General features: G+C 45.5%; 1 protein-coding gene across 1 annotated transcript; it reads left to right on the forward strand.

The window, feature by feature from the left end:
• The first annotated feature begins 23,735 nt into the window (after positions 1–23,735).
• Positions 23,736–39,495, forward strand: LOC138561431 (rho-associated protein kinase 1-like). Its single transcript, XM_069642763.1, has 4 exons — positions 23,736–24,149; positions 25,676–25,683; positions 25,965–25,972; positions 38,672–39,495. The coding sequence occupies exons 1-4, from the start codon at positions 23,736–23,738 to the stop codon at positions 39,493–39,495; spliced, it is 1,254 nt and encodes a 417-aa protein (XP_069498864.1).
• Positions 39,496–72,089: the final 32,594 nt, after the last annotated feature.

A 72,089-nucleotide genomic window follows, 5' to 3' on the forward strand; every position in this document is an offset into this window, starting at 1 on the left:
CACACCCAAAGCACCTGCAAAAAGGGTAGAGGTGGCATCCGCTCAATGAAACAGCCCCCACAATGCCTCTAACCACTTTACTCTTGTGTTTTCTCTTGGGCTTTATGACAGTGGGGCTCAGGACAATGTGCTACTCTTCAAGGTCAGTATGCAGTGGACAGTAAAAGGAAATTCCAAACAAAATAGAATACAGTTAAAAATAAGGAGTATAAAATGCAGAAAAAAATATTATAACAATGGCCTGATTTTATTATTCCAGAACACATTAAAATAATACTACAGTCAACATTCATGAAAATTGCATCTGCTGAACCTCAGATTTCCAGAGTCTTTGCACCAGTGTAAGTGCAATTTTGCACAGTACTAGCAGTAGGGAAAACATTTCTCTGGGGCAAAACACATTGGGCCTGATTTGCAAAAATGTACATGATAATAGAAGCTAAAAAGAACTTCTACAATGAACAGATCACTACAGCAGCAAACTCCACCAGCAAGTTGTTTAATATCATGAAATCAGTGGAAAAGCCCAAGGCTATTCCCCCCCCCCCTTCTCACCTAGTCAAGAAGAGTGTGATGCAACCCAGATCGAATAAAATCACCAAAGCTAGGGACTTAATAGCAAACTCCCAAACTAGCAAAAAGATGACAGCAGGACTGCCGTTTGAGGCATCAGTCCAACATAAAGAAACATTCAAGTTTGCAGAAATTACCAGCACCAATATGATAAAGGTGCTTGTTTCTATGAAGCCTACCACCTGTGCAGAAAACATACATCCGCCCAAAATAATATTAGACAACTCTGACATCTTTGCCCCAATCCTGACAAAAATCATCAACACCTCGTTCAGAGACCAGATAGTACCAAAGGCCATACAAAGGGTCACACTAATGCCACTGGTAAAGAAACCCAACCTCAACCAAAGAGACCATAACAATCTTAGTCCCATTACGAACTGTAATTTCATCCTCAAGATTATGGGCAGGATAGCCACTATGCAACTTCAGGCTCACGTTCAAGCATCAAACTCCTTACGTCACCAACAATCAGGATTCCGTCCAGCCCATAGCACAGAGACGGCCATGCTGGACCTGCAAACTAAAATGCTCAGCATCATAGACAAGGGGAAGGCAGGCCTTTTTATTCTTCTTGATCTAAGTGCAGCATTTGACCTGCTGGACCACAACCTACTCAAGACAGCTCTAGAGAAAACCGCCAACTGATCAGAAGAAGCGATCAGCTGGTTAATGTCCTTTTTAAAAAATAGGATGTCTAGGTTTCACTGAGGGGATAAGTTCTCCGTGGAAAAAGAAATTCTATGTGGTTTCCCACAGGGGGCCAGTATGTCACCACTACTATTTAATGTTTATCTGAGATATCACTGCTTAGTCCTCGACCACATCAACACTTTCTTCACCAACTATGCTGATGATACTCAGCTGGTGATTGAACTGAGCGGGACTTCCAGAAAGATATCGTTCAGCTTACCATGGTCTACAACAACGTAGAACAATGGATGGACGCTAATTGGATGTGCTTTAATGGCAAAAAAACAGAGCTTATGGTATTTGGCTCCCTTTCAGCCAGAGCGAAATTACCAACAACATACAGCTCATTCTTGATAAAAGACACACAAATGCAAGTGTTAAGCAAGGTCAAGACCCTTGGAATGATGCTTGAAGCCTCCTTGGGGACCGGAGCTCAAGCTCAATACATAAAAAAAAGTGTGCATACCACCTTAGATTATTAAAAGCTATTATGCCCTACCTATCAGAGGACAACTGTGCCACCATTGCAAGGGTGCTCATTTTGTCATGCCTGGACTATGGCAATGCACTCATTCTGGGATCTAACAAACAATGCCTCCACAGCTATCAGGTTGTTCAGAACAATGCTGTAAGGATCATTAAGCGAAAAAAAACTAGATCTCAGCATATCAGTGACTCCAGAAGGGAGCTACACTGGTTGAAAATCGAAGACAGGGTCCACTTTAAGGCCTTAAAACTGGCGCACAGATGTAGCCGGTAAGATAGCTCAGCAGGTTGAGCACTCGCTGCTGAGATCTGAGCGTGATCTGCAGGTTGCAGGTTCGAATCCCAGCAAGGCCAACTCAGCCTTTCATCCTTCCGATGTCAATAAATGAGTACCAATTTTGGTTGGGTGATATTGTATGTAAATATGTGCTCTGTAAAGCGCTTTGGATTAAGGCGCTATATAAATAACACATTATCATTATCTAAAGAAATGCACCAGCGTACCTAAAGACCAAAATACAGATCCACCAACCAAGGCAAGATCATAGTGGCCGCACACAAGCTTAAATGCGGTATGGGAAGATCCTTCCCCATACTAGTCGCAGGCCTGTGGAATAAACTGCCTAACCATATACGATTGGAAGCCAACTACCGGTGATTTCGTAAATTGGTGAAAACGCACATTTTCAACTAACCCCACACTGCAATTTTCCTGTTTGAATCCATCTGCTGTCTCATGCCACCACTGTCTGTCTGAAGTGTCCCCCGTGTTCATGTCTCTGCGTCCGAGGCTTGTGAGCTACCGGCGCAATACAAATAAATAAATAAAACATTTTCAATGGGACTATCTCATGTTAAAACATGTTCATAAATCCGACCCGATTTTCTTTCAATGCATTTTTGCACAAGAGTGATGTTTGTGCAAGGGCACTGGTGCAACAGCTTATTGAAATAATACGATTTATGCTCTAGTGATTATACTGTTGAATAGTATTAGAACCAATTTTCTGTAATAGGGCCCCAGGTCATATGGTAATCCGGCCACAGGTTGATACATTTCAAGAAGAACAACATGTGTACACCATGCAACGCCAAAGCAGAAGGACAGTAGGACGTCTGTGGAAAAAAATCACCAAAGCGTTAATTGAACACAGAAAACATCCTGTGTGAGAACTTACCTGAGCTCCATAGCCGGCTCTCATGATGAATCTACTTTGAGTGTTAGAGACAATCGAACATAATACATGTTTACATGTTCCTTTGATTTGGGCTTCTCTATGGAACACATTTTACAGAACAATAAAAATCAAACCTCGGTGAGACTTTCTGAAATGTAATTTTTCCAATTGATTGGACAATTAACAATAGAACATTCATGAAAAGCCATTCCGAGTAGGGCGGTAAGGGTTAATGGTCACCGGTACCGAGACCGCTGCCGTTAAACCCTTACCGCCCTACTATGAGTTCCCTTTGCGGGTCCTTCCTTAATGCCTGCTTTTAACAGGCGTTAAGGACGGGACCCGCAAAGGGACTCTGGGGTCAATAACGGTACCGTAATTTACAGTACCGTTATTGCCGCCTTCCCCCTGATGGGAAGGGAATGGGGATTGGCCCTGATGAATGGGGAATCACCGGTCCCTCCAACCTCGAAATGGACCGGTAATTACTCCATTCACCAGGCCGGAGTTTGGACGAGTTCGGAAGCAGCCATGCCGCAAATAGCGGCGTGGTTACCTCCGAAACTCGGAATAAGGCCCCTTTGTTCAGCACCTTCAAGGAATCAGACACCCGCCTTTGACAAGCCTCGTGCCTTTTGGCTCAAATATAGGGAGGTATTACAGAATGTTTAAACTTCGCGGAAGTGCAGGTCCTCTTACCTCTTTCAGTGGCGACTAAGACTTTCCTTCTCTCTATATATTTCCCGTTCTTTCTTCTTAGCGACTTTAATCTCCACCTGCCGATAACCCATGAATCTTCTCCTTTTCTTTGACTGCTTCAATCCAATCATGTTGTTCAGTATTATTCTTTAACCCCTCTCCGCCCCCCATTGTAAATGATTTGTACCTAATCGGCTTATACGTGCGATTAGGCACCCCCTGATTTTAACATACCCTACCTCAAGAATAACGCTCCAAACTTCTGGGGAAAGGACCACGCCGTTTTTGATCTGAAAATTCTATTTGATTTAAAACAGTGAATCAAAACCGAAGGTGGGCTCCTAACAGAATGCCTCCGAAATCAGCAACGATATGTTTTACAAATAATTATAGCCTGTCTGCTATTGTCTCGATAAATGGATTTGGAATACACACAAACATCAATTCCTATCACATCAAATCTGAATTACTATTTTACACAAAAATATGCAACAAACGTTAAAATGATCAATGTCGGCTTTCGTACATTCTAGTGTTCTTATCCACAACTGACGCCCTATTTGCACTAACTCCACTGACAAAAGTTGAAACTAGAGAAAAATTATATATTATACATTTCACTTGGGCTTCTCCAATGACATCGACAAGTGGGGACATCAGAAAAAAACACCAATAGAATCATATACATTGTCTTATTCCCCAACCAATCCTACTCTGAATGTAGTGTTTGGTTGATTTATAGTTTGGGCGTGTATTTAAAATACAAAGTGAGATGTTGGTCTACTTTGTCTACAGGTTTGGTTTCCAAATACAAGCTATTTTTAGCGAGCACAAGATCTAGGTTAATTAAAAGTGTCATGGAAACATGGGAATAGAACTTCATGATAGGACATGAATCAATGCATTGTTTCTATTTGGCCTTAGACGTCGTTTTGCTGCAGAGTCCTCAACCGCACCTGAAATGCTATTTGCAAAAGTGACTTTTGACATTTAAGTTGACATAGTTTTCTTGGGAATAAAGTGTACAAAATAACCTCGCTTTTACTTCACATTAAGACTATAGCTTTATTCAGAATGGGTTTTTATGTAAACTAAGGTATGCTCAGGGTACAACATTTAATTAATCTCCTTCGAATATTTTGTACATCTTTTCACAAATGCAGACATCAACTACCCCTGTGCAAACTTGGTAATTAATTTTTTGGGCAACTGTCATGGAATATTATGTAGCCTTCTAAAATAGGAGTCTGGTACACACTCAAATTTTTGTGACAAACTATCCTTCATGAATTCTGCATAGGTCTTAAGGTGATGCTTGTTAAGTGAAATAGTGCCTCTAAATAGAGCTGGATATCTCCTTCTCCTATCGCTCTTATGAAAGTACTCAAAAGGAGTTCTAGTTTTACGATGGTGTACCATAATCTAAATTGGGTACACACATCACTTCTTTCTTTACACCAGTCTTCAAGTCACTTAACGTGACTGCAATCCTCTATGTATTAGCTGTAGTCATTGTAGGCCTGCTGCAGAAGTAAATAGAGACTACTGGCTGTGATTTGATGAGCAATACGGGTAAGTGTCACATGGGGACCTTATATAAACAAATCTGCTTTTCCAGCTATGGTAATATCAGACTGAGGAAGTGCTCCAGTCCACCCACTTTGATCCAAGAGATTTCCAAAAACCTTGAGAACTTCCATATCAATATGCAGCCCACCAAAAATGACAATGAAGTGATCTTTTCCATGAGTTGTTGGTCATTTCCACTGGATGTGCGTTGACAATGTCTAGTGTGGGTGGTGAAACGTAATGATTGGAATCTGTCCAGGATTAAGGCCGTTAACTGCTGTCCTCACAATATAAATTGAAAGGCAAATCATGGCCACTGACATAGCATGGTCTAGAAATAGATCAAGTGTTAATTCACAATCTTTTCGAATTTCTTCATGGTGACTTGCATGGTATGCTGCCCAGATGATTATTTCATCCCCTTGTAGGTTGTCAATAGCCAAAACCTGTGTTACATTTTTCGACAGATGTATTCTTTTACCATTAAAGAGGGATGGGCAAGTCGCCCCCTCGTCCTCTCAAATAAAGTACATGACTTGGAAGAAGGCCAGGAGATACTGTGATTGCCCCTACTATTTCAAACCAATTCCCAGTGCTCCAATGATTGATAAGTATGTCGAGAGGTACCCACTTAGCCAGCCATACAGACCAGGTGCACTACAAGCCTATGCCAGAGTGGACAAAGAGCCTCAAGTTGCAACTAAAGAGACCTCAATTGACAGTGTTGATTAAAGCACCAAGATGCCGAAGCCACTGACGTCGTTAGAGAAACCATGACGTAGCAGCATTAGACAGGAAGTACATGTGCCATCCGCAGATTGGGACACAAATACACACCCAAATACATGAAGAACATGAGCATACAGTTCAATAGTTAGAGGACAGATACATGTACACACTATCATTGCTTTTGTTATTTTGTCATTAGCTGAATGCAGCAAAGCGGAAACTGCAAGAAGCAAGAGATCCCGAGTACAGCTTGCAGATGCTTATATGCAATAAACCTTATGGAATTCCAGGAGCACCTATGGGGCCTGACAGAGCCAAGTGTGTCTAACATATGGAGAATGTAGAATTGCATGTACATGGAACCGCATAATGATTTAGGAAAATTACAGCAGGCCACAAGCCTCTCAGCAAGAGCTATTTATTTATTTATTTATTTATTTTAATTCTTATTACGCACCACATGCCCATGGGCCTCAGGGCGCACAAGAAACAAGGACAAGACACACAACAAAAGACCAGCAAGAAGAGAGAGAGGCTGTGGCGAGTTACTCCAGATTAAAAAGATGAGTCTTTATGGCTTGTTTAAAAAGAGAATAATTTTTAATATGTCCTATCCCAGCCGGAAGGGCGTTCCAGTGGAGGTGGTCCGGGACATCAAGAGTGGTGCCCCCAAATTTAGCTGTATTAACTCTAGGGGAATCAAGAGTAGTAGCATTGGAAGAGCGAAGATTTCTTCCATTGGTCTTGATGCTAATGCATTCAGACAGATAGGTGGGATTGCTGAAGGACAAACACTTGTGTGTTGTTGTTAGCACTTTATATGTAATGCAGTGTTTTACAGGAAGCCAGTGTAGCTTCTTTCTGAAGGTGGAGATATATGAGTGCGATGTGATTGATTAAAGATGGTGCGCACAGCGTTGTTCTAAGCCACCTGTAAGGATTGAATGTTGGCGGAAGTAGTGCCAGACAGTAGACCATTGCAATAGTCAAGTCTGGAGTTTATCAATGGCGTAGCCAGAAGTGCACAGTTTTCAGCTGTTATTAATGGGTGAATGTAACTGATTTGCTTGTTAATCACTCCACAACTAGTCCTGATATTAGAAACATGAGACTTCATAGATAGCTCCTCATCTAGAACGACTCCAAAAGTTTTTACTTTCCTTTGGACAGTGATGGTATTGTCTGCAATAAGGACATTGGCATAGTCCCAATGTAGTTTGTTAAGGGTGTTCTTGGAGGACACTATCATGAGCTCCATTTTTTTGTCGTTCAAAGCTACGGAGTTGCAGGCCACCCAGTCCTGGATGGCTTTGTAAATGCTATTAATGGTTTCAAGATCATTCTTCTATAAGCCGCTTAGTTGTATAACAACTTTAGTGTCGTCTGCGTAATTTCTATATTGAACTCCAAGCTTGCTAAGAAGATCGAGGAGGGGTCGAATGTACAAATTAAAAAGCAGTGGCGACAGACTAGAACCCTTTGGGACCCCACAAGTTTGAGAGATGGGAGTGGATTGATTACTTCCCACGCAAACCCGTACCATACGAGGGCCCAAAAAGGAGGCTCTCCATCTTGATGCTAGCATGGAGCAATTTGTGACCTCTCTGAGCCTTGTCACTAGTAAGATAGGATCAACTAGATCAAAGGCTGCAGAGAGGTCGAGTAGCATCAGCAATGCGGCTTAATTTTTGTCCGCTGTGTTCTTCGCCATGAGCCTGAAGTTGCATATATGCTAGTTTGTCCAATATCTTCAGTATGAAGGGCACATTGGTTATTGGCCTGTAGTTGTCTTTGTTAGTGGGATCTAGATTTTCTTTTTAAAGCAAGGGGGTTATCCAGGCGGATTTGAGCGCATCAGGTACCCAAGGTGTGGAAAAGGAGGTACCATTATTCAGAAAAGGAGGTACTTAAAGCAATACAGGATCTCAAGGCTACATCCTGCCCTGCAGATAACTGACTTCAAGGAATCTACAGACATATTGGTCGCATGGATCACTAAGCAACACACACTGAGTTGTGGTGCATGTTTCAGGAGGGAGATGGGGACACTGCGAGGCATCAGTAGATGCTAAGCCAACAGGAGGTGAAGGACCAAGGGATCCATCCCTCCGGTTCTCCCGCTGCCCCTCAAAGTGTAGTATCTGATCACACAGACAATGAACAGGGAATGTATCCAAGTGGGGAACTAAGGGCAGCAGAGGGGTACTCAAATCTGACATAAAAGCCACCACCATACACTAAAGAGGATAAGCAGAAAGATGCAGCACAGACAGCTAGTGATGCAGGGGCCAGCAGGAAAGCGCAGCAACGCGCGAAGGAAGAGTTCGAGGGCATAAGCACGTATACATGGATAGCAGCGCAAGTACTTTTAAAGCTTCAAGGAAAGACAAATGGGGAGGCAGAAGGAGCGACTAAGGTGATAGAAAGCCTGGAGAGAGACAGAGACATAACAGAATGGGCAGAACCAATGGAAGAGGAAGACAGAAGGGAGAAGGAAAGGGAAGTGAGGTTAGAGCGCAAGGACAGAGAAAGTAGGAGAGAGGAGAAACTGGAGGGGGAAGACAGGGAAGGGAGAAGGAAGGAAGAGAAGAAACACTTGGAAAGGGAACGGGAAGAAAGGACAGAAAGGGATCTGAAGGAAAGGAAGAAAGCAAAAAGAGAGATGAGGGAGAAAAAAGAGAGAGATCAGGAAAAGGCAGAGAGAGCTAGCAGATCAAACAAAATGCAAGTTAGCAGAGAGGGAACATAGGAAGTTGCAGTTGGACAGACTCGCAAGAGAACGACCACTCAGGGAGGTAGACGAACAGGCAATAAGGGCCGTAAGTGTCAGGGGTAAGGCTGGCCTTAGGCCAAGTACTATTGGGGCTGTGGGGCCAGGGACCATGAAGAAACCCAGATCCAGAGGGTTCCCGTACTTTAGAGGGCTGTTGTGCCCTTTCTGCAGACTAATCCAGCGTTCAGCCCGCCAGAACTACAATACCCAGCAGGCTTCGCGGGCCCGCGAGCCAATGGGAAGCCGCGCTGGGTGTGGCGCGTGACGAATGCGCATGCGCAAGCCCCAAGGCACGGGCTTGTGCTTGAGAAGCCGAGGAGTGAGGACGTGAGCCCAGCAGCTCCCCGGAATCCACACACGAGGGGCCCAGAGCCTCTGGAACAGCGATCCGGACCCTCGCAGAGAAAAGATAAGTACCGCTCAGCTCCAGCAGTTCCTGAGACCTTTAGGGGAAGCGCAGGGGGCATTTCCCGACCCCTTCAGAGCCCCTGCGCACCACGTAGAAGCTAAGTGGGCGGGTTCACGGGAGTCATATTGGCACATGAGTGAAAGTCAAGAAAGAGAGCGTTTATGATTTTATTTACATTTGTCTCACGGAGAATACGCCGGAAAGGCGCATGAGACGGAAAAGTATAACTTAAGGCACCCGGACTGAAGAAAGACCGCGTTTGGGCAACCCGCAAAACCTGGAATTAGCAAGCCACGCGCGGCAGCGCACCCATAGCAACTTGGAATTCTTGGAGCACACTACGTGCTGAATGCGTGTTGTACGAGCAAATGGGAGTGAGAGACCGACAGAGCTAAAAAGCGTACGCTAATGCTTGTCCTTTGTTTTCTTTTAGTTTGAACCTGATTTGAACCTGGACTTCAGATTGCAAGGACGTGGCACAGGACTCGACACCCTTTGCAGGACAGGACTAAAAAGACTGAAGCAAAAAAACTAAGTGTGCTAGTGCATGTGACTGTGCTCATGAAACTGCAATGGGCTCTTGCCAACAATTGTTTGATGTTAATTCTAATATGTTTAGTCTTCGTGTTCATGGGAGCACATACATGCTTGTTCTGAAGGGAAATGTGAAGGGAAACACCTTTACATGTGAAGGTGTTTAAACAGAACCTTCAGCCAGTTTGAGGAAAGTGTGCAGTCATCGTTTACCCTAAAATCCCCATGCCCATCCATAATCACTCCCTAATCCTCAATCCGGTTACCCTAAAATCCACTCATCGAGATCCTAACCCTCCTTCCCCGCTCTGGTTAAAGAGGCCTGTGTAAGCTTTGACTTGCAGGCACTGAGACCATTGAGGGGGTGGTTGGTACCACGTCGCTCCTATGCCTAGGACCTGGGCATCCTGACAGTAAGGACGCGGGCAGTGTTGGATAGGGAACAGAATAGGTGCGAGGAGGACAGACGAGCCGAGCCAGATAGCACAAATTCACGAGGCAGGAGCACGACAGAAGGGAGTGGAGCAGGCCTAGGGTCCTGGGCAGGAGGTAGCAGGTATAATTTAGTAGACATTCATCTTAGCATGAACCTGAACACATACTTCACATAGAGGAGACTATGTTTTGCCAATGATTTCTGTAGTAACATGGACACAGTATCCGACAATGATGACAAACACAGTGGCAGGGGGGGACCAGTCACAGTCAATGGGGACATAAAAGTGGGTGTCAATGGAATTTAGGACCCACAGACAAGGATAAGGAGGGGATGATTCTGAAGAACAAGCACAACGATGAACGACATGTGCACCACACACAACACATATGTTAATACACTAAGGGATCTCACAGGACATAGGAGGGGGGAGACCATGATAGCTTGTTTGAGAGGACTATTGTCTAGAGCTTATAACGATAACAGAAGAGTACCCACATTTGAACCAGCAGATATATGCACAGACATCGAGGACGAGAGAGGGCCTTGGCAAATTAGATTGTCCAGAAGGACATCGAAGGAGAGGGCGGCATATTCACAGATGCCTTTATTAGAGAGAGGAGGGGCGAGACCTCAGTATGTGCCATGGAACCACACAGATAAAAAGAATGTAAAGTGTAGGTTACCATCACAGAGCACGGGAGTGAGGAAATGGATTTATGAAATGGAGAAGATGACAGCTGGTCACAGACTAGCAGTGGGTGAAGTAAACGGATACTAGGAGACGCAGCTGATGACGTATGAAAGAGGGCAGGGTTCCCAAGGGTGACGACAAAGAGCACGATGGCACACCATTCGAAAACTGCAGGGCAAAAGTATGGCAACCATTATGAACACAATACCCAGACACGTCGGACATTGTGGCGATTAAGTCACGCCAAATGAGGGAAGATGAAGATGCTGTGCAATACATTCAGGAGATTTAAGAGCTTTGGCGCCTCAAAACTCAAGAGCCTTGGGTCAAAATAATAGCAATATTCTATCATATTTTAGTGCAGGGACTACCAAAGCCAGTACAGAAGAGTTTCAACAAATTGGTTCGAATGGAAGCGAAGGAATGGCCAGAAATACAGCTCACAATAGTGCATGATTGTAGATTGTGGCAGGAGAAGGTTAAGCAAAAGGCAGAACATAGGAAGGCAGATGAGGCCAAACTAGTGCAGTGGAAGCTATCAAAGTATGCAATGGAAAGGGTGGTTATAACCAGCCCCACCCCACAAGCGCAGCAGTAGTACCAATAACCACAACAGTTTGCACCGCCCATGGGAGAAGAGTACATGAGGTCAGGCAGCCCAAAGCAGGGATTCCGAGGAAGGGTGAGTTACAAAGGGGGCGTGACTTCGGTCCACAGATGCATCACAACTCAGGGGCATTTCCAGGAGAATTTAGGGAATATGGACAACAGATGCAGCAGAACAGAGGGGACTTTTCAGGGGGATTTCCAGGACAAGGGAAGGAGCCACCACAGTGTTGGGCTTACGGCCAACTAGGACACATTTCACAGGCATGTCATTTTAGAGAGATTCAACAGAATTGAGGAGAGCAGGGCCAGTAGCATTATTAGGGAGGACAAGAGGATTATTACGTACAGGATCAACAGCCACAAGGGCAGATGCAAGGCACATATCAGCAAATGCTACAAGCATAACTACAAGCACAACCACACCTACCAGCACATATGCAAGTACCACAAATGGCAGCACTACTACCACAGTCTTTACAAGCACCACAGATCAGGGGGAACACACAACAGCTAACACAAATACCGGACATTGACACATCAGCACATGAGGACACAGTAGCAACAATTACCCATCACACGACTGGGAGAAGTTACAATGGTGGGGAGCAACCCCTTTACAGGAAATAGGTTATCTATTACCCTCAATAGGACAGCCGACAGACAAACTTGATTTGTCCCATCCTGTCGATCACACCCAACCATGCAGAGGAACCTTGCATAAGGGCGGCGAAAAGTGACAAAACGTTCTCCTTTCTTGTTGACATTGGGGTGACTAGGTCATGTATTAGGGAAGGAACATTTAAGATGTCAGGCGATGCCATGCACACTCAAGGATTCTCTGGGGCTCGGTAAGTGGTTCCTTTTACTGATTTAATCTCACTATCATTAGGCGATCACGACTTATCATAACCTTTGCTTTACTCTTGACAGACACCTGTAAACATATTGGGAAGAGGCATCATGAGCAGACTAAACATGACCAGTTCATTCACAGACAAAGGCATAGTATGCTCAACACCAGACATACACAGTTAAAATGTAAAGTAGATTGTCCGAGCATATTGTGAGTGCACGGTACAGCGGGGGGTGCCAGTGGACCCAGAGATTTTTTTAAATATGGGTCACATATTGCCATTGCTTGGATGCCAGGCATTGCAGGGAAAGTGTGGCGAGTTCGGAATTAATATTTGGTCAGACCAGGCACACCATTAGACAAACCAGAAAGAAGGGTAGTCTCCATAGAAATAGAAGCAGTATTGGGAAGGGAGGATTGGATTTCAGTGCATACAATGGATGACACTAGGAGGGCATGGAGAACAATAATTGCAGTCCCAGAGGGTGCAGGCTGCCAACAGTGACAGATACATTATTTGGAGAAGAGAGGCAGGAATTGGAGATGGTGTTTGAAATGAGTGTAACATTTTGGTAATAGATCCTTTACAGAGATGTGCCACAGAGAATGGCAATGGCCCTGGGCACTGGAGGCATCACCCTCATTTTGTTAGGAGGACATGGACAAGGTACCGGACAGTTTGTGGACCACAGGTCCTTATGACGTGGTGTGCATAAAGAGCATAGGAGAGTTGAAGATTAAACTGAAAAGAGGAGCGATTTTGCCTAGAGTAAAACAATATCCCCTTACCAACCACACTCATTGAGAGAGGCATTCTGGTACTATCAGAATCTTCATGCAACACAGTTGTGTACCATGTGCGAATGGTCAACCGGGGGTCATGGCATTTTATTCAGGATTTCAGACCTCTTAACCACATTGAAGAAGCAGAATATCCTGTGGCAGCCAACCCAGTGAGAAATGTATGGCATTCCAGCCGAAGTCACCTGTTTAAAGAGTGCCTTATTTTCAGTGCCATTACACCTAGACTCACAAGATTTAACGAGTTTTATGTACCGAAACCAGAAGCAGAAACCTACTTGTTTACCACAAGGCTGCTGCGAGTACCATCCTTCTTTAACAGAGTGATACAGATGGATCTAAGCAACATAGGGCCTCATTACGATGTCAGCGGTAAGGGGTTAACGCCGCTGGTAAGGATGCCGGTGCCGTGAACCCCTTACCACCGCATTACGAGGTCCCTTAGCGGGTCCCACTAAGGGTGGCTGGTAAAACCAGCCACCCTTAGCGGGATCCACAAAAGGACCAGGGAGCTAACAACGGGCCCGTTATTAACGGGCCCGTTGTTAGCTCTCTCCCCATTCCCATTGAGCCCTATAGGAGCTCAAATGGGAATGGGGATGGGTAAATTGAATGAGGAATTACCGGGTCCTCCAAGGTTGGAATGGCCCGGTAATTCCTCATTCAAGGAACCTGGTCCCGAGTTTGGAGGCAGCCATGCTGCAAATTACGACATTGATACCTCCAAACTCGTAATGAGGCCCATAGAGACAGAAAGCACAGTTTTGCAGTATGTAGACGACATTTTGATTTGCAGTGAGACAGAAGACGAGTGCAGCAGGGACTCAGTGCCAATATTGGCAGTGTTAGCTGACAAAGGGTACAAGGTGGACAAGGCCAAACTACAGTACCATCAAAAGGAGGTGCTGTACATTGGACAGATGATATCAAAGGACAGCCAACACATTGCCCCAAAGAGAGCAGAGACAATACACAAGACACCCCAGCCCATGAAAGTATAGGAAATGCAGCAGTTTTTGGGGTTGTGCAATTATTGCAGATCATGAGTCTTTGACTTCAGCACATACACTAGGCCACTACTAGGCACTCTGAAAGAAGCACAAAGGGGAACAAAGACACTGGGTCTCATTATAAGTTTGCAAGTCCGGGAACTATGGTACCAGTAAGTTTGCTGGTACCGTAGTTCCCGGACCAGCAAATTACAAGTTGTGCTCGCGGGTGCCTCTCTGCCCGCCAGGTCTGATCTGGCAGGCAAAAAGGCACCCGTGAGCACAGCATGTCGGATGCACCGGCACTGTTTATGACGGTACTGGTGCATCTGACCTCCCCATTCCCATTGAGCCCTATGAGGTTCAAATGAGAATGGGGAACATTCCGTTCTGGCACCCGCAAAAGGGCAATTACCGGGTCCGGCAGGGCCGTAATGACCCGGTAATTGCCTATTCGTGGGTGCCAGAGATTTTCAGAAGTTTGGCGGCAGCCTTCCGGTTTTACCAGCAAGGCTACCACCAAACTTCTAATGAAGCCCACTGACATGGACCGCAGGCATGACTGAGGCCTTTGAGAAGCTGAAGTAAGCTATACACACTGCTCCAGTATTTGAGACCCCCGACTACAAAAAGGAGTTTTTCTTATTTTCACACACTGACGGTGTAGTGATGAAGGTGGTACTGACACAGAAGACAAGCATGGGCCATAAGCCAATTGTTTATTACAGTAGACACTTAGGCCCAGTGATGAGAGCACAGTATCCATGCAAACAATCATTGGCAGCTGCAGCCTTCGCAGTTGAAAGGTAATCAGCAGTGACCATGGGGTTCACCACCACTCCTTATGTACAGCACACCCTCTTCACGATATTGCATAAACCAAAGAACTTACTGACCACACAGAGAGCATCAGGGTATAAAGTAATACTATCGAATGTAGGACTGAAGATAGTAAGATGCAAAACTGTAAACTCAGCACTATTCTTGGCCAATGGTCTCAAGGCAGGCAACTATGCTTATGACTGCAAAAAGAACGAAGAGATGTTCAGTGAAACACACAAAGTCGAGGAAGACGCACTTGAATGGGGAGACATGCTGTGAATTGATGGTTCATTGACAATTGATAAAACTGATGGAATCAGACAGACTGGGACTGCAGTAGTAAGACTGAAGGAGGACAGGACATGTGAGGTGGTTGTGAGTACACGACTAACATCCCATTATTCGGCACAAGCAGCAGAACTAGTGGCTCTTATATTAGCTCTAGAAAACAGCTTAGAGAAGTATGTGACAATTTATTCTAAGAAAGCTTACATGACGTCAGCAGTATATTTAGGATGGCTCAGGAGGGGGTTCAGGAGAGCAGATGGGACCCCAGTACAGCATGTATTATTATTAGGCAAATTGATTGAAGTGATTGCATATCCAAAACATGGGCTACTAGTGAAGGGCCAGGCCCACACAAAAGGGGAAGACCCCATCTCAAGAGGGAACAAAGCAGCAGATTATGAGGCAAAGTGTGCAGCATATTTTGTGCAACTGTGGGAAATGGAGGAGAGACCAACAGCTTAGGGAGGAGTGAGGCAAGTGGTGATGAGGGAAGGTTAAAATGTATTACCACAGGCACAGATTATGGAACTGCAGGGAGCTGCGCCCCAGGCGAAGAGGGAGCTATGTCTAAATTGAGGATTCTCCATGTCGCCAACAGACGCCTTATGGTGGCAGAACAACACAGAGAAAGTGATCATGCCACTGGCATTGTTTAAAACAGCATTAGCACAATTGCATTCTCCATCACACACAGGGAAGGAGGTCATTGCTACACGCATTGGAGAAACATGGTTTTGCCCAAATTTGAATGAACATGTAGCTGATTCTATCAGCAATTACTTGACTTGCCAACAGTTTACAGCAGGGCATACCTTGAGAGTTGGGAGAGGAGCCATACCAAGACTGGTAGGCCCATTTTTGCATCTCCACGTGGACAACGTGGACATGGTTCAAGTTTCCCAAGGTTACCACTACATGATAGTGGTTGTTTGCCCATTCTCTAAGTGGATAGATGCTGGGACCTGTTCAAATGCTGATGCCCTTAGAGCAGCTAAGTTTCTGTCCACAGAAGTTTTTACGAGATGGGTGTGTGAGGTGCTGCAGTCTGACAATGGCCCTCACTTCGCCAATGAACCGTTTCAGCACATCACAACCTTGCTAAGCTTCAGGCACAAATTTGCCTGTGTGTACCACCCACAAGCAAATGGGATGTGTGAATGCCTGAATGGACTCCTAAAGGACTGCATAGCCAATACTCAGCAGAGCACCAAGAAAAACTGGCTCTACTGTTTACCATTGACCTTGTTTGAATTGTGCAATAAGCCAGGGTCCGACCACCATTTAACACCCCACGAGGTAGGGACAGGACAGCGCATGCGTCTTCCCCTGGCTCCTCCAACAAGGGCATTGAAAGATTGTGGGAACAGTGCTGATGTGTTAGGAGAGGAACTTTATGAATGCATCACTTCTCTGGTTTCTAGTGCTTCTTTTATCTCTCGCTAGATCCAGAGGATCCAGCGAGGGCCTGAAGACAACAAAGAGATTGACTACGATGACACAGCACAAGACAACGAACTAAAACATTTAGTGAAAGTGGGAGACATTATCCTCTAACGTAATTTTGTCAGGCGCTGGAATGTGCCTAGATTTACAGGACCTCATGTTATAGAAACAGCGGCTGACAGAGCTGTTAAATGAGTAGAGAAATCTGTTTGGAATCATCTTCAAGACGTCAACCCTACAAATCAGTGGCCTCACCTGGCAACATAGTTTCTCTGACCGACAGGGAAAACGTTCAGGACCTTGATGAACTACAAGTGCGAGTGGACCTCACTGAGTTAGGGAGACAAGGTCACCCCATGGTTTGACGAAGCCAAGCAGCAGAAGCATCAACTGAAACACTTGTACAGATTGATGAATGAGCACTGTCTTTTTATTTTTCCTTTTGTACATGCAGGTTGACATGAATGTTGTAGGGATTATATAAGTTGTTATCCTGATGTTACCTCCCATTTATTACCCCGAGAGTTTTTCTAACCAGTTTGTGTACTACATAAAGAGATCCAGACAATTCAGAGCATGATCCCCTGCAGTATACTATCTTGTTTTTGTAGAATATTTGGCCCAAACATACCCCCAGCCGGAACACAGTAAATTCCCAGTGTTGGCCACATTGAGAGACCCCTCAGTAAGGAAGGTCTGGGAGGAGGTGTTCGCCTTTGCCATCAGTGATTATTCAGTTTGCAGGGCTTGAGGGTACTGACAAATACTAACACGCTAATGCCTTTTCTTGCAATTTTCAGATGGGCAACTTTATCACCAGGCGACAAGGATCAAGCAGCGTAAGTGGGTTTGAAAGAAACAATAAAGAACATTATTATCATGTCATGCCTATAAATGGCTTAATGGGATTTGTTTTTTGGCAATTGTATGTCATTTCTAGCACTACCGCTGTACCCTGTACCAACATTTACCCAACCTAGGTAAGAGGGACGACCATGTCAGGTGGATGAGAAGACACTGTGGATAAGGTAAGGAGAAGTAAGCGCAGTGTTAACATAGACATGAAGGGAGTTGACATGTATCACATTGACACAGTAGGAGTATCTAACATGTGCTATAAACATATGACCAAAGTAGGTAAGGAAACCACCGGGAGCGATTTTATGTTTGCTCTTTAATGCCCTATGCCATGAGTGCTTCTGAAATGTTCTTAGCAACTGAAATACCCACAGCAAGAACACAATGCCTGATATATCTTGCGATGGTGCAAACGCGAAGATGATTCCAAGGGAAGACAGCAACGTTGAGATAGATGTCCAAAGGAACAATCCCATATGAAGATAATTACATAAAAACACTAGCCGTGATGAACAATTACTGGCAGCTAGATGGAGGTTTGCAGTACATAACTGACGGATTGGAGAAAGGGGAGACAAAGACTATCACACTGAAGGAATTGCCATGTCTCTGGACAAGAGTAAAAGAGATAGGAGGAAAGCCTGGATGGTGGGAAAGGCCACAGATATTGGTGAATGGACAGGTGTACAATAATGACAGATGGCAGGGAGGAGTGGCTTGGAGCAAGGCATTGACATTAGCACAGTTAGCAGTGAACAAGGTGCAGGAAGAGAATGACAAGTGCCTGAAGGTTTGGGATGAGAGTTTCTGGGTGGAGAATGAAGCTGGGCTGATGCCAATAATTCCCCTGAAGACGCCAGCCTTGTGCTATCAGAACAACAGTGATGTCGAAGTTGGCAAGAACGTAGGATGCAAGGCAATTTAGAAACTTGCAGCTATGAGAGCCGGAATGGCAGTAATGATGGATCAAAGGCGCATGAGAAACTGTCACCTGAGTGGGGAGTAGTATGCTCATTGGTACACATTAACATGCTTTCGTTGGTAGTACCTAAGAAGGATGTTAAACTCGATGACTTCCCAAAAATAAACAACAGCAGACAAAGGAAGAGATCGGTCCAGACAGCACCAACAGCTCAGGCAGAGAAGGAGAAGAAGCAGGCCGGTTTGAACAGAGTAAAAAGAGGGGGAAATTACTTCTGAGAAGTATCAGAAACGGCAATGGACGAGATCCCAGCTGAACATAGGCTGTTTAGCAGAACACAAATGTTCTTTGCATCAATAATACAAAGAATACAGATGTACGCAAATGCCAAATTGTTACAGATCATTTGCTGGGTGCTGATGGAAACAATTTACTCAACAGTGAATGGGTTCAACGCCATCAAAGAAGAACTCAGTGTAATGAGTTTGGTGGCACTCCAGAATAGGTATGTTCTGGATCTCCTCACAGCCATGGAAGGAGGAATTTGCTCAAAGATAGGGAGTTCATGTTGCACATTCATACCAGCTGACGATGAAGATAACAGAACTCTCTCAGATGAAGTTGCACAGTTGTCACAGATGAATGCAAATACAGAAACACTGAAGTAAAAGAGCTGGTTAGCGTATTATGGTCATGGATGCCACCCTGTCAGATGGATTCAAGGTGATAGCTGGAGCCCTCATGCTGGGGGGCGCAGCATAAGTATGCGGGATCAAGATATGCATGGCAAGCTGCAAGAAAACAGAAGAAAAAGCTATTGGAATTCAGATCCTAATGGATGTGAACATAGGAGAAACAAGAGATGAGATTGTTGCAGAACCAGACAAGTTGAGAGCAAAGATCGCACAGTGTGAACTATTTCCAGCAGGAACTATCAAGCTGGACAATCCGCATGATCCAAAGTTCTTTGAATGGAAGTGAGTTTGGTGCAACCCTGAACGAGTAGGCTGTTACATGCACTGGTCATTTGATGACCACACAAACTTTTATGGACACCTCAGAGGAATAACAAAGATATGGTAGCCCAGAGCAAAATGACAGTCATATGAGGATGTGGTGAACAAGTCGACCAGAGGGGGGACTGAAGAGGGATGGGTAAATACACCCACTCATCCCCCTCCTATAAGATACATAACATGGGAGAAGGCCCAGGAGATACCGTGATCACCCATACAATTTCTGACCAATTCCCAGTGCTCCAATGATCTATATGTATGTCGAGAGGTACTCACTCAGCCAGCCTTACAGGCCAGGTGCAGTACAAGCCTTACCAGATTGGGCAAAGAGCCTCAGGCTGCAACTAAAGATACCTCAATTGACATTGTTGATTAAAGAGCCAAGAAGCCAAAGCCACTGATCATTAGAGACACCATGACATAGCAGCGTTAGACAGGAAACACACATGCCATCAGCATATTGGGACACAAACACATACTCAAATAAATGAAGAACACAAGTGTACAGTTTTATAGTTAGAGGACGGATACATATACATATTGTCATTGCTTTTATTATTGTGTCATTTTTTAACGCAGCAACACAGAAACCACCAGAAGCAAGAGATCCTGAGAACAGCTTAAAGATGCTTATATGCAATTAACCTTATGGAACTGCAGGAGCGCCTATGGGACGTGACAGAGCCAAGTGTGACTAATATATGGCAAATATAGAATAGCATGGACACTGTATGAACCGCCTAATGGTTTAGAAAAATTACAGCAAGCCACAAGCCTCTCAGCAAGAGCTGAGCTCAGGTGAATTCAGGCGATACAAAAGAGCAAACGTGTGAGACAGAACCTGCTGCCAAGGCCACCAGATGTGAATGACATTCCATTCCCTGAAAGACAGTAAGACCAGCTGCAATAAATACAAATAATTCCTCATAATTGAAAGCTGCAGAAGCTTAAAATCATGGCCTCCGGAAACGTGACCTGGCCGACTCAGGCAATGAACCGAAACCAAAGGTGTGAAAGAGAGTCAATCTCATGCCTCCAGATAGGAGCTTGCAACAAAGATGTTAAAGTCTGAGACAAGTGCTGCACAAGATGAACAAGCACTCTCATAGTCTAAGGTGGTACACACAAGTAACAATGCAGACACATAGTCATTCATATTAACTTGAGAAGGTACACCAAGGGCTTAGACCCAATGCGGATCCCAGGCTTGGGGAGACACGCTCTAGCCATTCACAGTTCAGAATCCTAGGGATGGGTATCAATGGGCAAGAACCAATGGTAAGATCCTCACATTGCAACATTGTTTAGAGATAGAATTTAGGGATGGATCAGGCCAGCCACCTGACATGCGAGAGCCAGTGTAATAACTCTTATAGGGGATTATGTAGGTTATTAGGCTCCTGACGACCAATCCAGTAGTGTGATAGGTTTTCTGGAGAGGGACCCAGGTTGTGACATCATTAGGTTGCCATTTCAGGACAAAACTGTGCTGCGAGCCAGGAAACGTTGAGATGTCTGTGGATTTCTTCTATCCTTTTACTGATCCCTGTTGGTTTTGACTGTCATAAACCACAGTTTGAACTTCCTGTTTGGCTGGGTCTATGTTCCTTTAGGGGGAAGGTGTTGGGAATTATGAGAGTCCATGAACTCCTAGTAGCCTTCGAACCTACTTGGGAGTTTGTCCCCAGCACCATAGCCTGCGGCATAACTTTGTAGTCAACTATGTTCTCTTCTTCTGTTGGCAGAGGACAATCAGTTCTCGCAGGAGGAACTGGTGTAGCACTCAGGAAGATGTTTAGGAACTTTCTTGGTACAAGGATTTTTAGCCATATTCCGATCAGTCTCCATGAAATGATCATCTGGATTGTTGAAATATTGATATTCCTGTACCATGGAAAGAGTTGTGAGCTGCGGTAGAGCTTGGGTTGTGGTCTATATTGTTTACCGCCCTAGTTGTGAAGAGTCCTGCTTTCAATTCAAGAGAAATGACAGCATTCCCTGTGTGATAGTGATGACATACTTCAATTATTTTGTATTGCATTTTATTTATATAGCGCACCATGCCTTGAGGCATCTGGGTGCATTTCTTACAGTTACATATAATAGGGAATTTACAAATACATAGGGAGCATATATACAAATGACATAGTATGAGTTGTTACATGGTAAAGGTAGATACTTCATTTCCAAGTTCTGATGAGATGTCTAGCACACTGTCATATGGCATGCTGAACCTGAGCTTCTGCAGGGTTTCAACAAGTTCACGCTTGTCAGTATTTTTATGTATTAAAATACCTAAGTAGGGATTCCAAAATGGTGGCCGGCAGAGGAGGATGTATGTAGGTGTCTCTCCCGGCTGGGCCACTCAATTAAGCCATACAATAAAGCTTTTCCAGGCAACAAACCCACCCCGAAGCAGTCCGCAATGGCGATAAGGAGCAATAATGTATTGCGGGGAAAAAAAGTGAGCGCCGGGAAAGCTAGCACAGCAGAGAGGAATAGAACGTGCGCAGTCATTGGCATGACCTGTTGCCGGGGTTCGGCAGACAACAGGGGGAAGGCTGACGAAACCCGAACAGGGGCACCATAAAACCTGTAGCCCAGGAATACAGGCCGCTGCAGTGGTAGAAGACAATGGGGAGATAAAGGCAGCCAGTAACCACCCACTCATACCCTAATGTTGACTTCGGGCCCCGATTCAGCACTGGCGGATGAGTAGCTCTCAAGCTGGCATAAAGATTGTACAGGCAGCCAGAAACAATGTCCGGCATCGGGAAGCGGCCACTCACCCAGATGTAAGTGGGGCCGCAAAGGAACACGGTGAGGGCAAGATCCCCAGCGACATCTGGCAAGGTATACCAACGCAATTCTCAAGGACGGACGGAGGAACTTCCAATGATATAAAAGCATCAGGGCACACTCTGGGGTACGGTGGGGAAACAGACAGGAGAAGAGCTCAAGACTCATTCCTCCCCACATGCCCCACAACTCAAGCCCGCTACCGGGCCACAACACAACATTGGAGGGACAAAGACAATCCTGGTGGGGGAGATTCAATCAAAGTGAACAATGGAAACAAGGGCAGTGACGTGGCATGCAAGAGGTGTCCAGGAGAATACAAAGGGACAAAAGAAGCTAGTCTGGGGCTTGTGGAAGACTTGGACTTGGGACCTCATCTCGCCCAGTAGAGGATTTCTCCCCCAGGTGGAGTGGATCCGGTGGGGGGCATCACAAAGTGCTGCAAAGAAGCATTGGGCCTCTTCATTGTGATGGACACTTCAGCCAAAACAGCGCGAGCAGGCACGGAAACCCATAAGGTGAGCAGGGTATTAGTAAAACCTAGGTGGGCAGTGGATACTACCTTGGGGACAAGGTGACCGGGTCCCCAAACAACGGGATTGAACCGTGAACGAATACTAAGCACTGAATAAAGCAATAGCAAACAGCATATCAAGAAGGAAGGCAACTCCCCCAGACACACCGACGGACCCCAGAAACGGACTCCCACCCTGACGTTCACAGCACAACCACAGCACAGAGTGGGGTACACAGCCACCCAATGGAGGAAATCCGTTCAAGAACCACACACAGGTGACAATAGGAAACCCACCGCCCATCCGCGCACCCACAGATAAGAATGGAACCCCGGCACAGGCCTACTGATGCGGATCCCACCTAATTAAACAATGTTTAGCAAGAGGTGGACGGGAGGAAAACTAAGGTCCCATCAGGAACAGGACAGATAGAGCACAAAGGGTGAAGAAAACGACACAAGTTTGTTGACACTTCATGGGCACCCCCAGAAAGGGGACCCAACTGAATGGAGGTCGTACCTACCACCCTGAAAGATAATCTTCCCCCAAGAACCTCTAGCCGACGGCTGGACTGGGGCGGTCACGGAGCAGAGCTAGGACTCAAATCTATCTAGCAGTTAAAGGAGCCCCGAGCTCTTCGGCGCCACCCGGAAGGAGACCAGTGCACGACCAGTCAGGAGTCAAGAGAGGACAAGATCCCTACAAGACAGTACACAATCGGGAGTGATATTCAAAGGAGGGGTGGGCCTCCCAACAACACAGAACTGAATACAACAGTGAAGAAGGCAAGGGGAGACCCCAACAAAGGTACAACACAAACCGTACAACTCAACAACAGAAGAACAGCATAAACAGAGATATCAAATAAAGCCAGATATCACAAGTCTTAATGCCAAAGTCCAGATCTAAAAGTACGGCCCCAGCTCACTGGCCTCCCAAGGGACACAAATAAGACATCTGAAACAGCTGTGCAGTATGAAAGAAACGACAATGGTACGGTGGGGAGAGACCGTTAGAGACTCCCAACAAGAAATGGGGGAGGCCACGATGACCAAGGAAGAAATGCAAAACTGCTTTAAGGATTTCCAGGATCAATGCCTTCTCTCTTTCCAGGAACATTTCAAATCATTAAAGGAAGATAGGAAGCAATCTTTGCAGGAGGTAAAAAAAGACATTGCCAAACTGGAAGAAAGGACAGACACTTTAGAGAAAGCAGTGCAACAAATGGAGGATAAGAACAACAAATCAGAAGAGGCACTGGAGCACCTATCGCGCCTCTCCTACAATCTTGAACTCCAATGCGAGGACTTGGAAAATAGATTGAGAAGATCGAACATTAGAATTAGAAACCTACCCGAATCAATTGAGGACAAAGACCTCCCAGAGACAGTCCAACAGTTATTCACAGAGGTCCTCGAAGAGGACACAGAACCCCAAATCATGATCGACAGATTACACCGAGTGAGACCAAAAAGGCCGGTTGAACCAGGAACTCGACCAAGGAACGTGCTGGCAGCCATCGCATCATATGCACAAAAAGAACAAATCTTATAAAAAGCCAGGATAGCAGGCCCATTGAGAATAAATGGCCAAGAAATACAGCTGTACCAAGACGCTGCCAAATCCACACTCATGAAGAGGAGAAAAATGGGACCAGTAATCCAGCATTTAACAAGCAACCAAGTGCGGTATAGGTGGACGTTCCCATTTGGACTCCTCTTGACATGGGAAGGGAGACAGCATAGGATCACAATGTGCGAAGAAGGGGAAAAAATCTTGAATCTGCACCAAGACGACCGAGACGGTTAGGAAAAACCACAAAAACAAGCGCAAGCTTCCAGCAAATGGAAGGCTGGAAAACGGCCAAGAGGAAGAACCGAGGTGGAAAGAAAAGATTATACCCACACAGAACATGCCAATACACAAGTAAGAAAACTGCAATGCGGAGGGTGCCAAATCAAATTAACGGGGTGGGAACCACCTGGAATCTCACATCTAAAGGCCTGAGGGAAGGAGGGGGGCCAAATTGGAATCTCAAGTGGGGTTTAGGAACCCCCAAACAACAAACCTGAGGACCAGTGGAGGCTGGGCACGTAGGACAGGTCGTCCAAGCGTTTCTAGGTATCTAGCCCCACCCCCTCAGGGGGAAGTTGGGGTAGGGAGGGGGAAGGGGGAATGACAAGGGGGGGTGGGAAAATGGGGGACAAGAAGAGGCAGTAGGGAAGGGAATCATGTGAGCACCAAACCTAAGGCGGAATATGGATAGCAGGAACTCCAAACCCCTGATAATCCTGACACATAACGTCCGGGGGATGAACACTCCAATTAAGAGAAACAAGTTAGAACGGCAGGCCTGGAGATGGCATGCAGACATTATTATGTACCATAAAATAATGGACAAAGCTCAGATCAAAAAAGGAGGGGCATCGTGCATATACCAAGCCAACACAGTGGTAAAAACAGTGGGAGTCCTAATAGCCATACAAGATAGAGTAAACACACAGTTCCTAAACACCTTGGCAGATAATATGGAAGATACCTCTTTCTCAACATAAAAATAGAAGGCAAACAATTAACACTGGCTTCAATCTACGCACCCAATACGGGACAGGATGGATTTTTGAGGGGGACCCTGCAGACACTGGAAGGCTTTGCCTCAGGGGACATTATACTAGGAGGCGATCTCAACATCTCTTTGTGCAGAGCTCTGGGGTTGAGAGCAGCTACCCCCTCCCCTTGCAGCCTCTTCCTGGTGCCCTCCCCATCCCGCCTCCCTGCCCGCCCACACCGCCCCCCTCATTGGCTCCTTTAGGTGTCCCTTCTGGACTACCCGATGGCTTATCTCCCCGCTCGCATCTTTGTGCAGAGCTCTGGGGTTGAGAGCAGCTCGCCGGGCAGCCCAGTGCAGGAGTGACTCCCTGCCAGCCCATCCAGGGCCTCGAGTGAGTTGAAATTGTTTAAATTTGTAAATTTTTTATTTCTTCCAGCGCTCCAAGTGCGTGGTGTGTTTTCTTCCTCCCCCCTCCCCTTGCAGCCTCTTCCTGGTGCCCTCCTCATCCCGCCTCCCTGCCCGCCCACACCCCCCTTATTGGCTCCTTTAGGTGTCCCTTCTGGACTACCCTACGGCTGCTCTCCCCGCTCGCCTCTTTGTGCAGAGCTCTGGGGTTGAAAGCAGCTCCCTGGGCAGCCCAGTGCAGGAGTGACTCCCTGCCATCCCATCCAGGGCCTCGAGTGAGTTGAAATTGTTTAAATTTGTAAATTTTTTATTTCTTCCAGCGCTCCAAGTGCGTGGTGTGTTTTCTTCCTCCCCCCTCCCCTTGCAGCCTCTTCCTGGTGCCCTCCTCATCCCGCCTCCCTGCCCGCCCACACCCCCCTGATTGGCTCCTTTAGGTGTCCCTTCTGGACTACCCTACGGCTGCTCTCCCCGCTCGCCTCTTTGTGCAGAGCTCTGGGGTTGAAAGCAGCTCCCTGGACAGCCCAGTGCAGGAGTGACTCCCTGCCAGCCCATCCAGGGCCTCGAGTGAGTTGAAATTGTTTAAATTTGTAAAATGTTTCTTTCTTCCAGCGCTCCGAGCTTGTGGTGTGTTTTCCTCCTCGCCCCTCCCCTTGCAGCCTCTTCCTGGTGCCCCCCCCATCCCGCCAACCTCCCCCCATATACTGATCCTCCTGGGCAGCCCCCTGCCCGGCAGCCCCCACGGCTAAGGGCCCCTTAGGCAAGGGGTGGCTCCCTCGGCTGCGGCTCCTGTTGGTGTCTGCAGGTGTCCGCAGGGGACGCCAGGCGCCGTTCCAACGCTCCTTCTTGTCAGCTCCACCTGCTCCCAGGCCCACCCCACCCACACATGTTCACTTTCTTTTTTGGTTGGTGTCCACAATCCACTGTGTTCTGAAACTTGTGGTAAACTAGGGCTTTTTTTCCCCCTCGCAGGATTCTCAAACTTAGGTGGCCTCTCCACTGGGTACCAAATACGCATTACTGTGTTACTGTGTTCTGATATGTGGTAAACTAGGGCTTTTTTCCCCCCTCGCAGGATTCTCAAACTTAGATGGCCTCTCCACTGGGTACCAAATACGCATTACTGTGTTACTGTGTTCTGATATGTGGTAAACTAGGGCTTGCCGCTCACTCCCTTTCCGCTTGCTCTCGTCTATTCCCCCCCCTCCCTCCTATTCCATGGTGCTCTCTATCTCGCCTATCTTCTCTAACTGCTTCTCCATTGACTATCCTGCTCACCTCACTAAATCTGGCAGGAAAAAGTTTAAAAAGGACATCCTGGTCTCTAACCCAGGCCTCCCTATCGCTGACACCTACACCAGTGCCTCGTCCAAGGAAACTCTCACTGACATCCTCTTTTTTGTGCCTTCGCCTGACCTATGGACCCTTCATATGGTCTCTGCGCTCTCTCCTTTCTCCTTTTCTCCCATTAATGGTGGCACCCACTGGGATGTCCTCTTGGCCTCCTTCCACTCTTCTAAGGCCATTATTAATGTCTACGCTAATGGGACCGTCTTGGTCCAAGGCCCTCAGGCCAACCTTCACCTCTTTGATAGACGCTTCCCGCACCTCATCAACTTCCTTTCCTCTCCTGCTGTCCCCCCTCCTCTGTCATCGGCTACCTTGCCTCCACCCTCCCTCCCTGCCCCCTCTTGTGTTCCTTCTTCACCTGCGCAGGGCGTACCTCCGATCTGTACCCCTCCCCTGAAATCCTTCAAGGCTGGCAATCTTCTCCACATTGCCACTCTTAACTCTCGCTCTGCCGTCAAACATTCCTCTGACATCTGTTGCCTTCTTGAGGAACTGGATCTTGACGTCCTCGGTCTCACCGAGACATGGTTCAAAGCCAGCTCTGTCACCAGCTTTGACACACTGCTACCTGACGGCTACAAGATCCTCTCCGTGCCCAGGCCCAACCATGCTGGGGGGTGTGACCCTTATCTTCCCTGAGTGGATTCCTGCCACTGTCACTTCTACGCAGACCTACTCCTCTTTTGAATGCCTTGTGTGCCAACTCTCTCTCTCTCCTAGCCAGTCCCTTACCGTGGCTACTATCTATCGACCACCTGGTCAAATTTCCTCCTTCCTCTCTGAGTGGGCGGACCTCTCCTCCTCACTCCTGTCCTCAACCACTCAACTCCTCTTTCTTGGAGACTTCAACGTCCACCTTGATGCCTCCGGTCCCCCGTCTGTAGTCTTTCGCGACCTCTGCGACGCTCTCTCACTCTCTATTCTCCCATCTGGGCCGACTCATTCTGCAGGGCACACTCTTGATGCTCTGATCTCTTCTTACCTTCCCCTCTCTGTCCCTCTCTCCACTCCTCTCTCCTGGAGTGATCACTGTCTCCTATCCTCCCACCTCACCTTCCCTACCCCACAGGCAAAGCCACCCTCATCACTGCCACCCTCCTTCTCGGTCATCCGACCAATGAAGCGCGTGTCAGTTGAGGCTTTCGCTGCCACCTTCTCGCCCCCCCTCTTTCGGCTGACTCCCACCCTGACACAGCCCTCTCCACGCTTCACTCTGCTATATCTGATACTCTTGATATCCTTGCCCCTGTCATGAGAATCCGCCTGAAGCCCAAAGCCAAAACTCCTGGTATGACTCAGTTCTCGTCACCCTTAAATGCAAGTGCAGGGTGGCAGAGAGGAAATGGCATGCTTCATGTGCATCCTCTGACAAACTGGCCTGCCGCCTACTCCAAAGGCGATACCGGCTCTCCGTTCTCACCAAGAAGAGAGCCCTTATCCAAGCCCGCATCTCTGCGGCATCTAATAATTCGGCCGAACTCTTTAAAATCTGCAAGGAGCTGGCCAACCCTGCTGCAGTCTCTACCGCTCCTGTCCCCTCCCAGGCCCTCTGTACGGCACTGGCCTCTCACTTCATTTAAAAAACTCAGGACATCCTGTCCTCACTCCCCTCATATCACCTCCCCCTCTCTATTCCCTGCTCTTCCTCTGGCCCTTCTGCAGCCACCCCTCCACCCTCCTTCTCTGCCTTTCCCCTTTTTTCTGCTGATGAGGTTTTGAGCAAGTCTGATCTATGAAAGTCTCGTCAAAACTGGTCCACCCATGCTCCTCCAAAACCATCAAGGACCACATTGACTCCTTAGCTCCTACCCTGGCTGACTTCTGCAATCACTCCTTCGCCTCTGGAGTCTTCCCATCCCCACTCAAGCACTCCCTTGTGCACCCCCTTCTTAAGAAACCCTCCTCTGACCACTCCTGCCCGGCTAACTATCGCCCAATCTCTATCACTCCCTTCCTGGGTAAGCTCCTGGAGAAACTGGCCACCTCCCAGCTTAATCTCCATGCTGAATCTGTTGGTAGTCTTCACGACCATCAGTCTGGCTTCAGAGCTGTCAGAAGCACAGAAACTGCTCTCCTGAACATCTGTGAGGACCTGCTCTCGAACCTTGACTCAAACACTCCTTGTGTTCTCATTTTGCTTGATCTCTCCTCTGCCTTTGATACTGTCAACCATACCATCCTGCTCAACCGTCTCCATGATAACCTGGGTATCACTGGTCAGACTCTGGCGTGGCTGTCCTCTTTCCTCTCCAATCGACCCTCCCAGGTCCAACTGGGGTCCTTCCTCTCTGACATCTTTTTCTCTACCTGTGGTGTCCCCCAGGGATCTAATCTCTCTCCCTGGCTGTTCAACCAGTACTTGGCACTTCTTGCCCACTGCATCGCCGCTCTCTGCCCCAATTTTCAGTGCTATGCGGATGATACCCAGCTCATTTTCAGGCTACCCTCGGCCTCCTCTTCTCCTTCCCTCATCTCTGACTTTCTTTCTGCTATCCAGGAATGGTGTGCCACCAATGACCTCTGCCTTAATGCCAGTAAGACTGAGATTCTACCCATCGGCACACCCACTCCCTCCTTCCCTGCAGCTCTCTGGCCGGCCTCTCTTGGCCCTCTTCCTGATCCTACCTGCAAGGCTAAAAACCTTGCGGTCATCTTTGACTCCACACTCTCTTTCTCTCATCACATATCTGACATCTCTAAGAAGTCACACTACCAGCTTCACCTCCTCAGAGGTATCCTTCCTTTCCTCTTCTTCCCCCAGAAGCTCACTGTCTCTAGAGCCCTTGTTCTCTCAAAGTTGCACTACTGTAACAGCCTCTATCTGAATCTGCCTGCCTCTACTCTCTGCCCTTTGCAACTCATCCAGAACAGGACTGCAAGACTTGTCCTTGGCATCACGCCCAGGGACCGTATCTCTCCAGGACTGAAATCACTACACTGGCTCCCAGTGGCTGCGAGGATTAAGTTCAAAACCCTCTGCATTGTCCACAAGGCCTTCCGGGGCATCGGGCCAAAATACCTTCAACTCTCTCTTCCTAAATATCTTCCTTCTCGAGTTCTTCGCTCATCCACCTCCAACTCCCTCAGGGTCAGCCGCTTCTCCAAGCAACGAGTTGGGGGTAGATCTCTCTCCGCTTCAGGGGCCTCCCTCTGGAACAGCCTTCCTACCTCCCTGAAACTTGAAGATAACCATCTCCGGTTCCGGAAGCACCTCAAAACCTTCCTCTTTGCCTCTGCTTTCTCTCCCCCTCTCCCCTGTTAATATTACTGAAACTGCACTGAATCTGCAAGGGGGCCACTCACCTACCCCGGTCCGTGTCCCTGCCACTCTCCCCTGCACTGCCTACCTGGCAACCCCTGCACTGTGGGACTGTCTCTGTATCCCTACAGCCCCTCCTCCCAGCACTTGTCTGCACTTATCTTGCACTTGCCACCAGCTGGCCCTTATTATTTATCTTGTTCTACTAAACCTGTACAGCACTTCTCCTCTCCCTTTCCCCCCTTGCACTTTTCCCTTCCCCCCCACCCTGCACTTACACAATCTGAATGACACCTGGCCTAGTAGGATCGTTTGTCTGTCTCCCCTTGTTCCCCCCCTGCCTCATCGCGCCTTGAAACACTTGTGTATAGGCGCGTTATAAATGCCATATCATATCATATCATAGCATGGGACCCAAAGCAGGACAAAATACACAAATCGGGAAGAAGGTCCCTTCAAAAGCATTAAAGAGAACATTTGAAATACTGGCATTACAAGATATTTGGCGTGCCAAAAAAGGAGAAACACAGGGCTTTACCCATTTCTCACAGGTACACAGCTCCCAATCAAGGATTGACTATTTCTGGGCATCCACAGGCCTGGTAGAGAAGGTTACTAACATAGAGATAGGACCAATATCCCTCTGGGATCACACTCTGATAGTGGCATCCATTAACATCAATAGGACGAGGGGAGGGATCTGCCCGTGGGAATTCCCCACGGATTTACTACAGGATAGGGTGAGAGCAGACACAATAAGAGAAAAGATTGAACAATATTTCTCTGAAAATGACAATGGCACAACCCCAGAGAGTACAGTCTGGGATTACTCTCAGTCTGGGATTACTTTAAGGCAGTACTGTAAGGCGATCTGATAGCACTAAATGCACATAGCGACAACATATGGAAAAATTGGGAGGAAGAATTGGAAGAATTGGAAGGGAAACTGAAGGGAATACAAACTGAAATAGTGAGCAACCCCAGTAAAAAGGCCCTGAAACACATGCAAGCACAATTTAGTTTAATGCAAGACAAGAAAGCAGAGCTAGCGCTCCTAAGACTGAAGCACAACTACTACATAAGTGCCAATAAGGCAACTAAACTCCTAGCAAGGCAGCTTCGAGAAAAAAGGCGAGGATAACCATTCTGAAGCTGAAAGACAAACAGGGCCAGATAAAAACATCTAATGAAAAAATGGGGGAGATAAGTTGGAAAACCACAATGAAAAAAAAACAAAAGGTTTATCTAGAAAACCTCCCCCTTCACCACATCTCAGACACAGACAGGGCGACATTAGAAAGGTAGATACAGGTGGAAGAAGTTATTTAGGTAATAAAACAAATCCCTAGAAACAAAGCACCGGGTCCAGACTGCTACCCAGACGCCTTTACTGCAATGTCCTGGCTCCAAAATTAGCAAACCTATATAACAGCTTCCAGTCACAGAGGAACATAACAAACTCCATGAATGAGGCAAAATTGGTAATCTTTCCCAAACCAGGAAAAGACCCGACCCTTCTGGGGTCATACCGCCCAATAGCCCTAATCAATTTAGATGCTAAACTCTACACCAAATTCCTGGCAGAAAGAATTACACAGCTTCTCCCGATACTTATAGGACCAGACCAATCGGGATTCATCCCGATGTGACAAATGGCAGACAAAACCCGCAAAGTGAGCCACCTAATTGAGAAAGCTGAGCATACGAATGCCCCAGCTATCTTCGTGTCCTTAGACACAGAGAAAGCTTTCGACAGGGTTGAATGGTCACAATTATTTCAAACAATGAAAAACATGGGATTTGGACCAAATTATATGCAAATGGTCAAAGCCAATTACAACACACCCTCACTGTGAATCGCCCTGAATGATACTCTTTCAAGACCAATCCCACTAACCAGGGGCACCGAACATGGATGCTCTCTATCTCTTTAGTTATACACCATATTTCTAGAACCTCTGTTGATCCGGATTAGGTAAGCATCCCACGTGAGGGGCATAGTAATGGGGGGAGAGGAAAACAAAACCATGGCATTCACAGACAACATTCTGATAGCACTGACGGTCCCGGAACACTCTTTCCCAGCACTACTATTGGAGCTAGAACAATTCAGGGCCATCTCAGGCCTGAAAATAAATAGGCAAACATCAGAAATACTAAACCTAACTGCAAACCCAACAATGGTAGACACAATGGCACCCTCCACCCACTTAAATATCGCCCCAGAGGCCATCACGTACTTGGTGATTAAATTAACACCCACGATTAGCCGGCTTTACAACGCCAACTACTCGAATCTCCTGCAAAGCTGAAAGCAGATCTGGAGAACCCTCTAAATATCACATGGTGCGGAAGAATGGCGGTCATAAAAATGTCAATTCTGCCGAAATTACTATACTATTTCCAAACACTCCCAATAAAGATCCTGAAATCATTCTTCAAATTACTGAACAAAATGTTAACCGCCTTCATCCTTTCAGCCAGGAATGGAACAGAACACATACCTTACCTGGACACAAGCGGGATGCACCAAAACAAGAGACATGTATAAAAGCCAGGAGATTATGATCTTTCAAGAATGCCAACATTCAGTCGACAAATTCTTCATCTTATGTATTATCTCCATATTTGTATCTTCTATTTCTTTTTCTTAATAATAATAATATTAAGCTGGCCTTTTTTCACACCCTTATTTTTGAATGCTTTTTTATGAACTATTGGCGATTTTGCACACATATTTATGACATACGTTCACAGAAAATCACATGTAATATGAAAGTAACAGCATCAAATAGCATACGAAAGATCAGATTGACAATTTTCCGAGTTCACCATTTTGAATATCCACCATTAATGGGTATGCAGTGATAAAGGCGCAGTAAAAATGTCACATTTACAAAAAATCGTGGTAGAAATGTCACATTTACAAAAAATCAAGGCAAAAATGCTGTGGTTTGCCACGTTAAAGGTGTACCCCATTACACCATTTAAGGGGAGCGGGCGTTGCAAGGGAGTCCGCAGCTCTCCTTAAATGGTATAATGGGTCTGGGGTTGCGGGGGTGTCCCCTGCATCCTTAACATGGATTGCGGTGGCAAAACCACAGCCTTTTTGCCGAAATATTTTGTGTTCACGGCCATTTTCGCCGCGATTTTAACACATGGAACCCATTAATGTTAGTAGGAAAATCTGGGATGGCATCATGGCCAAAATAAAACCTTTATATTTTGTATACGTGCGCCAATATTCATGCTGCTATCATCAATAGCACAAATCTTCCAAATATTTCACCTATCTGCTGTACTAATAATTCTGAGAAAATGTTTACATTAAAATTGAAGATGTCTTGGATGTTTAAATAAAGTTTGTGAATTATTTATGTAGTGCATATTACAACACAGTGTGCATCATTACAAGTTTGCCGGTCTGGAAACAACAGTGCCGGTAAGCTTACTGACACCATTGTTTCTGGGCCGGTAAACTACGAGTCTGCTGGCGGGTGCCGTTTCGCCCGCCAGGTCTGACCCTGGCGGGCGGAAAGGCACCCGCCAGCAGACTTTGACGGAAGCACCAGCACTGTTGTGCACTGTGCTTCCGTCCTCCCCATTCCCATTGAGTCCTATGGGACTCAAATGGGAATGAGGAGTAACATTTGACATCGTCTTTCACTTTAGGTTCACAATGTCCCTTGTCCATGGTGTTTCGTCTCTTTATGTCATTCTCAGGTCATCATATCTTCTATATGTGAGTCAGTCCGGGTTCTTGTGACATCACCATTCGTCTTCCATTAAGACCTTTTTGGCTTCTTCAGGGACTGTACTCAGACGATCTTCATTTCTTCTCATTTGTTGATATGGTTTTCTCAATGGGTACCTTACTGTCCATGTTTTCTTTGGTGTTGGTACTGTTCTTCTGATAGGAACTGGACAGAGCCCCACTGCGTCTCTCGGCTGGTTTATTTGCTCATTATACATCACATACTTTGGCGTTAACGTTCCTGGTACTTCAAAATGGATGGTTGGAGTGCAGGCCGTACTTGGGACCTTCTCTACACCGGCACGGCTACCGCCGGGGTTGTAATGAGGCCCAGTTTCTGTTTCATTTGTATAACATGGCTGTGCAAAAGGAAAATCACTGTTTATTTCTAATATTGGCTTACAGATGTTGCTTTGGGAAAGGCACATTATAGAGGTGAACAGTAATCTTCAATAATTTTTTTTTAGCAAATGTGTTTCTTTGTATAACATATATTCTTTATTCACACTTCCCTGGTTCCTCTCTGGACCTAATATTCTCTTCTTTTCATGATGACTCTATGGTCACTATCAGCCTTTCATTTCCACAGACCATAGCCTTATTTTTTTCTCTCTTTTGGTTTCCTCTGATTCTTCCCGCTATTATTTTGCCTGAACTCGCTGTAATCCTAGATCCTTTCCGGACCGCAGCTTCATTTCTGCTGTTTATAATAAACCTTACTTCTCGTACCAAATTTGCTTTTCGTTCATCTGATTCTGTTCTGCCCTTTCCTAAAGCAGGATTCCTTTCTACTTTAGAATTTCTTTATGCTGGTCAGTCTTTCCATCCTTCCCGCAAACCTCTACTACCCTGGCTCACTTTGTGTCACCTCTCTCTTCAAACCTGCTTTTGTTGCATTTGTTGAACTTAATCTACTTTCCTCTTTACATTTTGTATTCAACCCTGTTCCATTAGGTCATAAAAACAATATTTTTCTGGTCTCATTCTGTCTCTTATTTGTTTTAACCCTGTCAAGGATGGCACTCTGTCAAGAATAGCACCCAGGTAGGTTTTGGGTGGCTGTGCTGATGGAAGGTGACAGATAAGCACACACAGCAGGAAGCTCAACAAGAAAGAAGAAGAGGTAATCGTAGCTGTGAACAAAAAAGGGGCAGGAAATACAAAGGTACAAACAAACTGGATTCCCTCTTTGGGGTGTATGCAGAAATGGAAAAGAGTGTTCCACTGACCTTCGGAAACTCCAGCCTTCTGCACAGATTGCTATTACAGGAGCCCACTCTGTATGCTCATGGCTGGGAACAACAGCTGTGGGTGTCTGTACAGAAACAGTATAACTGAAATGGAAAACCTAAGGGGAGGACAGAAGACTCAAGGAAGCGAAGGACAGGGATCAAGAACAGGGGTTGCAAACAAGGAAGAGAGCAAGGGAACAGTAACCAGGAAACAGGGGGGCTGCAAACAAGGAAGCAGGGCTGGAGTAACGGATGGCACAAGGTGCAGGCGAACTGTTGAGGACTGCAGAGGAGCAGGACAGCAAGGAGCAAGCCCAGAGGAGCAGGGCAGCGAGGCAGGGAGCCCAGAAGACCAGGGCTGCAGGCAGAGGAGTGTAGCAGGCTGCAAGGCAGGGAGCCCAGAGGAGCAGGGCAGCGAGGCAGGGAGCCCAGAGGACCAGGGCTGCAGGCAGAGGAGTGTAGCAGGCTGCAAGGCAGGGAGCCCAGAGGAACAGGGCAGCGAGGCAGGGAGCCCAGAGGACCAGGGCTGCAGGCAGAGGAGTGTAGCAGGCTGCAAGGCAGGGAGCCCAGATGAGCCGGCAAAGGGCACTGGGTCAGAAGCAGGATAATACGGCAACAGGAACAGCATACAATTCATGGCTGAAGGCTAAAAAGGTGCTGGGAGAACTCTTAATGCAAGAGACTGAGCTCCTGCAGGCAGCTGCTTAAATACAGCCCTGCCCTGTACTTAGACAAAACGAGGCTCGCTTGTAGAACTGAGACCCATGTGCCACTTTGTAAATCTGAGTGTGGCTTTGTGGTTAAGAACCCTCGGTGTGGCTCAAGCCTCAGAGCGTATGTTTTAGGTAAATATTTAGATCTCATAGCGCAACAAGTCTGCATGATGTGCCTACTTAAGGAAATGCGGCATTCTTAGTATAACATTATATAGAAAACAAAAACAATAATTCTTATTAAATCTGCGCAAACTCATTATTACTTGTTAAGTAGTGCAACCAAGGGTTAGAAGTTTATACAAAAAGAGTATACAATATTAGGTAAATATTTAGCTCAAATAGCGAAACAAGTGTGCATGGTGTGCCTTCTCAAGACAATTCGGCATGCTTGGGGGGCCAACTGAGAGCGCCAGTACTAATAGGGTGGTGTGAACTTATTTATTATGTTTGTTGTGCACTATTGGGGTCCCTGTGTAATAGGACCTTTTTTGACTGGCAGCTCCAGGCCAAAACAACCATTAAAAATCAGATTTGATTTTTTGAAACTTACATAATTGGAAAGATTGACAAATAACAGTGGGGCCCACCCCTACTCTTCATTTTGGATCTTGTCTCGACACATTTGAGGTGGAGGCATGCTATTGATAAATCACATTAGACATAAACAATGCTGAGTTTTCTATGAAAGCAAGAAGAAAATGTCATTTGCAGACAAAGAAGCATTGTTGACAAATAAAGCCGAAACATTAGGCTTTTCAACCGAAGAGGCAGACAAAATACTTGGCTTAATAAAGGATACTGGATAGTTAGGGAGAATACTCTTATAAGGCTAATTTCCCAAACCTAGTGAGTCCCCCAGCAGCTTTGCTGGATTTTTGGGGTTTGTTTTTTTCTCCTGCTAAGAGTGAGATTCTTTTCCTCCCACTCTTAGGAATGATTTGAGATATGTCTTTAGCTTTTTGTGTGCTTATGGGCTATGGGGTCTTTTACTCCATAGGGTACCATCTGTCTTTTGTGTATGTGTTACACAGCACCCTCAGTGCAGTAACAGAGGGGTGTCATAGTGACCCCCAAATATAGACTCCATACTCTGGGACTGACTACTGTCTCCCAGGGCATGTATGGTCACCATTGGCTTTACTAGTCCAAAATTGTGAACAGAACCAGTAGGAACCATCATATTGTGAAAGTACTGGAAGGGGTTAATTCGATTGCCCCTGGGTCTGTTTCCAAGGGGGCACTGTCCGGTCCCCCCTTGTGGAGTTTCTGGCTGGTGGCAGTGGTTACCACGCAAAATATTCGACCGGAATATTCTCTATGGGATTCTCCCATTGATTTTAAACGCACCACTTTTTGGTGCAATGTTAAAGATAATGCTGGGTTATTTATTTAATATTAAATCACTGGTTGGGTCTTTTCGCCAGAACTCTTTTCTAAAATGGCGTTTGTGTCTGTCTCTGTGACTCCAACCAAGGTCGGGCCCTTTGTTCCACTTTTTGGCGGGCTTCTCCACAGAACCCTTCTAACTGGTGCCACTCTGTCTGGGTTCCACAGGATGTGTGGGTGGGGGAATTGGCACCCTGGACTGCGTTGCTTTAGCAACTCAAGTCACACTCTGTTCTGATTGGCCCAGTGGTGAGCCGCCGGCTCACCACTTAGCATGTCTGAGTGACAGCTAGGCTGTTGAATGGGGGTTTTTCTGCATATAAGCAGGGCTTTTGGGACTGGAACTTCAGAAGTCACCACAGGACCTAAGAAATCCGAAGAGGGGAGAAGCTGAGCCATCTGCAATGATGACACCACAGGTGGAGCCCTGCTGCAACAACCTCACCACTTTCAAGACGACAAGAGATGATCTTCTGCTGAAAGGGTCTTCTTCCTCTGATCTGGTGGGATCAACCAGTTTGCCATTTCGCCTTCCAGGAAGTCTCTTGGTTGAATCGCCATGCCAAGCACTCCGGTGGCCGGATAGCCAAGCTTCACCAATGTGACCGCGAATACCAGGAATGGACCATTTAACCGACAAACTCTGCGGCTGGTTTCTTCCCTGGGCAGTGCAATGACTCCAAGTTTCCTCCTCGATGAGATCCTCTCTTCCCCTGGTCGAAACCACGAACTACACCCACTGCCAGGAACAACTGCCACCGCTGGAGCTTCCTCACTCTTTAAGGTACTGTGTTCTGCCTGGCCTCCCTTTATTCGGATTGCTAAAGGTGACCCTTAAATCCTTGGCTTTCCAACTGGGTTGGCCCCCAGACCTTCTAACTTTACCTTTTGAACCAACCCAACCTCTTTTGAACATTTCTACAAAGACTTGAATGCATTTCTCAACTGTGTGATCTTGGGCACATTTCACCTTACTCGATTTAAAGTGGGCCTGGCCCATGAATTTTGGCTCTACAGTAGACGCTGCCTTCACTAACTTGTTTTCGTCTCTTAAAAGTGTTGGTAACTGTTTAATTTTTACGACCTGCCTTTTTCTCTCCCTTTAACCTAATTATTGGAGTGCCATCTAAGTTACATGCTAACCTGTTTTGACAAAAAGTGGTGTTTTGACTTAGACTTGTCTAGTAATTGCTAAGGGAGGTGTGCATGCTTTTCTGATTGTGTTGGAACTTGCTTTTGATTTATAGTGCTAGTGTATTTTCTAAAGTGTGTGTTAAATAAATAATTATATACTTTTGATAACAAGCTCTGGTCGTTGTTTGCTTGCTCGCAGACAAAATACTTGGCTTAATAAAGGATACTGGATTTAGTGCAAATAGCGATAATAAACAAGCTCCAGCACGCAGAATCAAACAATTAGAATATCTGATTCGAAAAGAGATCAATCGTAAACGGCATGCAATCACACTTGGAAGGTACTCCAGGGGTCAAAGACTACCCCGAGGATTACGTATCCAACTGCGTCCTACTATATGCAAAGAAAGTAAGGAATTTGTGAAAAAATGGGAGGCGATACTCAATAAATGTTCTTTAGATTTAATCCACCTTACAATTCAAGAATTAGCTAACAACCTCAAAGACTTAGGAAATGAAATCCAAGAAATAGAGAAGCAATTAGTGACAACCTTGAACAGAGAAGAGGTAGATGCAATCTTGGAAGACATCAACAACAAATTGGCAGGATACAAGACAGAACTGGAGACAAAGAAAATCTGGAAATTCAGAAGAGATACATATGACTATTTAAAAGATGAAGTGTACAGTTGGATGGTCAATTCTTTAAGAAAAACTAAACCAAACAACACTAGTGAGACATCTAGTTCAGGCAGAGACACAGAGAGAGAAACCACAAATCAAGAAGAAGAAAACACTCCAAGTACCAGAATGAATAACAGGAACAACAGAAACACCAAACAAAGGAAGAGCTGCTTTTTTAGAAAAAAGGAAGAAGAGAACAATAAGGGGCAAGAGAAAAACAAAAGGAAAAACCAAACACAAGGTTACAGCAGAAGAAAACATAGTAATCAACTTATCAGCAAGAACCTTAACAGTAAAAGAGATACAAACATTACAAAAAGGACTTGTGCCAACATATAATAGTACTTTATTCAATACTAAGATAGAATTAAACAAACTGATACGGAAGATGAAACTTAAAGTATTTTTCAGTGAACTTGAACATGACGAAGCACAAGGTACAGACTATTTGGTCTTTAAAGAATGTAGGGGCAAGAGCACCTTCATTCTACTGATCACGATACCCTCAGTGGACATTTTCCAGAAACAAGTAACTAGAGATCTTGAAAAAATAAAATGTAAACATTCGAGTTAACGGAACATGAAACCACATGAATTACAACTGATCAAGAACCTGTATGGCGATGAATCTATTACCATAAGGTTGGCCGATAAAGGAGGGGGCCTAGTGCTTCTAAACACCACAGACTATGAACAAGAATGTGAAAGACCTCTTTGTGACACCAATACTTATGCTAGACTCAGTGAAGATCCAACAGGAGAAATTAAATTTAACCTGGAATAACTTTTAAATAAGGCAGAAGAACTTAAGTGGATCAATCATAATACAAAACAATTCTTAATCAACACACATCCCCGAATACCACACTTCTACACAATTCCGAAAGTGCATAAATATCTAGAGAAACCACCAGGAAGACCGATTGTAGCAGGAATAAACAGTATTTTCAAACCACTAGGAAAGTAGACTTTTTCTTGCAACCTTTGATCCAAAAAACCAGTATCTATATAAAAGACTTGACACACTTCCTACAATATCTCAACGAAATACCATTTCCTTCTTATAATATATGTTTCACGATAGACGTCAAAAGTCTATACACATCGATTCCTCATGATTTAGGAAGAGAAGCAGTCGAATGGATACTGTTACAAGAAGAAGAGATACCAGCACGGAAAGAATTCATCATGCCACTATTGGAATTCATAGGAAACAACTAAAATTTTCACTACAAAGACAGATACTATCTACAAGTTGCAGGCACTGCAATTGGGGCTACTATGACCCCAACCTATGCGATTGCATTCATGCATACATTTGAGACAGAACATGTACATCTTAACCATTTGTGGTGACAAGACCTCGCCATTTGGATCAGGTACATTGATGACGTTTTTGCAGTGTGGACGAACACTGAATCCAAATTACTAGAATTCTTCAATCACCTCAACAGTATAGACCCAAGAATCCAATTCACACATGAATATTCTCAAAATACCATACATTTCTTGGATGTCAAAATTAACATCACAGACAACAAATGTAAAACAACAATATTCCCCAAAAGTACAGACCGCAACAACGTACTCCAAAGACTCAGTTTCCACCAACCCAGCCTCACCAAAAATTTGCCGTACAGTCAGATGTTACAGGTGAAAAGGATAGTAAGTGACCCAATAGTTTTCCAAAATGAGGTTACTGTAATGGGCAAAAAATTCCTAGATAGGGGATATTCAAGAGAAGAAGTCGAGGCAGCAGAATCACGGGCAGCAATACAGAACAGAGAAGACCTGTTGAAGCCGAAAGTAAAGACAAATACCACACCGACACTAGTTTTTGTGTCAAAATATTCAAGACAAAGTAATCGAATAAAATCAATAATTAAGAAGAATTGGAACACAGCGACATGTGACCAAAGAGTTGAACATTTATTTAAAGAGATCCCTACCTTCTCTTACCAACAGAGTCAAAATCTCAAAGACAGACTTGTGAACACAAGACCTCCACAGAAAAAGAAAATCACTGATCGCATTGGTACATTTCCTTGCTTGAATTGCCCTAACTGTGGGTACATTATTACAGGAGAATCAGTGAATCACCCCTATACAGGGGAAAACATCAGATTAAAGAGTTTTGCAACCTGCGACACACATAGCATTATATATGCGATCAAATGCCCATGTGGCCTCTATTATGTAGGCCAATCTCAAAGGGTGGCCAAAATTAGATGGAATGAACACAGATCATGTATACGGAATAAGAATGTCAACTCAGCGGTAGCCAGGCATTGGCAAGAAAAAAAGCACAATCTGGCTCAAATTAAATTTGTAATCCTCGAGGTAGTACAAAGAAGAGATCAGCATGAGAACCTACAGAAGAGACTTGATCAACGAGAAACATTCTGGATAGACAGACTCAGCTCTTTAACACTGTATGGGTTAAATGAGGAGATCAACTACACATGCTATCTTTAACAATTGTGATATTGATATCCACTCTCACTGCACACTTTTGTCATCGAACATTGTATTGCATTGATAGTTACCTTTTAGAGGACACTAATGAACAATTAATAATGAGTTTGTTCAAATTGAATCAGAATGATTATATTTGTTTTCCATATCCTACAATTATACCAAGCGTGCTGCATTTTCTTGAGCAGGCACGTCAGGCACACTTGTTTCGCTATTTGATCTAAATATTTACCTAATATTATATACTCTTTTTGTATACACTTCTAACTCCTTGGTTGCACTACTTAACAAGTAATAATGAGTTTGCGCAGATTTAATCAGAATGATTGTGTTTATTTTCTATATCCTTTTATGCTAAGAGTACTGCATTTCCTTAAGAAGGCACATCATACACATTTGTTGCGCTATGAGATCTAAATATTTACCTAACACATACGCTCTAAGGCTTGATCCACACTGAGGGTTCTTAACCACAGAGCCGCACTCAGATTTACGAAGTGGCGCATGGGTCTCAGTTCTACAAATGAGCCTTGTTTTGGAACTTTCCGATCAGGCACAAGTAAATACAGTATTTCCTTGAATATCATCAGTTGTTATAAACAAATACTTTTGTTTGTGCAACCAATTCCACATGCCCTAGCATTACACTAAGGCTTTTGGTGTTCCCATGGGGACATCCCCGCCCCTCTGTGATCTCACGGGGGTGGGGCGCGAGGCGTACGTGCTCCGGCAACCCCGCAGGAGCACAAGGCCTCGTTCCGTCACCATGGCTATACATAAATACAAACTGAGTCGGCGCACACACGCAACTTTGCGGCTTCGCTCGGCTTCAGTTCGCATGGAATACTGATAAAAATGATAATGAAGTGATCTTTCCCATGAGTTATTGGCCATTTCCACTTGATGTGTTTTGACAATGCCTAGTGTGGCTGGTGAAACGTAATGATTGGAATCTGTCGAGGATTAAGGCCGTTAACTGCTGTCTTCACAATATGAAATGAAAGGCACATCATGGCCAGTGACATAGCATGGTCTAGAAATAGATCAAGTGTTAATTCACAATCTTTTCGAATTTCTTCATGGTGACTTGCATGGTATGCTGTCCAGATGATTATTTCATCCCCCTGTAGGTTATCACTAGCCAAAACATGTGTTACATTTTTCAGACAGATGTATTCTTTCATCATTGAAGAGGGATGGGCAAATTCGCCCCCTCACCCTCTCAAAAAAAATACATGACATGGAAGAAGGCCAGGAGATACTGTGATTGCCCATACTATTTCAAACCAATTCCCAGTGCTCCAATGATTGATAAGTATGTCGAGAGGTACCCACTCAGCCAGCCATACAGACCAGGTGCACTACAAGCCTATCCCAGAGTGGACGAAGAGCCTCAAGTTGCAACTAAAGAGACCTCAATTGACAGTGTTGATTAAAGCACCAAGATGCAGAAGCCACTGACGTGGTTAGAGAAACCATGACGTAGCAGCATTAGACAGGAAGTACATGTGCCATCCGCAGATTGGGACACAAATACACACCCAAATACATGAAGAACACAAGCGTACAATTCAATAGTTAGAGGACGGATGCATGTACATACTGGGCCTCATTACGACCCTGGCACTAAGTGGTTAACGGCGCCGTAAAAGACTGTGGTGCCGTTAACCCATTAGCACCTTACTACGAGGTCCCTTTGCGGGACCCGACCTGAACGGCTGGTCTAGACCAGCCGTTAAAGTAGGGACCCGCAAAGGGACCTTGATGCTAAGTAGGGTACCGCAATTTGTGGTACTGTACTTACCGCCTTCCCCAGTCCCATTGAGCCCTATGGGGCAAAAATGGGAACGAGGAAGGGCCAATGTTCAATGGGGAATTACCGCCCCGCCAACCTTGGAATGGGGTGGTAATTCCCCATTGAACATTGGCGGACTCGTTACAATACCGGCACCAACCATGGTGCTAATAGCGCCATGGTTTACCACCAGTATCGTAATGAGGGCCACTGTCATGGCTTTTGTTATTTTGTCATTAGCTGAATGCAGCAATGCGGAAACCACAAGAAGCAAGAGGTCCCGAGTACAGCTTGCAGATGCTTACATGCAATAAACCTTATGGAATTCCAGGAGCACCTATGGGACCTGACAGAGCCAAGTGTGACTAACATATGGAGAATATAGAATTGCATGGACATGGAACCGCATAATGATTTAGGAAAATTACAGCAGGCCACAAGCCTCTCAGCATGGGCTATTTATTTATTTTAATTCTTATTACGCGACACATGCCCATGGGCCTCAGGGCGCACAAGAAACAAGGACAAGACACTCAACAAAAGACCAGCAAGAAGAGAGATAGGCCGTGGAGAGTTATTCCAGATTAAAAAGGTGAGTCGTTATGGCTTGTTTAAAAAGAGAATCATTTTTAATATGTCGTATCCCAGCTGGAAGGGCGTTCGAGTGAAGGTGGCCCTGGACATCAAGATTGGTGCCCCCAAATTTAGCTGTCTTAAATCTAGGGGAATCAAGCATAGTAGCATTGGAAGATCGACGATTTCTTCCATTGATCTTGATGCTAATGCGTTCAGACAGATAGGTGGGATTGCTGAATGACACACACTTGTGTGTTGTCGTTAGCACTTTATGGGCCTCATTACGACCCAGGCGGTAAGTTACCGCCTGGGCCGTGACTTTACCACCATGGCGTAAACTACGTTTACGCCATGGTGGTTGGCGGACTTACCGCCCCATTCCGACCTTGGCGGGGCGGTAAGTCCCCAATCCCCATTTACCCTTCCACATTCCCATTTTTGCCCCATAGGGCATAATGGGATGGGGAAGGCGTTAATTACGCCACCGTAAATTACGGTGGCGTAATTAACTCCATGGTCCCTTAGCGCCATGGATTTTAACACCTGCTAAAAGCAGGTGTTAAATCCGCCATGGCGCTAAGGGACCTCGTACTCAGGCGGTAAGGGTCGGCGCTGTTTACGCTGCCGTAAACCCCTTACCGCCTGGGTCGTAATGAGGCCCTATGTGTTATGCAATGTTGTACAGGAACCCAGCTTCTTTCTAAAGGTGGAGATATGAGTGTGAGGTGATTGATTAAAGATGGTGCGCACAGCATTGTTCTGGGCCACCTGTAAAGATTGAATGTTGGTGGCAGTAGTGCAAGACAGTAGACTATTGCAATAGTCAAGTCTGGAGTTTATCAACGCCGTAGCCAGAAGTGCACAGTTTTCAGTTGTTATTAATGGGTGAATGTAACTGATTCGCTTGTTAATCAATCCACAGCTAGACCTGATATTAGAAACATGAGACTTCATAGATAGCTTCTCATCTAGAACGACTCCCAAAGTTTTTACTTTCTTTTGGTGAGTGATGGTATTGTCTGCAATAAGGAAATTGGCATAGTAGGAATGTAGTTTGTTAAGGGTGTTCTTGGAGGACACTATCATGAGCTCTGTTTTCTTGTTGTTCAAAGCTAGTGAGTTGCAGGCGACCCAGTCCGGGATGGCTTTGTAAATGCTATTAATGGTTTCAAGATCATTCTTGTATAAGCCGCTTTGTTGTATGACAACTTGAGTGTCGTCTGCGTAATTTGTATATTGAACTCCAAGCTTGCTAAGAAGATCGAGGAGGGGTCGAATGTACAAATTAAAAAGCAGCAGCGACAGACAAGAACCCATGGTAGAAGAGTACTTGGGGTTGGGCAGACCAGGGCAGGGATTCCAAGGAAGAGTGAGTTACAAAGGGGGTGTGGCTTTGGGCCACAGATGCATCACAACACAGGGGCGTTTCCAGGAGAATTTAGGGGATATGGACAACAGATGCAGCAGAACACAGGGGACTTTTCAGGGGGATTTCCAGGGAGGGAGCCACCACAGTGTTGGGCTTACGCCAACTAGGACACATTTAACAGGCATGTTGGTTTAGAGAGACTCAACAGAATTGAGGAGAGCAGGGCCAGTAACATTATTAGGGAGGACAAGAGGATTATTACGTACAGGATCAACAGCCACAAGGGGAGATGCAAGGCACATATCAGCAAATGCTACAAGCATAACTACAAACACAACCACATGTACCAGCACATACGCAAGTACCACAAATGTCAGCACCACTACCACAGTCTTTATAAGCACCACAGATCAGTGGGAACACACAACAGCTAATACAAATACAGGACATTGACACATCAGCACATGAGGACACAGTAGCAACAGTTACCCGTCCCACGACTGGGAGGAGTTACAATGGTGGGGAGCAACTCCGTTACAGGAAATAGGTTATCTATGTACCCTCAATAGGACAGCCCAAAGAAAAACTTGATGTGTCCCATCCTGTCAATCACACCCTACCATGCTGAGGAACCTTGCTTAAGGGTGGCGAAAAGTGACAAAACATTTTTCTTTCTTGTTAACATTGGGGTGACTAGGTCATGTATTAGGGAAGGAACATTTAAGATGTCAGGCGATGCAATGCACACTCAAGGATTCTCTGGGGCTCGTTAAGTGGTTCCTTTTACTAATTACATCTCACAATCTATAGGAGATCATGACTTATCGTTACCTTTGCTTTACTCTTGACAGACACCTGTAAATATATTGGGAAGCGGCATCATGAGCAGACTAAACATGAACATTTCATTCACAGACAAAGGCATAGTATGCTCAACACCAGACATACATATTTAAAATGTAAAGCAGATTGTCCGAGCATTGTGAGTGCACGTTACAGCGGGGGGGTGCCACTGGACCCAGAGATTTTTTAAATATGGGTCATATATTGCCGTTGCTTGGATGCCAGGCATTGCAGGGAAGGTGTGGCGAGTTCGGAATTAATATTTGTTCAGACCAGGCACACCATTAGACGAGCCAGAATGAAGGGTAATGTCCATAGAAATAGAGGCAGTGTTGGCAAGGGAGGATTGGATTGCAGTGCATGCAGTGGATGACACTCGGAGGGCATGGAGATCAATAATTGCAGTCGCAGAGGGTGCAGGCTGCCAACAGTGACAGATACATTATTTGGAGAAGAGAGACAGGAATTGGAGATGGTGTTTGAAATGAGTGTAACATTTTGGTAATAGATCCATTACAGAGAGGTGCCACAGAGAATGGTAATGGTACTGGAGGCACCACCCTTATTTTGTTAGAAGGACATGGCCAAGGTACCGGACAGTTTGTGGACCACAAGTCCTTATGACGTGGTGTGCATAAAGAGCATAGGAGCAGTGAAGATTAAACTGAAACCAGGAGCGATTTTGCCAAGAGTAAAACAATATCCCCTAAACAAGGAGGCAGAGGAGGGCATTAATGAGACAATTAACACACTCATTGAGAGAGGCATTCTGGTACCATCAGAATCTCCATGCAACACAGTTGTGTACCCTGTGCGCAAGGTCAATCGGGGATCATGGCATTTTATTCAGGATTTAGGACCTCTTAACCACATTGTAGAAGCAGAATGTCCTATGGCAGCCAACCCAGGGGCAATTTTGTATTTTCTTCCAACGCAAGCCACCTGTTTAAAGAGTGCCTTCTTTTCAGTGCTATTACACCCAGACTCACAAGATTTAACGAGATTTATGTACCAAACCCAGAAGAAGAAACATACTTGTTTACCACAAGGGTACTGCGCGTACCATCCATCTTTAACAGAGTGATACAGATGGATCTAAGCAAAATAGGGCTTCATTACGATGTTGGCGGTAAGGGTTTAACGGCGCAGGTAAGGATGCCGGTGCCGTTAACCCCTTACTGCCGCATTACGAGGTCCCTTAGCGGGACCCACTAAACAACCAGGGAGCTAACAACGGGCCCGTTATTAACTGGACCGTTGTTAGCTCTCTCCCCATTCCCATTGAGCCCTACGGGGATGGGTAAATTGAATGAGAAATTACCGGGTGCTCCAAGGTTGGAATGGCCCAGTAATTCTTCATTCAAGGAATCTGGACCCGAGTTTGGAGGCAGCCATGCTGCAAATAGCAGCATGGCTACCTCCAAACTCGTAATGAGTCCCATAGAGACAGAAAGCACAGTTTTGCAGTATGTAGACGACATTTTGATTTGCAGTGAGACAGAAGACGACTGCAGAAGGGACTCAGTGCTCATACTGGCAGTGTTATCTGACAAAGCGTACAAGGTGGACAAGGCCAAACTACAGTACCATCAAAAGGAGGTGCTGTTCATTGGCCACATGAAAGCCAACACATTCATCACATTGCCCCATAGAGAGCAGAGACAATACACAAGACACTCCAGCCCATGAAAGTATGGGAAATTCAGCAGTTTTTGGGGCTGTGCAATTATTGCAGAGCATGAGTCTTTGACTTCAACACATACACTAGGCCACTAGTAGGCACTCTGAAAGAAGCACAAAGGGGAACAAAGACAATGGGCCTCATTATAAGTTTGCCGGTCTCGGAACTATGGTACTAGTAAGTTTGCCGGTACTGTAGTTCCTGGACCAGCAAACTACGAGTTGTGCTCGTGGGTGCCTCTCTGCCCGCCAGGTCTGACCTGGCAGGCAAAAAGGCACTAGCGAGCACAGCATGTTGGATGCACCGGCACTGTTTATGACGGTGCTGGTGTATCCAACCTCCCCATTCCCATTGAGCCCTATGAGGCTCAAATGGGAATGGTGAACATTCTGTTCCGGCACCCGCAAAAGGGCAATTACCGGGTCTGGCAGGGCCGTAATGACCCGGTAATTGCCTATTCGCGGGTGCCAGACATTTTTAAAAGTTTCGGTTTTGCCAGCAAGGCTACCGCCAAACTTCTAATGAGGCCCAATGACATGGACTGCAGGCATGACTGAGGCCTTTGAGAAGCTTAAGTAAGCTATATGCACTGCTCCAGTCTTTGAGACCCCAGACTACAAAAAGCATTTTTTCTTATTTTCACACACTGACGGTGTAGTGATGAAGGTGGTACTGACACAGAAGAAAAGCATGGGTCATAAGCCAATTGCTTATTACAGTGGACAACTTGACCCAGTGATGAGAGCACAGTATCCATGCAAACAATCATTGACAGCTGCAGCCTTAGCAGTGGAAAGGTAATCAGCAGTGACCATGGGGTTCACCACCACTCTTTATGTAGAGCGCACCCTCTTTGCGATGTTGCATAAACCAAAGAACATACTGACCACACAGAGAGCACCAGGGTATTAAGTAATACTATCGAATGTAGGACTGAACATAGGAAGATGCAAGACTCTAAACTCAGCACTATTCTTGACTGATGTTCTCAAGGAAGGCAACTATGCACATGACTGCACAAAGAACAAAGAGATGTTCAGTGATACACGCAAAGTCGAGGAAGACGCACTTGAATGGGGAGACGTGCTGTGAATTGACGGTTCATCGACAATTGATAAAACTGATGGGATCAGACGGACTGGGACTGCAGTAGTAAGACTGAAGGAGGATGGGACATGTGAGGTGGTTGTGAGTACATGACTAACATCCCATTATTCGGCACAGGCAGCAGAAATAGTGGCTCTTATATTAGCTCTAGAAAACAGCTTAGATAAGAATGTGACAATTTATTCTGATACAGCTTACATGACGTCAACAGTATATTCAGGACTGGCGCAATGGCTCAGGAGGGGGTTCAGGAGAGCAGATGGGACCCCAGTAAAGCATGTGCTATTTTTAGGAAAATTGATTGAAGTGATTGCATATCCACAACAGGTGGCACTAGTGAATTGCCAGGCCCACACAAAAGGGGAAGACCCCATCTCAAGAGGGATCGAAACAGCAGATTATGAGGCAAAGTGTGCAGCGTATTTTGGGCAACAGTGAGAATTGGAGGAGAGACCAAAAGCTCAGGGAGGAGTGAGGCAAATGGTGATGAGGGAAGGTTAAAATGTATTACCACAGGCAAAGAGTATGGAACTGCAGGGAGCTGCACCCCAGGAAAAGAGGGATCTATGGATAAATTGAGGATTCTCCATGTCTCCAAGAGACGCCTTATGGCAACAGAACAACAAGTGGTCATGCCACTGGCATTGTTGAAAACAGCATTACCACAATTGCATTCTCCAGCAAACACAGGGCAGGAGGTCATTGCTACACGCATCAGAGAAACATGGTTTTGCCCAAATTTGAATGAACATGTAGCTGATTTTATCAGCAATTACTTGACTTGCCAACAGTTTACAGCAGGGCATACCTTGAGAGTTGGGAGAGGAGCCATACCAAGACCGATAGGCCCATTTCTGCATCTCCACATGGACTACTTGGACATGGTTCAAGTTTCCCAAGGTTACCGCTACATGATAGTGGTTGTTTGCCCATTCTCTCAGTGCACAGATGCCGGGCCCTGTTCTAATGCTGATGCCCTTAGAGCACCTAAGTTTCTGTCCACAAAAGTTTTTACAAGATGGGTGTGTGAGGTGCTGCAGTCTGACAATGGCCCTCACTTCGCTAATGAACTGTTTCAGCACATGACAACCTTGCTAAGCTTCAGGTACAACTTTGCCTGTGTATACCACCCACAAGCAAATGGAGTGTGTGAACGCCTGAATGGACTCCTAAAGGACTGCATAGCCAAAACTCAGCAGAGCACCAAGAAAAACTGGCTCTACTGTTTACCATTGGCCTTGTTTGAATTGCGCAATAAGCCGGGGTTTGACCACCATTTAACACCCCACGAGGTGGGGACAGGACAGCGCATGCGTCTTCCACTGGCTCCTCCCACAAGGGCAATGAAAGATTGTGGGAACAGTGCTGATGTGTTAGGAGAGGAACTTTATGAATACATCACTTCTCTGTTTTTTAGTGCTTCTTTTATCTCTCGCCAGATCCAGAGGATCCAGCGAAGGCCTGAAGACAACAAAGAGATTGACTGCGATGACACAGCACAAGACAATGAACTAAAACATTTAGTGAAAGTGGGAGACATTGTCCTCCAACGTAATTTTGTCAGGTGCTGGAATGTGCCTAGATTTACAGGACCTCATGTTATAGAAATGGTGGCTGACAGAGCTGTTAAATTAGTGGAGAAATTTGTTTGGAATCATCTTCAAGACGTCAACCCTATAAAGCAGTGGCCTCACCTGGCAACATAGTTTCTATGACGACAGGGCCAATGTTCAGGACCTTGATGAACTACAAGTGCGAGTGGACCTCACTGAGTTAGGGAGACAAGGTCACCCCATGGTTTAACGATGCCAAGCAGCAGAAGCAGCAACTGAAACACTTGTTCAGATTGATGAATGAGCACTGTCTGTTTATTCTTCCTTTTGTACATGCAGGTTGACATGAATTTTTTAGGGATTATATAGGTTGTTATCCTGATGTTACCTCCCATCCATCACTCCGAGAGTTTTTCTAACCAGTTTGTGTACTACATAAAGAGACCCAGACGATTCACAGCATGATTCCCCTGCAGTATACTATCTTGTTTTTGTAGAATATTTGGCCCAAACATACCCCCACCTGGAACACAGTGAATCCCCAGTGTTGGCCACATTGAGAGACCCCTCAGTAAGGAAGATCTGGGAGGAGGTGTTCACCTTTGCCATCAGTGAATATTTAGTTTGCAGGGCTTGAGGGTACTGACAAAAACTAACACACTAATGCCTTTTCTTGCAAATTTCAGAAGGGCAACTTTATCACCAGGCGACAAGGATCAAGCAGCGTTAGTGGCTTTGAAAGAAACAATAAAGAACATTATTATCATGTCGTGTCTATAATTGGCTTAATGGGATTTGTATTTTGGCAATTGTATGTCGTTGCTAGCACCACCGCTGTATCCTCTACCAACATTCCCCCAAACCAGGTAGTAGGGACGACCATGTCAGGTGGACGAGAAGATACCGCAGATAAGTTAAGAAGTAAGCGCAGTGTTGACATAGACATGAAGGGAGTTGTCATGTATCTCACTGACACAGTACGAGTATCTAACATGTGGTATAAACATATGTCCAAAGTAGGTAAGGAAACCACAGAGAGCGATTTTATGTTTGTTCTTTAATGCCCTATGCCATGAGTGCTTCTGGAATGTTCATAGCAACTGAAATACCCGCAGCAAGAACACAGTGCCTGATATATATTGCGATGGTGCAAACGCGAAGATGATTCCGAGGGAAGAGAGCAACCTTGAGATGGATGTCCAAAGGAACATTCCCATATGAAGATAATTACATAAAGACACTAGCCGTGATGAACAATTACTGGAAGCTAGATGGAGGTTTGCAGTACATAACTGATGGATTGGAGAAAGGAGGAATTGCCATGTCCCTGGACAAGAGTAAAAGAGATTGGAGGAAAGCCTGGATGGTGGGAAAGGCCACAGATATTGGTGAATGGACAGGTGTACACAAATGACAGATGGCAGGGTGGAGTGGTGCGGAGCAAGGCACTGACATTAGCACAGTTGGCAGTGAACAAGGTGCAGGAAGAGAATGACAACTGCCTGAAGTTTTTGGAAGAGAGCCCGAAGTTTCTGACATGGGTGGAGAATGAAGCTGGACTGATGCCAATAATTCCCCTGGAGATGCCAGCCTTGTGCTATCAGAACAACAGCGATGTCGAAGTTGGCAAGAATGTAGGATGCAAGGCAATTTAACAACTTGCAGCTATGAGAGCTGGAATTGCAGTACTGACGGATAAAAGGCGTATGAGAAACTGCCACCTGAGTGGGTAATAGTATGCTCATTGGTACATCAACCAGAACTCCCCCAAAGTACCAGAACATCACCTCACAGTCAACCCTAACCTCACCACCCGCAACAATAGACTAGGCTGCAGACTTCACAACTTACCCAGCAAAGCGCCTACAATTCCTATGACTAAAGCCACCAACAAGAACACCAATGCGAACACCGTGTCACAAAAGGAGCCTTACTTAATGTCAGATCCCTTGTTGCTCACCTCACCGAAATTGCCGACATCATCCGCTCAGCAGATCTCGACTTCCTTGCCACCACAGAAACATGGGTCCATGCTGCAGCAGGTCCTTATATAACCCTTGCGGTTCCTGACAATTACTCCATCCTCCTTAGGCAGACAGACCTAATGCTCGCGGAGGAGGTGTAGCTTTCATATTCAAATCCTCGCTTGACATTAGATCTGTTACCTCCCTTCCACTAAAATCATGCAAACACCTTTCAATTAAAATACAAACTACCCCTAAGAATACTATCACCCAGGAAATAATATACAGACCCCCAGGTCCCACAGGTACCTTCGAGGAAGACATTACCTCCCTTACAGCAGGGAAATCCAAACCTCTTTCACAAAATATTATGCTAGGCGACTTTAACCTGGGATATTATGATTCTCACGACATTCCTGCGTCCTCCCTTGCTAACGCCCTCTCTGAACACAACTACACTCAACTTAACACTCTACCTACATATCAGAAAGGAAGAATTATAGACTGGCTCGCTGCCCACAACTACAACATCATTTGCTGAGACCCCCAACCTTTTGTATGGACTGACCATCTCCTCTTATCATTTGCCATTAGCATTAACAACCCGAACCACAAACAGTGCCCCCCTGCACCAGCATGTCTGACCAGAAACAAGCGCAACATTACCGCAGAAGCCTTCACTCCACTGGTTCTCCCCATCCTAAATACGATCCCCAACATTTCAGACCTCAACTTACTAGCAGACACCTACAATGACGCCATGACCAAAGCCATTGACGCCGTTGCCCCACTAAAATTATGTAAAGGTAAACCCAGAGCCCATCTTAACTCTTGTTACGATCTGAACTCAAAATACTCAGAAATAAGAAAACCAAGATGGAAACCCTATAGAAAACGACTCCATCAGTGGAAAATAAAATCAATCTTACAAATGCCTCCTCCTTTTATAGAAAAGAAATAATACGCACTAAGAAGGAAGCCTACAACGTAAGAATAAATAATGCAGGCTCCAGTGTTAAAGAACTCTTTAACATCCTGAAGGAGTTAGAAAACCCTAACCCACTGACGGACATGTCCGTGAAAGACCAAACATGGTGCACGAGCATCCAAGAAGCCCTTGCTAATAAAATCACTGGCCTACAAACGAAAATTGAGAACAAAAGACTACGGGCCTCATTATGACCCAGGCGGTAAGGGGTTAACGGCAGCGTTAACAGCGCCGACCCTTACCGCCTGAGTACGAGGTCCCTTAGCACCATGGCGCTTTTAACACCTGCTTTTAGCAGGTGTTAAAATCCATGGCGCTAAGGGACCATGGAGTTAATTACGCCACCGTAATTTACGGTGGCGTAATTAACGCCTTCCCCACTCCCATTATACCCTATGGGGCAAAAATGGGAATGGGGAAGGGTAAATGGGGATTGGGGACTTACCGCCCCGCCAAGGTCGGAATGGGGCGGTAAGTCCGCCAACCACCATGGCGTAAACGTAGTTTACGCCATGGTGGTAAAGTCACGGCCCAGGCGGTAACTTACCGCCTGGGTCGTAATGAGGCCCTACAACTTTCCAGTAGTAACTCCCCTACCCCTAGCTTACCCACTACCCCTAACACCAACCCCAGCTTCACATTCAAAAAGATCACTATACCAGAAGTCCACAAAATCATAACTTCCCTCAAACCGTCAAACTGCAAAGAGGACAGCTGCCCCGTACAGATTATTTATCCCCATTCCTCTCCCCATTCATCTCCAAGCTAATAAATCTATCATTCTCCACCAACTCAGTACCCAACAATTTGAAACAATCACGGGTCCTCCCTCTTCTAAAAAAACAGTCCCTGGAGCCAGCCATTCCTACTAATTACAGGCCTATCACCACTGTTCCCTTCCTGCTAAAAATCCTTGAAAGAGTTGCTTACCTGCAAATTCAGGATTACTTAGAGTCCAACCAATTACTAGGATTGCATCAATCTGGCTTTTGACCTCAACATGGAACAGAAACCGCCCTTGTTGACCTCAAAAGTCAGATTGATGACATTAAAGATAAGGGTAAGGCTGCCATCCTACTTCTCCTAGACCTCTCAGCAGCCTTCGACCTGGTCGACCATAAAATACTCTGTAACCACCTCTCCTCTGCTGTCCATTTCTCCTCCTCCGCTGTCACGTGGATACAATCCTTCTTGGCCAACAGAACCATGAGGGTTTTTTCCTCCGTGGCAGCAGCACACCCCATCCCCATCACCTGTGGTGTCACACAAGGCTCATGTGTTTCTCCCACTCTATACAATATCTTTACAAAGCCTCTCTTTGACAAACTGGACCGTCTGGGTGTCACCTACACAAACTACGCGGATGACACCCAGATACTCCTCACCATCTCTGGCAACTACACTGCTGATGTCACTAGGATCAACAAAATCTTCTCCGTCATTCAGACCTGGATGGCCACACATGGCCTCTGCCTGAATGACGAGAAGACTGAACTGCTCCTTGTTGGATCACCTAATAACCTACAAAAACTGAGCCCCGACTACTCCAACATCATCATCAATGGCATCACTATCCCTGTTGCTAAACATGTGAAAACCCTCGGCTTTTATCACGATGCCAATATTAATCTCACCAACCAAGTCAACTCGACCGCCTCAGCTACCGCTTACACAGGGAAATTAATTAGATACTGCAGACTCTTTCTATCCACTAATAGCTGCCTCATGCTAGCTGAAGCTCTCATACAATCTAAGCTAGACTATTGCAACAGCCTCTACCTAGGTTCCAACCAATCTATAATCAGTAAACTCCAGGTTCTCCAAAACAATGCGCTGCGAGCAGCACTAAACATTCCTAGGCGGGAGCATATATCCGCCACCAGAATCACATGCAAATGGCTCTCCATTCAACAAAAAATCGATTTAAAAACTCTCTGCCTCACTTACAAAGCCTTCAACCACATAGCCCCTCCCTACCTTACTAACAAACTCACCATGAAACCGGCCATCAGAACCACCAAATCCTCCAACACTCTATGCCTCACGGTGCCCAGATTTACTTCTAAAAGAGCCGGAGGCTCGAGCTTCACGGTCCTCGCCTCCTAACTCTGGAACACCCTGCCCTTGAACATCAAATCGTCCAAATCCTTCCAGTTATTCAGGAAACTTGTCATTGGGTGGTTACTGACAAAAAATCAACCTTAAGATAGACCTAGCTACAATCTGTATATATTGTACATGCCTCACCTATGCCATTACTGTAGGCATTAACTACCACTGTCTGTATATACTGTATATAACCTTGCTAATGTACTACTGCAAATTACTATGTACTGTGTCTTGTAACCTGTCCTAAGTGCCCTTTGACTCCCGGGTCCGGAGCGCTAAACTAATAAAATAAACTAAACTAAACTAAACATGCTTTCGTTGGTAGTACCTAAGAAGGATGTGAAGCTCGATGACTTCCCAAAAATGAACAGCAGCAGACAAAGGAAGAGATCAGTCCAGATAGCACCAACAGCCAGGCAGAGAAGGAGAAGAAGCAGGCCAGTGTGAGGAAAGTGAAAAGAGGGGGAAATTACTTCTCAGAAGCAACAGAAATGGCAATGGACGAGATCCCAGCAGAACATAGGCTGTTTAACAGAACACAAATGTTCTTTACATCAATAATACAAGGAATACAGAAGTACACAAATGCCAAATTGTTACAGATCATTTGCTGGGAGATGATGGAAACAATTTACTCAACAGTGAATGGGTTTAACGCCCTAAAAGAAGAACACAGAGTAATAAGTTTGGTGGCGCTCCAGAATAGGTATGTTCTGGATCTCCTCCCGCCCATGGAAGGAGGAGTTTGCGCAAAGATAGGGAGTTCATATTGCACATTCATACCAGCTAACTATGAAGATAACAGAACTCTCTCAGATGCAGTTGCACAGTTGTCACAGATGAAAGCAAAGACAGAAACAGGGAAGTAAAAGAGCTGGTTAGCGTATATACGGTCATGGATGCCACCATGTCAGATGGATTCAAGGTGATAGCTGGAGCCCTCATGCTGGGAGCAGCATAAGTATGTGGAATCAAGATATGCATGGCAAGCTGCAAGAAACAGCAGATGAAGCTATTGGAATTCAGATCCTGATGGATGTGAACATAGGAGAAACAAGAGATGAGATTGTTGCAGAACCAGACAAGTTGAGAGCAAAGATCGCACAGTGTGAACTATTTCCAGCAGGAACTATCAATCTGGACAATCCGCATGATCCAAAGTTCTATCAATGGAAGTGGGTTTGGTGCAACCCTGAACGAGCAGGCTGTTACATGCACTGGTCATTTGATGACCACACAATCTATTATGGACACCTCAGAGGAATAACAAAGATATGGCAGCCCAGAGCAAGATGACAGTCATATGAGGATGTGGTGAACAAGTCGACCAGAGGGGGGACTGAAGGATGGGTAAATACACCCCCTCATCCCCCTCCTATAAGGTACATGGCACGGGAGAAGGCCAGGAGACACTGTGATCACCCATACAATTTCGGACCAATTCCCAGTGCTCCAATGATCGATAAGTATGTCGAGAGGTACTCACTCAGCCAGCCTTACAGGCCAGGTGCAGTACAAGCCTTACCAGATTGGACGAAGAGCCTCAGGCTGCAACTAAAGAGACCTCAATGGACATTGTTGATTAAAGAGCCAAGAAGCCAAAGCCCCTGACATCATTAGAGACACCATGACATAGCAGCATTAGACAGGAAACACACATGCCATCCGCACATTGGGACACAAATACACACTCAAATAAAAGAAGAACACGAGTGTACAGTTTTATAGTTAGAGGACGGATACAAATACATGTTGTCATTGCTTTTATTATTTTGTAATTAGTTTAACACAGCAACATAGAAACCACAAGAAGCAAGAGATCCTGAGTACAGCTTCAAGATACTTATATGCAATTAACCTTATGGAACTGCAGGAGAACCTATGGAACCTGACAGAGCCAAGTGTGCCTAATATATGGCAAATATGGGATAGCATGGACACTGTACGAACCGCATAATGGTTTAGAAAAATTACAGCAAGCCACAAGCCTCTCAGCAAGAGCTGAGCTGAGGTGAAATGAGGTGAACAAGAGAGCAAACGTGTGAGACAGAACCTGCTACCAAGGCCACCAGATATGAATGACATTCCATTCCCTGAACGACAGTAACACCGGCTGCAATAAATGCAAATAATTCCTCATAATTCAAACCTGCAGAAGCTTAAAATCATGGTCTCCGAAAACGTGACCTGGCCGACTAGGACAATGAAATGAAACCAGAGGTGTGAAACAGAGTCAATCTCACGCCTCCAGACAGGAGCTTGAAACAAAGATGTTACAGTCTGAGACAAGTGTTGCACGAGATGAACAAGCACTCTCATAGTCTAAGGTGGTACATACCAGTTACAATGCAGACACATAGTCATTCATATTAACTTGAGAAGGTACACCAAGGACTTAGAACGGTTCTGGATCTCAGGCTTGGGGAGACAAGCTCTAGACAATCACAGTTCAGACTCCTAGGGATGGGTATCAATGGGAAAGAATCAATGGTAAGATCCTCATGCTGCAACATTGTTTAGAGATAGAATTTAGGAATGGACCAGGCCAGCCTCCTGACACGCGAGAGCCAGTGTAATAACTCTTAAAGGGGATTATGTAGGTTATTAGGCTCCTGACGACCAATCCAGTAGTGTGATAGGTTTTCTGGAGAGGGACCCAGGTTGTGACATCATTAGGTTGCCATTTCAGGACAAAACTGTGCTGCGCATCAGGAGACGTTGAGATGTCTGTGGATTTCTTCTATCCTTGTACTGATCCCTGTTGGTTTTGACTGTCATAAACCACAGTTTGAACTTCCTGTCTGGCTGGGTCTATGTTCCTTTTGGGGGAAGGTGTTTGGATTTACGAGAGTCCGCAAACTCCAAGTAGCCTTCAAACCTACATGGGAGTTTGTCCCCAGCACCATAGCTTGCAGCATAACTTTGTAGTCAACTATGTGCTCTTCTACTGTTGGTAGACGACAATCAGTTCTCGTGGGAGGAACTGGTGTAGCACTCAGGAAGATGTTTAGGCACTTTCTTGGTACAAGGATTTTTAGTCATATTCCGATCAGTCTCCATAAAATGATCATCTGGATTGTTGAAATATTGATATTCCTGTACCATGGAAAGAGTTGTGAGCTGCGGTAGAGCTTGGGTTGTGGTCTATATTGTTTACTGCACTAGTTGTGAAGAGTCCTGCTTTTATTTGAAGAGGAATGACAGCATTCCCTGTGTGATAGTGATGACATACTTCTATTGTATTGTATTGCATTTTATTTATATAGCGCACCATGCCTTGAGTCATCTGGGTGCATTTCTCGCAGTTACATATAATAGGGAATTTACAAATACATAGGGAGCATATATACAAATGACATAGTATGAGTGTTACATGGTAATGGTAGATACTTCATTTCCAAGTTCTGATGAGATGTAGCACACAGTCATATGACATGCTGAACCCGAGCTTCTGCAGGTTTTCAACAAGTTCACTCTTGTCATGTATTAAAATACCTAAGTAGGGATTCCAAAATGGTGGTCGGCAGAGAAGGATGTAGGTAGGTGTCTCTCCCTGCCTGACTGCTCAATTAAGCCATACAATAAAGCTTTCCAGGCAACAAACTCACCCCGAAGAAGTCTGCAATGGCGATAAGGAGCAATAATGTTTTCCGAGGAAAAAAAAGTGAGCGCCGGCAACGCTAGCACAGCAGAGTGGAATACAACGTGCGCAGTCATTGGCACAACCTGTTGGCGGGATTCGGCAGATAACGGGGGAAGGCTGACGAAACCCGAACGGGGACACCATAAAACGTGTAGCCCCGGAATACCGGCCGCTGCAGTGGGAGAAGACAAAGGGGAGATACAGGCAGCCAGTAACCGCCCACTCATACCCTAATGTTAACTCCGGTCCCCGATTCGGCACTGGAGGAGGAGCGGCTCTCAAGCTGGCATAAAGATTGCACAGGCAGCCAGAAACAATGTCCAGCATTGGGAAGCGGCCACTCACCCAGATGTAAGCAGGGCCACAAAGGAACACAGTGAGGGCAAGACGCCTGGCGACATCTGGCAAGGTATACCAACGCAATCCTCAGGGACGGACGGAGGAACTTCCTATGATATAAAAGCATCAGAGCACACTCTGGGGTACGGTGGGTAACAGATAGGAGAAGAGCTCAACACTCAGCCCACCCAAACCCCCCACAACTCAAGCTTGCTACCGGGCCACAACACAACACTGAAGGGACAAAGACAATCCTGGTGGGGTAGATTCAATCAAAGTGAACAACGGAAACAAGGGCAGTGATGCGGCATGCAAGAGGCGTCCAGGAGAATACAAAGGGACCAAGAAAACAAGGCAGGGGCTTGTGAGAGACTTGGACTTGGGACCTCATCTCGCCCAGTAGAGGATTTCTCCCCCAGGCAGAGAGAGCCCGGTGGGGGGCTGCACAAAGCGCTGGAAAGAAGCATTGGGCCTCTGCATTGTGATGGACACTTCAGCCAAAACAGCACGAGCAGGCACGGATGCCCATAAGGTGAGCAGGGTATTAGTAAAACCTCAGTGGGCAGTGGATACTACTTAGGAGGCACGGCGACTGGGTCCCCAAACAACGGGATTGAACCGTGAACGAATACTAAGCACCGAATAAAGCAATAGCAAACAGCCTCTCAAGAAGGAAGGCAACCCCCCCAGACACACCAACGGACCCAAGAAACGGGCTCCCATGCTGAGGTTCACAGTGCAACCACAGCACAGAGCGGGGTACACAGACACCCAATGGAGGAAATCCGTTCAAGAACCACACACAGGTGACAATAGAGTAACCCACCGCCCTGCCCATACTCGCACCCACAGACAATAAGGGAACCCCAGCACAGGCCTGCTGATGCGGATCCCACCTAATTAAACAACGTTGAGCAAGAGGTGGACGGGAGGAAAACTAAGGTCCCATCAGGTACAGGACCAGAGATCACATAGGGGGAAGGAAACAACACAATTTCGTTGGCACTTCATGGGCACCCCCAGAAAGGGGACCCAACTGCGCCGAGGTCGTACCTACCACCCTGAAAGATAATCTTCCCCCAAGAACCTCTAGCCGACGGCTGGACTGGGGTGGTCATGAAGCAGAGCTAGGACAAAAATCTATCTAGCAGTATAAAGGAGCCCCGAGCTCTCTGGCGCCACCCGGAAGGAGACCAGTGCACGAACAGTCAGGAGTCAAGAGAAGACAACAAGATCCCTACAAAACAATACACAATCAGGAGTGATATTCAAAGGAGGGGTGGGTCTCCCAACAACACAGAACTGAATACAACAGTGAAGAAGGTAAGGGGAGACCCCAACAAAGGTGCAACGCAAACCGTACAACTAAACAACAGAAGAACAGCATAAACATAGATATCAAATAAAGCCAGATATCACAAGTCTTAATGTCAAAGTCCAGATCTAAATGTACGGCCCCAGCTCACTCGCTCCCCAAGTGACACAAATAAGAAATCTGAAACAGCTGTGCAGTGCGAAAGAAACGACAATGGTACGGTGGCGACAGACCATTAGAGACTCCCAACAAGAAATGGGGGAGGCCACGATGACCAAGGAAGATATGCAAAACTGCTTTAAGGATTTCCAGAATCAATTCCTTCTCTCGTTCCAGGAGCATTTCAAATCATTAAAGGAAGACAGGAAGCAATATTTGCAGGAGGTAAAAACAGACATTGCCAAACTGGAAGAAAGGACAGACCCTTTAGAGAAAGCAGTGGAACAAATGGAGGATGAGAACAACAAATCAGACGAGGCGCTGGAGCACCTATCGCGCCTCTCCTACAATCTCGAACTCCAATGCGAGGACTTGGAAAATAAATCAAGAAGATCTAACATTAGAATTAGAAACCTACCCAAATCAATTGAGGACAAAGACCTCTCAGAGACAGTCCACCAGTTATTCACAGAGTTCCTCCAAGAGGACACGGAACCCCAAATCATGATCGACAGATTACACCGAGTGGGACCAAAAAGGCCGGTTGAACCAGGAACTCGACCAAGGGACGTGCTGGCAGTCATCGCATCATATGCACAAAAAGAACAAATCTTATAAAAAGCTAGGATAGCAGGCCCATTGAGAATAAATGGCCAAGAAATACAGCTGTACCAAGACCTGGCCCAATCCACGCTCATGAAGAGGAGAAAAATGGGACTAGTACTCCAGCATTTAACAAGCAACCAAGTGCGGTATAAGTGGACGTTCCCATTTGGACTCCTCTTGACATGGGAAGGGAGACAGCATAGGATCACAATGTGCGATGAAGGAGAACAAATCTTGAATCTTCACCAGGATGACGGATACGGTTAGGAAAAACCACAACCACATTGAATAGCTGTAGCACGGACACTGTGATTGGTGTAGATGGTGAACAAATTAGCTTACACAGAGATAGTCTTCATTAGGGAGACCAGAGAATGTTTGGCAGGAGGCTTTTTAGAATACCAGACAGTGTAGGTAGGAATTAGAGGGAGAAGGTTTAAGAGGATAAACAAAGAAACAAGGGGTAGTAGGTGGTAATTTGGAGAGGTAGAATTCCAGTGAATATACAAGACATAAAAGAGTTTGGAGAGGTGTACATTACACAGGGGTAAATAGTGCAGGAACGTTCAGTTAGACTTGCATGGTTTTTAGTGGGTTCCTTAAAAGACAGTGGCCCTCATTACGACCCTGGCGGTAAGGGGTTTACGCCAGCGTTAGCTGCGCCGACCCCTTACCGCCAACTACGAGTTCCCAAAGCGCCATGGTCACTTTTCCGCCCGCTTTTTGCGGGCGTAAAAATCCATGGCGCTATGGGACCTTGGTGTTAATTACGCCACCGTAATGTACGGTGGCGTAATTAACGCCTTCCCCACTCCCATTGAGCCCTATGGGGCCGAAATGGGAATGGGGAAGGGTAAATGGGTCAATGGGGACTTACCGCCCCGCCAACCTCGGAATGGGGCGGTAAGTCCGCCATCCGCCATGGCGTAAACGGACTTTACGCCATGGCGGAAAAGTCCGTCGATGGCGGAAAAAATCCGCCAGGGTCGTAATGAGGGCCAGTGAGGCAAATTTATTTCCATGTTCATCAAAGGAGATGGTGAAGGCATTAGGAGGAAGAAAACAAAGTACTTCACGGCCACACTGTGCAAAGTGTAACTGAATGTCAAACCAGACTTTATTTTGGAGAGTTCCTGGGTTTGCACAAAGACTGGAGAAGTGTGCAGAATCTGCAAATCAGCAGACGTGATGCAGGGCTTGTGAGTTGTTGTAACGAGCCCAGCACGGTGGGATTGCTTGATAATGGAGCAAAAAATGTTGTTCGCCACACACAATTCTTCACTGCGCACGAGATTAAAGGGGGCAGATGAAAGATGACGGTTTAGTCCGGCTCTGATAGAAACAAGGGTCTGTGGATGATAAGGTTTCCCATTAGTGGTGCGCACTTCTGCATACACATGTCAAAGCAGGGTGCAAAATTCACACGAAGGAATACTTTCAGCAGGCTTTAGAATGTGCTTTTCGTGAAGCCAATTGCAAAAGACCTCCACAACCCGTCTCATAGCATTTTTCTCGTGGATTCACATTCTTATTCGAATGCTATTATATTTGGCTTTAATTTTTGCAAGGTCTGCCTGTTGATAAAGGTTTTGGCCATCAATCAGAGATTCTTCTTTGTCATTGCTGCGAATTAAACAAAAAATGCATTTCAAGTTTGCATCTGTGCTAGAAAATGTGTGGTTTCTGAGCCAGTTCTTAAAAGTGTGCACCTGTCTAAGGAGTTCCTTTTCCTGATTCGGTATCTTGGAATAGTTTTGACTAATGGCAGTGCATTTGTTGTGATACGCCTTTTTAGCCTGTTGAATTTCTATGTCAAATATCATGTGTTTATGTGTGGTCTCTGCTACTACCCGGGGTTCAAGGTGCAATCTTTTTCCAAGAATTGCATTAGAGAAAAATCATCCCAAATATTTTGTCCCAATCATTGTTGGAGGGACTTATTATTTGTGCACAAAAAATTCCTGATGTTTGAAACATTCATGCTAGACCAAATGATGTGATTCCCCTGAATGTTGGTGGTGATATGGGAATTAATATAAGGTCTATTGCGGATAGAAAGTTCATGGGACCATGACAAAAAGGCATGGTCACTAAAAGACATAAACACTTGGGACTGTGATTCTTTGCTTTTTTGGTTTGTAGTTCAGACAAAATAGGTCATTTGTATGAAAGAGATGTACCCAGTCCAAAACACACCCTGTTGGCAAAGGTTGGGAAGTCCAACATTGATCATACAGGGTGGGTGCGTTATTGGATAATAGGCAGGGAGAGTTGAAATCGCCTGCCAGTATGATTCTGCCGTTCGGACATCTTTCAGACCAGTTGACCACAATGGTATTGCTGGAAACCTGAATTGCTTAGGCAGTTATCCCTCCTGGAGAATGATATATGTTGATGATCAGTGTGGGGGGTAAGGAAAAACAGGGATCAGAAAAAGTTTCAGGCAAGATGTATGGAGATATAGGATCCTCCCAGAAAGGTTTTAAGTTAAAAGCAGACTGTGCTCCTATTACAAGTCTCCTACTGGATGACCCCTAATGCCGTGTCTAGCTGGATGGTGTAATATGGCATAGCCATCAAGGATAGGGTCCTTAACTGTCCACATCTCTTGTAAGATGAAAACTCCACTGGATACGATGAGGGCTATGCCCTGTGGGTGAGCTTGAAATGAGCCATATACACATGTGTTCCAACAGATCCACTTAGTTGAGGTTGAAGGAAAAGATTGTCAATAATTATCCCAACCAAAGGCATCAAGGACCCAGCAAATTATCTGTCTTGTGGCTTTAGTGGGGGCTTTGGGGACATCAAAAGCAGCCCGCAGGCTAGATCTCTCAACAACATGTACAGATGTAAAGTGAGAACTGATTTGTGTTGGTTTGAATGACAGTGGTTCATATTGCTCAGCCACTCTGAAAATTTGTTTATGGCATACATTAAGCTTGAGATCCAATTTCTAGAACGTTACAACACAGGTGCACAGAAGTGAAACTATTGTAAGAGAGGCACATTCGATTAGGGCCCAGTTAGTGCGACTGTCTGCTCTATGGAGCTCGATGAAGGTTAAGTCCTGTAAGCGAGGAAAGGTCTTTTTGGCCCCCCCCTTCATTCTCTATCCCCACATGCACACTATGCTTGTTATGCGGCTGACCATGCGCCACTGGCCAAGGTTCTGGACAGTCTTGGGGCGACAGTAACACGTGCAACACCCCTAAGAGAATTGACTCCCGACTCCATTTTGTATGGTCACCGACTCCATTTTGTTTTAGTTCTAGTAGTCCATGCAGAAGCGCTGGCCTGCAGGCCTGCACCTCTTCCCATGTGTCTGTGCACAGTTAGTCAGGCAAACCCCATCCTGCTCACCTCTACCGCCGCAGCAAGCTCATTCTCACGGATGCCTGAGTGTAAAAAGTAACACTTCGAACCATCAATCTCTATAATGCTGAATCAGCACAAGCAGACCCCCAGGTGCAGAGACACGACTCCCCGTCCCCTAACCCTAAGTTCTGTTTGATGTGCCAGTTGTGTGCCCCTCAACCAAGTATCACCCCAGCTCACCCCTAACATTCAAAGTCCAAGTGATAATATATCCTCTCTTGTACTAACACACAATTAAGCTGCCTCTAATAGATCCAACGAAGGAGTTGATGCAGATAGCCCTAGAATGTAACTTTAAAATAAAGCACCTGATTCATGAAATAACCCTTTTAAGTGCATATAATTTGTGAGTGTGAGATATATTAAATGGGTAGGGATATGCCAATAAATGTGAGAGTTTGTCTGGCCGAAAGGGCATTGTTACGTAGTGTAAATCGTAACAGCTCAGACATCGCCTGACCCTGTGCTCCACCCAGAAGAGCCCAAGAGCCCAGCTGACCCGTGCCCTCCGCGCTGGCATCACGTAGACCTCCACCAATCCTGTAGCACCGGGCCTAAAGAATACATAATGTCCTGTCCTCACCGTCCAAACCCCACAAATCATGTGCCCCCTATATTCTACATCATCGATGACGTGATTCTGTAATAAATATGAATGTTTTCCTACTGTTTGGCAGAGCGCTCTCAGAGTATGCAGAGTCCTCTGTATGCCCTATATTTTGGATAAACCTATCTCTTAACTTCACCCGCACTTGGTCTTGGTCTCATTCCCTACTCGGGTGTGTCCGTTATTGACTCTCATTGGGGAGTGTTGTATTGTATTGTGGGGGACTGCTCACTTTCAGTCCTTAATTGAGATAGATGAAAGACAAGGAATATTCCTCCACATGGCTAAGAATAATCCACTCTGGGTGAAAGCTCTTCCAACAACACCCTTTTTTCTAATGAAATGGCAGTTATAGGCTCTCAAGATGTATCTAGGTTGGAGATACCATGTGACACTGGGGCTGGTAAGGACAAGGAAGGAAAGGTGGAGTTTTGATGTAGAGCTGCAGTAGTAGTCACTGTTAAGGCGTGCTGGTGTAAAGAGGACACCGTCTGAGATGGGACAGCATTTCTACTTTTCCGTTTAACTCTTTCTAATAAATGTCGTACATTTTCCACTGTTCATATTTTTGTACCGATATATCATTGTTCATCACTTTGGTGAAAAGTGCTCTTGACAGAGGACTACAACTAGGGAGAACGTTTCTTTGGTCAAAAAATAATTGAAAGAGCAGATTTTGTTTTTACTAGGGCTATGTGTGTGCTAGTTCTAATTGCTCTTGCAGTGAAACAGCCCGTAATGTTTCCCATCAGTGACTGCAGGTTAATGGGTAGAAGCATGCAAAGGTGTCAGACCATACTGGCTGGCTTTGGAGAAGAATGTCTTTACTTCCAGGACTAGTAGAATAGAAAGAGGAATCAGATGAACCAGCAAGGGCATACCCATCAACTGTAACACCACATCACAAAAAAGTAACATTGAGTTGCTGTGACTTGACTGAGGAAGGGAACAAAGATTGTGACAATGAGATTGCACGACGTTTTGGAGAAACAGAGATGCTTGGAAGGATAAGTATTTCATGAACATGAGACGGATTCTGCTTGTTTGCTATTGTGTCCATGTCTGGATATCTGCAACAATGCTGAAATAATTAAATCAGTTAGGTAAATGATGACATTCTACCCACAGAGGTATAAATAAAGGTTCTTCTTGCATTTGGAGGATGAATCTTCAACAAGAGGTAGTAGCTACAGAGGGCTCAGTAGGAAATTGCAGCAGGTAAGGGGAGCACACAGACCGGTAGCACCACCCAATGCTAGCAGAATATTCAGACAACATGCATTCTATGCTATATCACCCACTGACAATTCCACGCAGCTCAAGAAGGAGAACACCAGTCGCCTTCCTATACATTTACCAAGTGTTGGCTAGGTATGCCAGAGGACTGGGGTTCACACTACTCGCTCACTGCTCAAAGCACCCAGGGTCCAACGAACCCTCCCCGGCACACAGGCGCAGGACTTAGCCAAGGGCAAGTAAGAACTGTCTTTTATTTTCCATAACAGACAGGGATCATACAGGGCATTAGAATCTCCCGAAATCACAGCTCCTGAGCCGGTGTCAGGCACTTTTGTTCCTTTACTGCATCACAACATGGGACACTTCCCCAAAAACCTAAGGATGTACATGATTGGGTAGCAGGGGTGGTAGTGCCTATAGACGACACATATAGAGGTTATTCTAATGACCCTCACATGTCAGGTGGCTTGTTTGACCCTTCCCCAAAAAACAATCTATTACATTGTTGCAGGGTCACAGGATTACCATTGCCTCTTGCCCATGACCATCCTCCCCTGGATTTGTGTTCCCTGATTGGCTGGAGCTGATTTACCCAGCCCTGGGACCCAGCTCTGTTCTCAGCGCTCAGTGCACCATCTCAAGGTGATGAGAAAGACTATGTGTTCCCAGTGTAGCTCTCAGTATTATCATTTTGCCTTTGAGAGTGTCTGCAGGGTTGAAATGTTGTAGAATACTATATGTATCATTTCGTGTTTGCTGGAACTGCTCCTCTTCTCACCATGGGTAAATGGGCATTGTTTGGCTCAGCTATACCACGTGGGCGAAGACAACAAAATTGAGCTTCCTGCTCTGCAATTAGTGAGGATTTATTCTTGTTTTTATAGGTGGCTCCTTGTCTCTAAGGCTTAGGAATGTCCTGCTTGTCTCTGAACTTGGTTGTGTGCCTTGGCCTGGTGCTTTGTACAGCCTAATTCTGCTTTGCTTCGTCTCTCGTTCAGCAGCCTGTAGCTTCATGTAATTCAGTTATAGTTGTGCTACACTTTCTATGTGTCTATTTTGTATTATTCTCTTTATGTTAGTAGTATTTTGGTTCTTCCAGGTACCTATATGATCCTGTAGTTTCATACAGTTAGTTGCAATAAGCTGCTGCAAGCTTGCTCTGCATCTCTTATTTGCCGTACGTTCTGCGTTTCTGCGTTTCTGCGTTCCTGGGTTTGGCTAATGAGAACAATAATAAAGGCTTTCGAGAGTATATATATATATGTATCTGTCCTCTACAGAACTGTATAAGCATGTTCTTTGTGTGTGCATGTGTATGTCCATGACACTTCCTGTGTGGCTGTGAGTGTGCTTCATGGCTAACGTTACTATGCTGTGGTGTCTTTAATGACGTCAGCACCGCAGGATAATTGTCATTAGTCGATCATGTGCATTGAGGCAGTTGGATCCATGATCAGTGTTGGTGCACCTGTATCCATGATGACGTTAGCAAGATAGGGTTTGAATGGTCGTCAAAGAGAATATCTGTTTGCATATGTATTTGTCACTGGCCCACCTGGGGCCTGTCCAAACAATAACTGGCATCTTGCAAATCTGGCTCATCGGGCTGTCATGCTTATGGGGGTTAAGAGGGGCATTACAGGGACCCTGTCTTCACAAGCAATTGCTCACATACTGGCAGCATTGGAACCATTCTCATCTCCCCACTCACGTCACAGCCCAACTAAGGTCAGAGGTAGTGAGATGCGATAGAAAGAGGAAGTTGATGCAAACAATACCACAGACTTAAGCAATCACCGACACAGGGAAAGGATCAATTCCATTCAAACAAAGCCCCCATGTGACTGTCAAAGAGAAAGTAGGAGAAGACACCACTCACTCATCACATACTCATCCAATTGTCGCCAATAAATACAAATTGATACTTATGAGTTCAAAGCAGTACAATTGAAAGATTATACAATAAATAGAAGAAAGAAAAAAAATATGCTGCGCAAAAAAACAGTTTCCCTCTTCGTAGGACCAGGGCATTTACATATCACTGGACCTCAGCACCGTAAATTCCACTTGGGACAGCTTTTGCACGGTAAATGGACAAAATTGTATTCATGGGAAGACCATCCAGCTGGTGACCATAATCCAGTATTGAGTCATTGTGCTATTTTTGTAGCAGCGACGTCGAACTGGGCTCCGCAGGACATATTTCATGAGAACTGAACTCTGAGATAGTCAATTTGCTTCAATGTGCTACTGATCACACAAAGAGTACTACGTTTTTTTTTAATGATAGCTGACACACATTAAAGCTGATTTCAAGGTGTTAAGGCTTAAATCACATTTGTCCATATATACCACAGAGCAATTTTCAAGTGACTGAAGGCCTCTGGGGTAACGTGCAATTAGCATTACGCCATCTGCATTAGATAACGGACAAATATTTGTTGATGCTATTTTAGGCGCATCATTACGAGTAGGGCGGTAAGGGATACCGGGCACCACTAAGGAGACCGGTGCCGGTAATCCCTTACCGCCCTACTACAGTTCCCTTAACGGGTCCCTCCTTCAACGCCTGGTTTTACCAGGCGTTAAGGACAGGACCCGCTAAGGGACTTCAGAGCTAATAATGGTACCGCAAATTGCGGTACCGTTATTAGCTACTTCCCCATTCCCATTGAGCCCTATGGAGGCTCAAATGGGAATGGGGAATGTTTTTTTTCAATGGGGACTTACCAGTCCTGCAAAGGTCGGACTACACCGGTAAGTCCCCATTGAACGAGACCGGTGCCGGTACCGTTATTGGAGGCAGTCATGTTTTGTTTAGTTTGTTGGGGAGAGATTTTATGTGAAGGATAAAGAACAAGGGGACCGGTACACAATCTTGCCTAACCGCACCTGCAGAGTGAAACTCGTCATTAGGCCATTAGGTTGGCTGTAGAGGACCCTAGCTGTTAAATGCTTGCAAAGTGCAATGAGTATCTTTAATAGCACGCATGGCACACATAAGTCATTCAACTGCTTCCTTAATGTGTGTCTATTCACATGATCAAAAGCAGAACTTAGGTCCCCGAAGCCTAGATAAATAGGAGATCTACATCCAAGGATAAGCTTCAGGTTTAGCGTTTGCTCTACTGTACCAACACCTTCACGGAAAGCATACTGTACTGATGATTGGTTATTTATGAGATGATTGGTTATTTATAACGCACTTAAAACCCAGAGGTTTCTAAGCGCAGACCTGGGGACCAAACCTGTGCTGGTCTGTGTCATCTTGCTTCCAAGGGGAGCACGTTGCCCCTGAGCTATCCTCCCACAACTTTGCAGAAGATGTCATTTCACCATTCCCATTCGATTATTATATTCTGCCAAACGACTGGGCAGTGGAATCAATTAAATTAATTAAATAAGTTGATAACAACTGAGATCTAGTCTATTCCCCTGCTTGTAGAGTGGCACGATATCGCTGTTCTCCAGTTTATCAGAATGCAGCAGCCTTTCAAGACAGCAGAGAAGACTTTTGTAAAAACTGGAACCCATATATCAGGATTGTATTTACAAAGCTCTATTGTATCGGTGTCCGGCCCTACGGCTTCCACCATTAACCATCATTACTGGTGATCTTACCAGAACAATCATTAATCTTTCTTACTTCCCCAATGTACCGAATATCAAGCCGTCAGGGTGTTTGTGACGATTTGCAATTATTTCAATCACTATAACGCTTCCTCCAATATGATGGAGATGGAGGTAGCAACTTCATTTGTTCCAGGAGTGTCCTGTTTACAAATGGCGTGAACATTTTTTCAAAAATACAGTTCCACATTTGATGCGGACAGCTACTTCCAATATTAACCAATCTTCTCTGCTTCATCTGGGCTTTGCCTAATTTATGTTCACTTTATATTTCTTTCTTTAATTTGCCACCAGTGCCTTATTCCTTGGGCTTCCTTTGGTTGATTGTATAAGCATACTCTTCATAACTCTACAAGCCCTGCTATACCATTTTGGGTAGTGATAGCCCATATGGAGTAGCGACTTTTAGTCAGACACTTCACCGATGTAAACATTAAGTGATTACTATAATCTGATCATGTGCAATTAGAGAAACCTCAATATCAGCTATCAAACATATTAATCCTATTTGATAACAATTCTTTATCAACGCTGTCCCACTACAGGGGCACCTGTGTGCAGCGATTATTAATCTTATCCTGGCTTAACTTGGAGTGTCTCAAAACGTCTGTGCCTAAATAGTTTGTTAAAATGAGAGCCTCATGGTCACTTTCCGCCCTCTGATCAACGCAGAAATCACAAATATAAAGTGAATCTTTAGTCTGCACCCGGAAATAATCTATTGTTGAAGCACTTCTGTTATTCTGAAACGTAATCTGGCCTGATATGTTAGAGGGAAATGTTCTGTTAACTTCCCTATGACCCGTTTCACACAAAAGGACAGAAATCTTTCTGGTATAACTTCCTGGTAAACGCACCACATCCGACACAACTCCATACTACTAAACCTAGTATACAGGCCACCAGGACCCTCCGGCAGCTTCGAAGATGACATTACCCATCTGCTCAATGCCAACCTTAAACCTGAGTACAAAGTGATCCTCCTTGGAGATGTAAATTTGGGCTTAAATGACCCGACATATCCCAAAGTCACCTCTCTAGCTGCGGCTCTAAAAGCGCTAGACTTTATGCTCTGCATAAACACCCTTACCCACGTCCAGGGCCGCACCCTGGATTGGGTGGGAGATCTCAACTGTGAAATCAATATCACAGATGTCTCCCCATGTCCCTGGTCTGACTACTTCATTGTTCACTTTGACATCCAACTTCCCCTGAACAACTGACAGGCAGGAACCCCAATGCCTCCTATATGGGCATGAAGTTCCTGCAAAATCAACAAAGAAACAATGACACCACTTCTAACCAACCTACACCCCATCCACATCGCCCATTGGGTTGACATCCCAGTGGATCTAGCTGAACTCTACCTTAAGACTCTGGAGACTGCTGTCAATATGGTTGGCCCACTCCCTCTATGCAAAACAACAGTGCTCTCCCATGCCAGTTCCTAGTTCTCAGAGGATCTCCAGAACCTGAGAGCTAAGAAGAATCAAGCAGAGGTTTCTTGGAAAAAACACCAAACAGATACCCACAAAGTCGTTTTCAAGTCTACAACTA

Source organism: Ambystoma mexicanum, chromosome 1q (assembly GCF_040938575.1).
Source record: "Ambystoma mexicanum isolate Mex_15411 chromosome 1q, UKY_AmexF1_1, whole genome shotgun sequence".
In the NCBI taxonomy this organism is placed as follows: Eukaryota; Metazoa; Chordata; class Amphibia; order Caudata; family Ambystomatidae; genus Ambystoma; species Ambystoma mexicanum.

What these genes read in the sequence shown, in the direction of transcription:
- LOC138561431 (XM_069642763.1), top strand. Translation starts at nt 23,736, where the DNA reads ATGACCAAGGAAGAAATGCAAAACTGCTTTAAGGATTTCCAGGATCAA.